This window comes from Dama dama, chromosome 33 (genome assembly GCF_033118175.1).
Source record: "Dama dama isolate Ldn47 chromosome 33, ASM3311817v1, whole genome shotgun sequence".
NCBI classification, from domain to species: Eukaryota; Metazoa; Chordata; class Mammalia; order Artiodactyla; family Cervidae; genus Dama; species Dama dama.
The window spans coordinates 4,885,728-4,956,286 of NC_083713.1; the positions used below are offsets into that span (position 1 = coordinate 4,885,728).

Genomic DNA, 70,559 nt, shown 5'->3' on the forward strand with positions numbered 1-70,559 from the left:
AAGCACGCCCCCAGAGGCCAGGTAGGTCTTGCAGACCCATAGCACTCGGTGCTGCTCTGACCAGTGGCCTGAAGACACACAGCCCTCTGCGCCCTCTTTCCTGGGTGTCTGATGGCTCTAGAACCACAGGGGCAAAATGACCCGAGTCAGAGGTCTGAGCCATTCCCCACCAGAGGCATGGAATTTGGGGTGCAGGGAGCCCCTACCATCCTGGTAAGAGGTTGAGAGAGAAAATCTTGAACCAGTTTTTTTAAAGAACTGGGCAGGAGCAGAAGACTGTTTTCCCTTACTAGACAGATAGGTAGAGCCAGGCTAAACCTTCAGATCTGCAGGGGGCAGACAGCCCATCTGGATATATCCCAACCCTCCTCTGCCACACAGACAGGTATTTCACCTGTACTGTTCAGCAGGATGGTAATGTCTTCAGGTAACCTCATCTCTCACATGCATGTAGAACTGGCACACACACGGAATCTGAACACACAGTCACCCACAAGGGAACACCCCGCCTCTGCACGTCATCCCACCATGGGTTCCTCCTACTCCAGGAGCCACAGAGCTGAGCCTGGAGCCTGGAAACCTCTGCCCACATCTGAGATGCGCTGCAGTTTCCTTGGCCCCCTCAGCTGCAGCCTTCTGACCCATTGGAGGGGCACAGCGACTGTGACAGAGCTCCTCATGTGGATGGAACAAGAGGCTTGTATGTGAGCTCTGAGCCCTACAAGGTTAAGACTGCAGGCTCTGACCGGGAGGCAATAGAAATCCCTAAGTACTGGACATAGGGTTTTTTTTTTTTTTAAGCTGCTGAATAAAATTGGCCCCTCAAAAGTCAACTCAAAATGGATTAAAGACTTAAATGTAAGACCTGAAACCATTAACCTCCTAGAAGAAAACAAAGGGAAATCTTCTTGGCATTGGTCTAGGCAGTGATTTTTGGATATGACACATTTGAAAAACACAGGACTGCGAAAGCAAAAATAGGTGGGATTGGATTGCATCAAACTAGAAAGCTTTTGCACAGTAAAAGGAAACCCTCAACAGACTGAAAAGGCAGCCTATGGAATAGGAGAACATATTTGTAAATATAAAGGGTTAATAGGTGAAATCTCTTAAGGGACTCACAACTTAATAGCAAAACAAACAAAAACAAATAACCCAATTTAAAAATGGGCAAAGGGACCTGACTAGACATTTCTTGAAAGAAAATACTCAATGTCACTTGACATTTCAATATCAAGGAAAGGCAAATCAAAACCATAATGAGGTATCACCTCACACATTAGAATGGCTGTTATTAATAAGACAAAAGACAGTGTTAGGGTGGAGAATAGGAAACCCTTACACACTGATGATGGGAATGTAAATTGGTACAGCTACTTTGGAAAACAGTATGGCGATTCCTCAAAAAGTTAAAATAGAACTATTATATGATCCAACAATCCCATTTCTGGATGTATATCCAAAGGAAATGAAATCAGGATCTCTCAAGAGATATTTGCACTCCCATGTTCATTGCAGCATTACTCACAATAGTCAAGACATGGAAACCTAATACCTAAATATTAGGTATTATACTTAATATCCAGATGAATGGATGGAGAAAATGTGGGGGGGGGGGGTGTGTGTGTATGTATATATATGTGTATATATATATATATACTCTAATACATATTATAGTATATATTATATAGTATATATAGTATATATATAATTATATATATATATATATATATATAATTCAGCCTTAAAAAAGAAGGAAATCCTGCCCTTTGCAACAATGTTAACGACCCCTATGCTACGTGACACGGAAAGACAAATACTGTATAATTTCACTTATATGTGTAATCTAAAAGTCAGACTCATACAATCAGAGTAGAATGGTTGCTAAGGGCTGAGGGGCGGGGGAAGAATTGGGAAGACGTTGGTCAAAGAGTACAAAATTTTAATTATACAAGATGAATAAGTTCTGGGGATCTAATGTACAGCATGATGAGTATAATTAACAATACTGTACTTAAAATCTGCTAAGTAGTTAGCTCTTAAGTGTTCTCACCACAGACAAAATGGCACCTCTTTGAGGTGATGGAAATGGTAGTTAATTTGGTTGTGGGGGTAATTTTATAGTGTATGTCTAATATCCAGTCGTGCGCCTTAAATATACACAATCTTTGTCAGTTGTACCTCAGTGAAACTGGGTAGGAGGGTCGGCAGCTGAAAAAGCCAGATGCTCCCTCATAGGAACAAAATGCTGCGCTGATGGGCAAGGTCAGTAAGCAGATGTCCTGAGTCAGGGCCTTCCTGGAGCACCTCAGCATGGATCGCTTTCTATCCAGAATTCAAATTCCTGGGCGAGCTTCTGACAGCAAATTGTCTGCCTTTTCAGAGCCGCACTCGCTAGTCTGTGAAGTCGGGGTCAAGGACAGTCCTTGGTGTTAGGACTCAGAACCCTTGGCCTCCCGCGCCCCGAGCGCCACCCTGGGCTTCTGTGCGCGCGGCCGGTTAGGAACCGCGACCGCTGAGACCACTAGCGAGGAGGCGCTCCGGGCGGAGCTGGGAGCACGCCGGATCGCCCGGCCCCACCCCCTGCCCCGCCCACGCCGGTGCCGGGCGGCTGGGCTGGGGCCGGGGGGAGCTCGGCGCGCGCGGCTAGCGAGAAGCCGGGGCTGGAGAGTGCGGCGGCTCCGCCCCTCTCCGGGCGCGCAGGCAGCCCCGCAGCCGTCCTATCGCGGCGGGATCTCGGGGCGCGCGGGGCCGAGAGGCCGGGCGCCATGGCCCGGGCCCCGCAGTCCCGGCGCCGCCCCGCGCCGCCCGGGAGCGTCCTGCGCGCCGTCCTGCGCTGCAACCTGCCCCCCGGCGCCCAGCGCGTGGTCGTCTTCGCCGTCCTGGCACTGCTTGTGCTCATCAACGTCGTGCTGATATTTCTGCTGGCCTTCCGCTGACCGCCGGGGTGAGTGGCGCCGGTGCGCATCTTTCCTGCCGCCCCCAGCCCGCTGTGGCCAGCAGCCCGCGGTGCGGCCGGGGTAGCCCCGCACTGCCGGCCGCCGAGGGGAGGCCTCCGCCGCAAGCCCCGGCGCTAGGGCCCGTCTGTGTGTGTATCCCCTGGGGTGCGGCAGGGTGGGTGACTCAGGGACGCGGTAACACATGTGCCACGTCTGTCGCGCGCGTGTGTGTAAAATGGCGCGTCTGAGTGTGTAACTGAGGATGCGGATGCAGCTGTGGCCGCGGCTATCTGGTTGTCAGGGAACCTTGCACATGTGACCGCTGTGTGAGCAGATCTGGACATGCTTTTCTGGATGGGTTGAGATGTCTGAGGATGAGTGGTTTTCTCTGCTCCTGTTATCTGCAGTTGCTTTCACCATTTTAGGTCTTAAGTGGTCTCAGTCAGCATGCCCCCCACCAAAGGCACAGCCGCCCCCGCCCCCACCCTGCGCCTTGCAGGTGGGCATTCTGAACATCCCCACGCCCAGGATGCTTGCGCAGGGGGGCCGTGGGAGCCAAGCCCTGTTCCCAAGACTGTCGGAGTGGAATCCTCCAACAGCCGGCATGCGTGAGACAGTGAGGAGGTGGGGCAGGGTGGGGAGGATGACGGGTGATTATCAGGGGGCACTTTGAGGCAGAGCCTGGCTTTCCCAGGCCTGTCAAAATCTCAGAAGCCCAAAAAGGTATCCTGCCCCGTTCCTGGCTTGTCCTAGTCTTGAGGTTGACTCCCCCTCACTGGTACAGTCCCCCACCTCTCCCCACATAAAAACCTCACACCTCAGATGCAGCCTGTGCTCTCCATTACCAGGCCAAGGGTAAGCCCAGACCCTCGCTGCCGGGCCTGCCCAGGTTGAGTTTCGGCTTCAGTGCAGCTGCACTTCAGAGCAACAGGAAGGGCCCCCGTCCAGAAGCACGCCAGTGTTGGCTCTGGTGGCCGCTAGGCTGTCCTGGAGGTAGACTGCATCTTTGACCCCTTGGAGCTACATTTTGTGTTGGTGACATCACACAAATGGTTAATGGTGCTCATCTAAGCACCTCCCATTTGTGGATATACAGGGGAGCTTGGTGATCCAGCTCCCTGTAACTCTGAGCTGATGGGGACCAAGGCACAAGGGAAATGACGGAAGTTGCTCATGGGAACGGCCCAGCAAGGTGCTGGGACTCGAAAGTGACCACCATGGGCCTCTAGGCGACCGATCAGGATGAGTATGGAGTTGTCCATAAAGGTGTCAGGAATCCTGATCTCTCCAGGAAGCCATGCCTCTTTGCCCATAGCTGGAGCCCTTCCAGCTGAGCAGAAAACCACCTGTGGAGGAGCCGCACCTCTCTGCAAAGACTGGCAAGAGCAGGAAGCACTGGCCACTCAAGAGGGGCTTTTGTTTAGGGCTCATGTGAGGGAATATGGAGACAAGGAGAGATGCCTGACCTGGTTCCTCTGGTGGGAATAACCTGGAGTGTCTGCAGTACTTCCTCCCTGTGTGGGGACCAGTGTGTACAGTTTCTGTGACCTGAGGATAGACAGCATCCACCTGTCACTAGCAGGTTGTTCTGAGATCGGAGTGTAGCATCCCATTAGCCAGCCCATGAAAGTGCACTGGCAGACTTGCGCTGGGGGACTTGTAGGAACAGGGAGTCTCAGAACACTCACTTGTCCGGGATCAAATCTACAAAGCTTAATAAACAAGAAGCTTTGTTCCCTGCCAGATCCAAACTTTAGGTTACCTAAGCAGCTCCAGGGGTGAATCCTCCCCAGTCTCTGTAACTCTTCGCTCAAAGCATACAAATCTTCACCAGTAGCCTCCATCCTGATGGGCACAGTCACCCGTGGTCACTGTCCCTGCACAGGGATGTCCTCCTGCAGCCATGTCCACACTGGCTCACCCAAACCACCTTTGAGCCACTCTGCTTCCTCCTGGTCTGGGGCCAGACCCACCAAGACCTGGATGGCAGCCTGCTTGTGCTAACTGCCCAGGCTGAGGCCTGCTCCCAGGCTGCAGCTGGCCAGTTCCTCTTGTTTGGCCTCGCCAAGTCCACTTTTCTCATCCTGGCCACACTGCAGCCAGGAGGTTTTTCCCTGCAGGAAAGGACAAACCCATAGTAGGTCTTCTTAGCTGTATGAGTACAGTGGTGTCTTGAGGAGGTCTGTGACCCCCAGGATTCGCCCAGTGCTCTGAGCCCAGGGTCCCTGGGTGGACCACGGAAATGTGCAACCCGTGAAGAGCTGCTGCTATGAGAGTGGGTGTGCCTATAAGCTGTAGATTATTCTGAAAAGTGGTTTCACTGGGGTTTGGAACAGGCTTAAACCCCACCCACCAAAACATAAAGCACCTCACGGTAGTCTCTGAACATGCTTTCTCAGGCCCTACCCTGGAGGCAAGGCCCAGTTTGAATGGGCACCAGTACCTAAGCATCCCTCCCACCTCCCGCCCTGTCCCTTTGGGACACTGTGGAGACAGCAAGTGGAACTGAGGTGGAGACAGCCAGTCTTGCCAGTTCCTGTTTTGGTGGGAGGATTACCATGCACACCACCCTAGGAGCACCCAGAGAAGGCCCCCCAGTGGGCAGCAGCTCAGAAGAGGAAGCAGCACAGAGGGCCTGTCTGGTGATGCTCAGAGAGCCAGCCCAGGTCCGTGACAATGAGAGCCAACACTTGGTCCTACTAGTAGAGGGGCATGGACCTCACCTCCTGGGCAGCCCCAGTCCACTCCTCCTCCCGCCCAAAGCTCACAGAGCCGCTTGTCATTCACAGACCAGATACTGAACCCGCGTGACATGAAAGCAGGAGTCAGCCTGATCTCAGGTGGCCTCGGCCTGCAGTGGCTTGAAGCAGGGTTTCGGTTCCCTGCCAGAGACTGAGTTGGGTCACAACAGTTAGACCACTAGATCAGTGGTCGGTGACAAGGTCCTGGCCCTTCAGCGTTGCAGAACAGGTTTCCCACAAAGAGAGCAATGAGAGTAATGAAATAAGTGAAATGTGTGCTAGGAGGAAGGAGAGTCTAGTACGTGTGGGTAGACACACGGGCACAGTCAGTCACACCCTCATGGCAGTTGGAACCACTTTCACGGGGCATTTGTTCCAGGTCTCCTTTGGCCAGTCATTTTGATCTGCCTGGCTCTGAGTCTGTATCTGGTGTATATTGGGACCCTCCCATGTGCGTGCACATCTCACCGCAGAGGCCTATGGGTAGACTTAGCATCACTCCCCTTTTGACCTCCAAAGAGCTTTCCAGTCAGGAAGGTCTCCTTAACTTCAAGAATGAGAAATGTGTGGTATCTTATCTTTATATGGGCAGGGCTCAGCCTTCTCTCTTTGTCCTGCTGATGGATATTTTGGAGTTCTGTCCACAGGGAATAAAGTCCTAATTGCTCACCCTGGCGGGGGGGGGCAGGGGCGGTCTCCCTCCTGCCTCAAGCCCAGTGTGAAACAGAGCTCTGAGCACAAGGACCACCTGGGAGGGGAGCATCCCTCCTGATGTGATTTCTGATCATGTGGGAAAGAGGGACCACACCAGTTATTTCCACAGAGAGAAATCAATGTAGAGAATTATTCGGCAGGTATAAAGTAGCTGACTCAGTCACCACGTGCTCAAGAACAGCCCTGAGGGTTCTGTTACAGAGATGGCAGTTTTACGATGGAGCTTCATCTTTAGAGCTGGGGAATAAAGGGAAACGGCTGCAGTCATTAAGAGGGAGAATCCTGTGGGCTGGAGATCTAGAACTCTGAGGAGAGGTACTGCTCAGCTGGTGCCAGGGGTGCCATGAGACTGGTTCTGCAAGCGTTCAAAAAACTCTGCAGACCAGATCCAGCTACTGCAGTGGCTGGGCACTGCCAGACCCAGGGAAAGAGGCATTGCTGTTGGTCAGGAGGCTTCACAGGCACTGCGTGTCCACAAGAAGCCACTAGGAAGGAGCGAGGCCCCTCTCTCTGCAGCTCTGAGGTCCCCTCCAAGGCCACAGTAGGAGCCCCTGGTGGGGGGCAGGGAGTACAGCAGAGATGCAGCTGGCAGTGCCCTGGGCCAGCATCCCAGAGCGCAGCAGAGACACAGGGGGAGCGGAGAGCCAGCAGCTGAATCCTGGCCCAGTGGGGACAGGAGGAATGTGTGCCCTGTGCAGGGCAGGAGCAGCATGCTCACACTCAGATTTGATGGCTCCCCAGGATTCCAGTGATGAGTTCACTGCCAGTCTAGACAGTGCATATCTGGGCACATGCCCTGGGCACAGCCCCGTCCCCCTGAGGAGCCTGGGGGAGCCTCCATCAGTCCCCTCCTCTGTGAACAAGGCAAGATCCCCTTTCCAGGGTTGGGGGACAGAGGGCAGAAGGTAGGGGAGCACCTTTACCCCGACACGCCCTCCCCGGCTCTCTCCACAGCTCATTAGCGATGGCAGCGTGGTCTGTGCCGAAGCACTCTGGGACCATGTCACCATGGATGACCAGGAACTGGGCTTCAACGCTGGAGACGTCATCGAAGTGATGGATGCGACCAACAGAGAGTGGTGGTGGGGCCGCGTCGCAGATGGCGAGGGCTGGTTCCCAGCGAGCTTCGTGCGGGTATGGCTCGGCCCCGGCTTCTCTAGGCCTGAGAAGAGCCCACAGCTGGCTCGGAAACGCAAGCTTGAGTGTGCTCTGGGGTCTGAGGTGCTGGAGGTGGATGTCTCACCTGGACTGCAGGCTCAGGGCTGAGTGGGCGTCCCAGGAAGCCCAGCCTGGGAAGTGAGACCCAGCCTTCCTCCTGCGCCACCACTAACTGCACCTCAGCCCTGTCCTCTCTCCCGGAGTCCTCAGTGGCCAGAGAAGGATGGGTCAGAGACGATGGGCCCCTCTGGGGGCAGAGGGTCTGCATGTTAGAATACCACTGCCACAGGCAGCTGGGCCTCCCAGGGTTTCCAGAGTGCTGTGCAGACCATCTGCGCAGATCCTCTCAGTTCTGACTTTCACAGCAGTCCTGGACTCTGGGAGCTGTCACCACACCTAGGGAACTGAGACAAGGACAAGCTCAGTCTTTAACCCAGGAGATCACAGGGGGCAAACCCAGACCTAAGGCAGCCTTTGGTCTCCGGGGAGGAAACCCTGGTGCAGCCTCCAAAAGGCAGGCAGAGGGCAGTGGGGAGGGGAGGCTCCAGGCCCTGAGGTTCATTGCTTCTCTTGCCCCAGACCGCCTGGGTTAACAGCCCTCTCTGGCCCCTGAGCCTTTCCTAGTTATAGTCTCAGAGCCAGCAGGGCCACGCCACCGGTCCACTTGCTTCACAGCCCCCAGTAGGCCCAGTGTGAGCAGGTGCTGGTTCAGAACCCCTGTAGTGAGCATCTACACCGTTCTAATGGGAGCCGGGTGCCTTCGGCCCGCCATCCCCGTCCCTCTGGGCATTACTCGGGTGATGCGGGATCTTCCTGCCCTGTGCTGCTGTGAGTCCTCCGAGTGTCAGCTCCCTGCCGTCAGCGTGTGGGATGCTGGGCGCTGACCCCGGGGGGACTCTGACTGGCTGTGTCGCCTGCAGCTGCGGGTGAACCAGGACGAGCCTGCAGACGATGAGGCGCTGGGGCCTGGGCGCCGAGGGGCTGGGGATGGCGGGGACGCCGAGGCGCAGGGCAGCAGGGACCAGATGCGGACCAACGTCATCAACGAGATCCTCAGCACGGAGCGAGACTACATCAAGCACCTGCGGGACATCTGCGAGGTGAGGCTGGAGGCGGGCGGGCTGGCGGGGTGGGGGCCCAGAGGGGGGCCTGACCACTCGCACCCCCAGGGGTACCTCAGGCAGTGCCGCAAGCGGGCAGACATGTTCAGCGAGGAGCAGCTGCGCACCATCTTCGGGAACATCGAGGACATATACCGGTGCCAGAAGGCCTTTGTGAAGGCGCTGGAGCAGAAGTTCAACCGGGAGCGGCCGCACCTGAGCGAGCTGGGCGCCTGCTTCCTGGAACACGTGAGCACACTGGCCCCGGGCCCGGGCCCCTGCTCTGCCCATCTCTGCTGGGGGCTCGCCATACCCCACCGGCCCTGGCCCCAACTGCCCTCTCCCTTCTACTCTGTTTTAGAAGTGTCACCGCTTCTGGCGGTCAGTGTGGGGTGAGCCCCAAGGAAGAGAATGCTCCTTGGAGCAGGAGGGCCTCGGCTCTGGCCCTGAAAGGAACTGCCTGGGGCAGAGGCGGGCTGGGCACCCTAAGGATATTCCTAGCAAATTCTGGGCTTCCTCACACAGTAAGCACACTGGAATTTGGGTTGAAGTAATCCTTATTTCCACTCTAAACACCGGTTGAAATTTAGCCAAGGTTCACTGGACTGGTCTGGGCGATCTGGACTCATTCTTATCCCTCTCCTGTGGCAGTCACACGAGGCTGAGCAGATGCCTGGCCCAGCCCATCAGGGACGACCCGTGCTCCTTTCTGGCTACCAGCGGTTCGGGTGGGGACGCCCTGCCCCCTCTTGCCAGTGGCGGGTGGAGAGCTGAGGAGGGAGACCTCAGGAGCCGGTGGTGTGTCTGGGCACCTGAGCAGCTGTGGGATTTGGGTCCATTTATCAACAGACAGAGTTGTGACGGGGAAATGGGAACTAGGGCAGGTCTAACAAGGCATGCTGTCAGCATTACCCAGTGTGACCATCACGGCGGCCTGTCAGACAGCCAGCTGCTGCCTAAGTTCATGAAGTCCTAGGCTGCTGAATGCCAGACCTGGTCTCCGTCTGGCTCCAGGTAGATGAAAGATACACACAGGGAGTCTCCCGTACGACACACACGCAACACGGATATGTCTGTATCGCGTGGTACTGAAAAAGGAAGACAGTGGCTGTCTTCAGATGTGAAGCCAGAGCTTTGTCAGGAGGAAGCAAAACACTGGGCTGAGAAGAAAGACAGCCTGGGAGGCACAGACATTGGCCCTGGCACCCATTTCATCTCAATCTCCCTCTCTCTCCTTTTTGGCCTTTCTTATTAGTATCATTGATTTCACCCCAGAACCTGGCATACCGTCAGAATATCTGCTGAGAGCCCAGGAGAGAAAGCCAGGTGGCAACAGGCACGTCTGTACCTGAGTTTTCTGGGGTCTTTCATGTCCTTGGGCATGATTCTGCATAGCTTGTGCCCAAAGAAGCAGGTAGACAGAGCCTGAATCCCCTGCACTCTCTCCCACCCCTTTCCCAACACTGCCCATGGCCTGGGGGAGCAGGAGACTGTCTTCTCACCCTGAGCTGTGCCTGCAGCAAGCAGACTTCCAGATCTACTCAGAGTACTGCAACAACCACCCCAATGCCTGCGTGGAGCTCTCACGCCTCGCCAAGCTCAGCAAGTATGTGTACTTCTTCGAGGCCTGCCGGCTGCTACAGAAGATGATTGACATCTCCCTGGATGGCTTCCTGCTGACGCCCGTGCAGAAGATCTGCAAGTACCCTCTGCAACTGGCAGAGCTGCTCAAGTACACGCACCCCCAGCACAGGTAGGAGGGTGCTGGGGGAGAGGGGTGGCTCTTCAAGCCTTGGGTCAGCCCATTTGTTGAGGCTCGTAGTGTGCTGGGCAATGCTGCAGGCATCAGGGCAACAGCACAAGCTTAAAATGTACAACAATCCCTGCCTTCATAAGCTATCCTTGAAGTGAAGGAAGAGGGCATGAATAGGGTATGAAGTTCTGCTCTGTGCCTCGTTTATGGAGAAGATGGGTGTGTGCCCATGACAAGTGTAGAAGTGGCCCAGGGGCACAGCCCTAGAGGGAAGCAGCTCCACAGGGGCTCCAGCATGTTCCCAGCCCCTCTGCTCTCGATCCAGTAAGCCCTCTGCTGTCTCTGTCTGGCCCCAGGGATTTCAAGGATGTGGAAGCTGCCTTACATGCCATGAAGAATGTGGCCCAGCTCATCAATGAACGGAAACGGAGACTTGAAAACATCGACAAGATTGCTCAGTGGCAAAGCTCTATAGAGGACTGGGAGGTGAGGATCCCATACCTCAGAAAATACCAAAGGGGCTTGGCCCTGGCATTAAAACCATGCTTGCCCCTGAGAAATCGTAAGAGGGAGCTGAAGCAGAGAGCCACGCTCCTGGGAACCAGCAAACAAGCTGGTGTCAGGAGTGAGAAGTGGGCCTCTGCTGGGCCAGCCGGGCCCGTCTCCAAGGACCAAGCCTCAGGAGCTGCTCCCAGAGGAGGCTTGCTGGCCTCCTTCCTGTTGAAGAGCTCAGGACACGTGTAGTATGCCACATGCTCCTCCCAGGGTGCAACCAACCAGCCTCCAGGGACAGGCTGGGCCCCCAAGTTTGAGTTAACTACTGGGGTTCTCAACAGAAGTGATCAGGTTTGCCACAGCATGACCAGAAACTGATTACCACCGGTCGGAGCCTCTCAGTTCTGTTTTCCTGGCATACACAATCCCCTCATGTGGGCCAGTCTCACCTTTTAGGGCAGCATGGAGGCCTGAACTAGTGATGACGTTCCTGGCCTGTGCTCTCCACTCTCACTCACCAGCCAAAACATCTATGGAAAAACAGATTCATGGGCCCCACCCTACAAATACGGAATTAGAATCCCTGGGAGTGGGGCTGAGTGCTATGGTTTATGTTTTGTTTTCAGTGTTTGAGTTTTGCTTTCCTGATGATGGGTTCTGAGGCCCAGCGCTGGCTAAGGGTCCCCACAAACTCACTTATCCCAAACTGCACGGCTGCCAACAACACCTGGCCTGTGATTTGCATTTTCCTGGAGGAACGAGACATGGTGCAGCTTCATCTGAAATTGTAATGTCTGATGATGGGACTGCAGGTACACTGAGCTGGAAGAAGGCCCCCTTAGCCTCTTTTAAAAGACTGGCCTTGGAAGTGACTTTCAGCCAAGTTTAACTATTCTCTAAGAGCAGCGCTGTCCAATCAGAGTGCCATGTAAATCACAATAGGGAATTTTATATGTGCAAGTGGCGTAGTTGGTAAAGAATATGCTTGCCAGTGCAGGAGACACAAGAGATATGGGTTCAATCCCTGGGTTGGGAAGATCCCCTGGAGGAGGAAGTGGCAACCCACTCCAGTATTCTTGCCTGGAAAATTCCATGGACAGAGGAGCCTGGTGGTCTATGGTCTATGGGGTCGCAAAGAGTCAGACATGACTGAGAGCTGGTGCGCACATACAGCCATCTTAAAAGTGAAAAAAAAAAAAAAAAACACACAGGTGAAACGAACTTTAACAATGTTTTGTTTAACTCAACATATCTAAAATATCAAGTCAACATATAATCAACATATAAAATGTCATTGGTGAAATAGCCACAGTCTTTATTTCATATTAAGTCTTTGAAATCAGATTATCTTTTACTGTGACATCTCAGTAGGGACCAGCCACAATGCAAATATGCCACTGGCTGCTGTAGGGCCTCACTTAGCAGAGACAAAAACTTATAGGCCACAGCACCTTTTTATAGGCCAAACCACCACCCCCCACCCCACCCCCCGCAACTTCCTTGGGCTTTAAGAGCAACCCCTCTGGTCTGCTGCAGGCCCTGGCCCAGTGGGGGCCACAGCAGACAAGACCGACAGTGACCACACCAACTCAGCAAGAGGCAGGACGCAGAGCCCAGCAGAGCCTTGCTCTAAGCCCCAGGATGGGGGCACTCAGCTCACGGCTCCCCTTGGGTTCCCCAGGGGGAAGATCTCCTGGTCAGGAGCTCGGAACTCATCCACTCGGGGGAGCTGACCCGTGTCACACAGCCACAAGCCAAGAGCCAGCAGAGAATGTTTTTTCTCTTTGACCACCAACTCATCTACTGTAAGAAGGTACCAGAGTCACTCTCCCCTGCTGGATGGGCCTGTTAGGAGCAGCTGTGGAGGGAGTGAGGCTGAGGGCTGGAAGCAGCTGCCCCAAGAAAACGAGCTGCGCACACACAATTCCTCTCTGCCCGGGGCCCTGTGTACAGGAGGCCCTTCGCTGGTCAGGCCCTTTGGGCCAAAGTCGGGGGTGGGCGGTCTCTACAGAGGGAGCCCAGTGCCCCAAGGACCAGAGGGTGACCCTCACAGTCTGACTGGTGCCCAGTGCTGGTAAGAACACCCTCCTTGCTGATAATGCCCTGTTTGGGCCTCAAGCCAACTCTTCTCTCCCTGCGAAGCTCAGCTTCCCCTCCCCAACCCTGGGATCTTCTGTTCCAGCTGCCTCCAGGCCTCCTCTTTGTTTTTTCATTTATTTTTATCAGTTGGACGCCAATCACTTCACAACACTGCAGTGGGTTTTGTCATACATTGACATTCCCCATCCCGATCCCCCCTCCCACCTCCCTCTCCACCCGATTCCTCTGGGTCTTCCCAGCGCACCAGGCCCGAGCACTTGTCTCATGCATCCAACCTGGGCTGGCGATCTGTTTCACCCTAGATAGTATACTTGTTTCAATGCTGTTCTCTCTGAACATTCCACCCTCGCCTTCTCCCAGAGTCCAAAAGTCTGTTCTGTACATCTGTGTCTCTTTTTCTGTTTTGCATATAGGGTTATCATTACCATCTTTCTAAATTCCATATATATGTGTTAGTATGCTGTAATGTTCTTTATCTTTCTGGCTTACTTCACTCTGTATAATGGGCTCCAGTTTCATCCACCTCATTAGAACTGATTCAAATGTATTCTTTTTAATGGCTGAGTAATATTCCATTGTGTATATGTACCACAGCTTCCTTATCCATTCGTCTGCTGATGGGCATCTAGGTTGCTTCCATCTCCTGGCTATTATAAACAGTCAGGCCTCCTCTTTGCTGCTGGTTTCTACTCCCTCTTGAAAATGGGCCCAAGTGGCCGGGCAGCCTCCCGAGTGCTGGCCCTGGCCCAGTCCTGGCAGACTGCTGCTTTTCTCTGTTGCGCAGGGTGGGTCCTGCCTGCTGTCCGTAACCACGGTTGCGCCCCCTGTGAGACTGAGTGTTCAGAGACCCCCAAGCCACTGAGTAACTGTCAACTGAAACAGCGGCTCCTAGCCATGGTTTCAGCACGTGGTTGTGGGCCGAGCCAAGCTTATTGTCTCTCCTGAAAGAACTTTCTGCCGGGGAGGTGGGTGATAGCCCACCGGCCCTTCCAGTCTCAAGGCAGAAAATGAGGCAGGGCCTTAGATGTGCTCAGGAGAGTGGTTTAGGCCAAGAGGCTGGGCAAGTACGCGGGCCAGGGGCTCACAGTGTCTCTGGCAGGACCTTCTCCGCCGGGATGTGCTCTACTATAAGGGCCGAGTGGACATGGACAGCCTGGAGGTGGTGGACTTGGAGGACGGGAAGGATCGAGAGCTCCACGTGAGCGTCAGGAACGCCTTCCGGCTGCGCTGTGGGCCCTCGGGGGAGAGCCACCTGCTGTGTGCCAAGAAGCCCGAGCAGAAGCAGCGCTGGCTCAAGGCCTTTGCCAGGGAGCGGGAGCAGGTGCGGCTGGACCAAGAGACAGGTGCGAGACCCCACTCAGCCTTGCTCCACTTGAGGGCCCACCCGGCGCTTTTTGCATCCTGGGTGCAGGGAAGTCGACATGACCTTGCAACTGTGAGGCAGGTCTCACACCGGAATACCTCAGGGTTTGTGAGGTTCTGGGACATGTCTTGGTTGCGACCCTCGGTGTGGGTCTGCATGCCTGCTGAGGGTCGCTCCAACATGCTCACATGCACACACTCTAGAGGGCAGGGCCTCTGCTCAGCTGGAGTGGGAGGGGGACACTGGCCTCCAGAAGCCTCCCCCTACCCCACATGAGCACGCCATCCCCCCACTGCATTCCCCTCCTGTCCTTGGTCCTCCGGCCATCACAGCAGGCAGTGACCAGGTGAGTCCTTGATATGGCCAAGAGCCTCCCCTAGAGTGCCAAGAAAGGACAGTAGCCACCAGCCACATTGGTGAGTGGATCAGGCTGAGTCATGGGGGAGGGCAAGGGAGGCCCCCAGAGGAGCTCCTCAGAGCATTTCCTCTGCCTGGGTGGACAAAGCAGGCAGATTGGTGAGTCCGTGCGGCCTGCTGGGCCCCCAGGCACTGTGGGCAGGGCAGGGCACACACCAATTGTGCTGGTGCCAGAACAAGAGGACCATGGGCAGGCGAGATGGGAAGGCGGTTGTGTTCTCACTGGGAAGCATGTGTCTCATTTGTGGCCCCCTCCCAGGCTTCTCCATTACCCAGCTGCAGAGGAAGCAGGCCATGCTGAACGCCAGCAAGCAGCAGGCTATCGGGAAGCCCAAAGGTAAGCGGGTGATGGTTCTACCTCCACCCACAGCAGCTCAGCCCAAAGCAGGGCCAGCACCTGGGTCTTCAGAGGTGCCCACTGCCCTTTACAGGTGGGTGTTCCCAAGTTGGTTGAGGGACCACCGATGAGGAAGCCTGCAGTGTAGGTACTTGGTGGACGCTCCTGCTCGCCATCCCCTCAGACCCTTGGAAGCAGCACCATCAGAGCCGGTGCTTTCCAAGGCAGGATTGCTTCCTGGCAGCCAGCCTCGCCAAGGAGCTGACAGCCCGTTCCCACAGACATCACCATGAGAGCAGCTCCACACCCCACACCTTCCAGTCCACTCTGGTTACCCCCCTGCAGGCCACGGAGGGCCGCCCAGGCCCTTGGATGTGGACAACCCCAGGGGAAGCAAAGGGGGATGTCTGAAGCAGCCTGGGGATGGCCCATTCCACCCCTGCAGGCTCTGCCCTGTATCGCCTCACTCCTAAGGCACCTCTGACCCCGACTCTTCCCCTGCCAGCCCTCGGCCGACCCTACTACCTGACACGCCAGAAGCACCCGGCCCTCCCCACCAGCCTGCCTCAGCAACAGGTCCTGGCGCTGGCAGAGCCCAAGCGAAAGCCATCCACCTTCTGGCACAGCATCAGCCGGCTGGCACCCTTCCGCAAGTGAGCCCGTGCCCCATCAGTGGCACCATCTGGACCTGCCTGGCCAGGGGGCCTGCAGCTCTTCCTGCCCGAGGCTCACCGCATCCGGCCCTCTGTCCATTCTGCAAACTGCAAGTGAGCAGGGCTGAGTGTGGGATCCGCTCAGAACCGCCCACAGGCTGGCGCGTGTGAGAATGGCCGCTGTGGACCCTCTTCTCTGCACATCTGATCATCCCTCCTGCTCCTGTTCTCTCTGGGCAGGAGCCCACCTCTGCCTTCATCACCTGCAGAGCCAGGCTATGTACCTCTCTGCCCTCCCGTTCTCTTCACAGGCCCCCAGCTGGTGGGCCAGGCAGCCTGCATCCCTGGTAGGTAGGAACCAGGAATTCTGGGCACAAAAGCATCTGGCCCAGAGCCCACCTATTACTTCCTCCCAGTCCCTCTGTAGACACTCCTGGCTGCTGGACACCCTGTCTTCACATGTGATGTGTTTGTTTATAGTGGAAAGAAAACAGAACCATAGTCAACTGAATACTTCTGTCAGGATTTGTAACCAGTCCACCTGCAGCTGTGGGGTGGTTCCAGTCTGGATTTTGTTGTTCAATTCCAACACTAGAGAACTGTTAGTGACATGGAAAGACTGCCTTACCCTGAGTGAGTGAGAAGCCATAAGGACTGAAGTCTGTGCCCAGCGCCCAGGACCGACCCACCCAGAAGCTGGTGGGCACGCAGGTTGGAGGGAAGCCCGCAGCCCGTGGAGGAGGGCCGCCCAAGAGTGTGGCTAGGGCCTGGCCTGGGGCAGAGCGCAGAGCCGCCCCTGTGGCCCCTGGGAATTCAGCAGCATGTACAGTCACTCTTGCACTATACCTTCTCCAAGCAGAAACCACATTTAATTTCATAAAGAAACCTGTGAAAAATAACCTGGCTGCCAGCCCTTGTTTTCTGTTGGTGTCTATCCATTTTCTCCTCCCTCCCCGTAACCACTGCACCTCCAGCCTCTCTTTAGACTACAGGAATCAGCCGGGCCACCAAGGCTTTGATGGAGAGCAGCTCAGTGTTCAGAGGCTCGGGGAAACTAGGAGCTGCCTCAGCACCTCTGTCCCCAGCTGCTTCTAGAGTCTGTTTAGCTGAAGTTATCAGCAGTGTGAGTTTGGGGGACAGGCAGTCCGTTACCTTTCTGGGTCTGAGCTTCCTCTTTGGGGAAGTGGGGAAGGATGTGTCTTCTTTCCAAGAGGGCTGAGGCCACAGGACCAGGAGAGGGTGGCTTCTCTCCCCTTCCCCACAGCCCGCCACCTTCACACTTGTACACACTGCCAAGGTCACTGGGGCTGAGCCTGAAACCCCTGGATTTTCTAAGGTGAGAGATGCTACACCACCTCCCATCCAGGCCAAGCCACCTGGAGGCAAACCCTATAAGGAAAAAGCATGAAAATCACAATATGCAACACAAGTCAATCTTTATTGAAAACTGCAGTATTAATACATAACAATTTACAGTAAACGTGCTTTTAAGAATTTTAAATCTGAGCTCATCTACTCATCAGATTGCATAAAAAATTAAAATAGTAAGAATTTACACATAATGGAATTGGCTCAGGATGGATGTTCCATTCCTTTGTATTGATTGACACCTTAGTTCAATGCAAAGGCGGGGGGTGCCTTTAACACTGGAAGACAATGCTGACTTAAGTTTTTAAAAAGTACTAAGAGAATGGTCTAAAAAAACAGTATTCAAAACTCATTAAAAAACAACAACAACAACCGTTTCCTAGTCAGTAACAGTGGCTCCCTTGGGTCTCTCTTGAGTGGCATCACAGCAACCCCCCAGGAACACAGGAGAGCTGGCCTTCTACTAACCACTGGTCTGCACGAGGACCTAGAGGAGACCAACAGGGCTCAAGAGGCCAAGGTCAGACCCTCATCATCTCTCACCACCTGCGTCCTGGAAGCACAGCCTTCCCGTGCTTACTGCAGGTTCCCTGCACAGGGGTGCCAGACTTTCCCGTCTCTGTCCCAAGTGACTGGAGGTTGGTCCTGGGGATTCAGGTAAGATTACAGCAGAGGTTTTCTGTTCTTCAAGTCAATAGGGTAGGGAAAGAGACAAATCCTCTGAAACATCAACTCTGCAACTTTCTACCTGAAAAAGATCAGACCTCCTCTGCAGCATGTCATCTGCAGGCTCCTTTCAGAAAGCTCAGGCTGAGTATTAAACAGCTCAGGAGAAAAAAACATGCCAACATTTGAAATGTGGTAGACAGGGAGTCATGCCGGCCGCCGTTCCCCTATGCCAACCATTCCCCTCTAAAGACACACCCCCTCCTTAGAAAGCACCAAGAGAAGAACCAGAAGCTGTCCCCGCCTCAAGCCCCACATCCTTAAGCCTGCCCTTGCATGGCCAGAGGATGTCAGACAGGTGTCCTGTCCTGTCTGGGAGATGCCCAGGCTGGCAAGAACTGGGGCGTCGAGCCGTTAGCTGCCAGATAGGGAGAAGGTGGCCCAACTGGTCACAGTAATACTGTTTCCATATGTCTGCCAAGTCCAGGTGAAGAAGTCTGGGTCTCCTTCTTAAACAGCAGGCCCCAACATGGATGCATCCAGGGTCAGCTGTGCTCTCACCACCCTCTGGCAGGACAGCACTGCGGGACGGGCACACCCCGAGCCCCCAGATCCTCTTCCTGTGTGTGAAGTGCCAACGCCAGCGGAGGGAGAAGCACTGCGAGCCCAGTCTGGGAGGGGGGCACACACCGACCAGGTTCCCAGCCCGAGGCTCAGGACCACCCTTGGCTCCTATAAACACTACATTTGCATAGCGCTCAAGAAACAAAGTCACGTGATGTAACTGGGAAGCCTAGTAACCAAACCAACAAAAATGTTCAGAGAACATGGAAGATCCTGAAGCGCCTCTGTGCTTGTTACCATGAGTGGCCCTGGCCCTGATGCTGGCCACACTCCTCAGAGAGAGCAAGCTGATGGGACCATCACTCATCAGAAAACATTCAGTCACCCGGCCCAGATCCAAACAAAAGAAACATATCTCCTTAACCTTAGAGAAGGGCTGTAAGACAAAATTTTAAAAAAATACCCATGGTGGTATCTGTTTACAGAATTAATTCCTTTACTCGCCTGTCTCAATTTCTAAAATAACTGTAATTTAGCTGAAAGACTCTCAAGAATGTCACATACGAAAAATGCAAAATTTCTCTGAATATACTATTGTGCTTAGGATATCAAATTATGCATTTTATAACAGAAGCTCTATTCCTTAATTTTACTGGAACTAAATGCTGCTAAAATTACAACATATGATAGTTTTGTTACTATTCATTATGTCCAGATTCTCACCTGCTAGACACACTCTACCTTTCATATTTGATAACTGATGCCCTGACAGTTTCAAAATTGAAAAGATTTCCACACATAGGTATTCCATAATGCAGAAACATTTGATGAAGTTTCCCAGCTCAACGTCACAAAAGGGAACTAAGATTTTTTAGAAATTAAAGGGGGCAAAGTATTTTTAAGTTGATGTAAATGCAGAGAAAACACAACCCACTCTTTTTTTTTTCTCTTAAAAACACCGCTTAATTCAGTGCTCATGAAAACACTCAGCCTGTGTGTCTCAGACAATCCTGAAGAAACAGCCTATGTAACTCCTTATAACTTCCTCCTGAATTCAAATGACTCTAACCCTTACAGGCAGAGTGTGTGTGTGTGTGTGTGTGTGTGTGTGTGTGTGTGTGTGTGTGTGTGTGTGTGTGTGTGTGTGTGTGTGTGTGTGTGTGTGTGTGTGTGTGAGAGAGAGAGAGAGAGAGAGAGAGAGAGAGAGAGAGAGAGAGAGAGAGAGAGAGAGAGAGACTGGGACTTTCAAAAAGTTATACAAAACTCACTTACTACACTAAACTGGGGAGACCCACTTCTCTGCTACTGGATCAGTTCTGCCCTGGAGCCATTAGAACATTACCAACCACCCACTAAACAAAGAGAATAACCAACAAAGAGTTGAAGTGGACATGGTGTGCCTGGGGTAAATAACTGCTGCACACACACACACACACACACACACACACACAAAGGTGGGTTAAGTGCTCTCCAATTTAAAGTACTTATCAGTAAACATACTATGTTACAGACAGTAGAAATAAATCTTCTGTTTACAATGATCCATGCAAAAATATTCCTAAACTTTTTATAAAATAAAACGTGAAAAAGAAAATTATGATGAATACTTACTATAGAAAATACGGTTACCAAAGGCTGGGCGGTCAGCTGTCCCACTCACCAACCAGGGCTGAATGCCAGCCCAGTGCCAGAGCCCTGACCAGCTGCCAGGGCCGTAAGAAGAGTTAAGGTCCCCTCCCAGCCACGCCCCACAGCACTCGAGACGACGACGGGGTGGGGCAGGGGCACCCCCACCCCCGGCAGGCTGCTGAAAGGCAACAGAGCCTTGCCACCCCCATCCCCTCTGAGGACAGACACACACAACCATCGATACGGGTTGGGCACATTTAAGCAAAAAAAAAAAAAAAAAAAAATCCTCTTGGCTTCTTATGTACAATATTCAGACTTTAAACACAAAATCCTTTCCATAATAACAGGCAAACCTATTCTGACTGGCAAACATATTTCAATGTAGCCTGGCCCTTTGCTGTCCACACTTGCTTTGTGCCAAGTATCCTCAGTCACAAGAAGAGATGGTCGAAGGGGCTCTCAGATGACAGGCCACAGTCACTCCCCTCACACCTCCCGTACCCATCTCCACAATCCCCTCCAAATGGTCTCAGGACAAGTCCCCATCAATTGGGGGGCCCGAAGACAGCTATAGCCCTGCCTCTCTACAAGAAACCATCAGTATCAAACTTTTGTTCCCTTTTAATAGTTCTTAAAATGTACAGCTTTCTTCGTAACACACAGTTGATATCTTTGCCCTTCTTTGTGGGAGGGAGAACAGCAATTCCTACATATGTTTTCAGGTTACTAAAACATTTCTCAGGGGAAAAAAAAAAATAGGAATAACTTTTCCTAAGCTAAATAAAGGAGAGGCCAATACCTCCTCCAACTGTGGCTGTTTCTCTTTCACATATCTTCCATCCCAGGAAAATAATTTAAGCTCTACATAGGACTTTTCCAATAAAGATATAGAAAACATCATATCCATCTGTAAGTGATTTGTAACAAAAATTTAGATAGCATTTAGAGAAAACTGTTTTGCTGTTATATCACCTACTGTACTGGCACCCTACTCTAATCTTTCATGGTAATCCCTAAGAACACCCACATCACACAGACCCCACAAGCCTAAATGGAAAGAAAGCCATTCACCTGACTGCACCCCAAGCAGTGTTGGGCCTCCCCACACTATCCCCGCGCCTGCAACTCTCTCTCACTGTGGTCAGTGTGAAAGGAACAGATGGCTGGAAAGTCGAAGTCCACGTATCCAACTGGCAACCCACATCAACCCCAAAAGGCTGAAGAATCATCGAAGAGATCTCAGATGCTCTATGAAGAAATTCACTTTAACACTTATAACTTTAAGACTTTGCATACATTACAACAGTGCATTAGTGATACAAGTTGTAAAATACTTTTCCATTCCTTTGGATTTTGCATATGATGGTTCTGCATCAGTCACTGCAGGTAGATTGAGCAAGCTTTGTTTTTGTGTTTTGTTTTTTTTTAACATGCATTCAACTACATATGATTCAGAATAGATTAATACTCCCTTTTATCGTTACAGTTAGCTAAAAAGTTGCCTGTCAGCCCACCAAACAGGATTTGCTGTAAGACGAACCCAAAGAGTCAGCTGGAGACTGAGGGCGCTGGGGCCTGCTGGGCTGGCTGCAGCAGTGTTTAGCTAAGTGTCGAGAGCATTACGAAGAAAGTCCTGGTTGGAGGCACAAGGCCTGCAGCACCAGCTGTGGGACCTCCATGATGTGACTGCACAGCTCCATCCACAAACCTGAGGGCGGGGAGAAAGACGGACACACAGTCACACACAGCTCCTCCAGCGCCACTGCTCTGAAAAGGAGCTGCTTCCACCAGAGGAGGAGGCAATCCACTAAGACAAGAACGGGCAGCAGCAAAGGAGGTGGCTGCCTGGCTTCTGAGAACTCCCAATTACAGCTGGGATCCTACTTCCGACAGGAGGTGGGCGGGAGACCAGAGCACAGCCCAGGTAAGGAACACAGTGCAGGGGTGCACAGCAAGAACTCAAATGGTTTCCTCTTCCTTCCTTTCTTTGTAGAGTCCCAATAAAGACGAAAAGTTAAACGTGGCATTGCCTATGAATCATTAGGTATCATTTTCCTTATCACTGCTTAAATTGTCATAGATCTCCCATTCTCCACTTTAAAAGAATGCACTTTAGTCACAAAGCTAGGCCTGGGCTTCATTGGTCACTTACGTTTGCAGGGTGATCACCACTGAGGGGGCACATAGCTGTAGGTGGGCGTTCCTGGGGCCCGATACGTGGGCACAGTGACAGGGTGGGGAGCAACAGGAGTTGGAGAGTGGGCAGTCAGCAGGGTACCTAGAGGGAAGAGCAAGCATCTCAGTGGAGGGCAGCACTCCCCTTGCCCCAGTACCCCCAACAAAGAGCACTCCTGCCCGACCCTCGTGGCAAGGAGAGAGGCAGATAGGAAGGGGGATGGCCGTGACCCATAGCGCTCTCAGAAATCCTGATCATACACAAGTCAAGGCTGTATAAACAGCAAGCTCACACTGACGGCACGTTTGCAGAAGCCTCTGTGCCTCCCCTTCACATAAACATACTGAATTATTTCTGCAGATGATAAAAACAAAACTATTATTTAGTCTTAAAAAGGAAGGAGATTTGTCACATCCTACAATATGGATGAACCTTGAGGACATTATGCTCACTGAAATAAACCAGTCACAAAAGACAAACACTGCCTGAGTCCACTTATATGAGGTCCCTAGTGGAGTCAGATGGATGGTACAGAAAGGAGAACGGTGGTTGCCAGGGTCTGGAACAGAGAGGAAAGGGAGAGGTGTTTGATTTATAGAGCTTCAGTTCTGCAAGATGAAAAGCTCCAGAGATGTGACACAACAGTGTGATAACACCACTGACCTCTACACTTGGAAATGGTTAAGATGGTAATAAACAACTGGGAAGAAGGGAGGGAAGCAGGGAGATTTCCCAACTGTGCAAGCTTCTGAGTACCTTAAGCTAAGCTTATTTTCCCTATAAATAGAGAAAACTCAGCAGCTATCTGTGTCCACTTATAGCCAAGCACCACCTGAAACCTCACAGCCTCACCTGGCAGCTGCTCAGCCCCCTGCTCCCTGCGTGCACCCACACCAGGGCCTGCCGACCCCTCCCTCCATGTGCCTAAACACTTAGTTTCTATCTGTGCCAGACTCTCCTTGGCCTCTGGGGTAAGTGTGGGAAAACCAAATAAAATAAGAGACTCTGAGCAGAAACACACATGGTATCCCGAACCACCTTCCTCTCTGACATTTTCCTTATGCTCAAGTAAAGTCTACAAAACAAAGAGGAAACCATGTATTTCTTTAAAAATCGCAGCCATGGGCAATCCAGTGTGCTGTGTGTACCTGGCCCCCCTGCACAGGTAACTTACATTCCCACAGGAGGTGACTTCACTCCTAGACATTTAACCAAGCCCTCAAATGCTCCAAGGTTCCATGGAGATAGGTCGGTCCAAGCCATGGATCTCTTCTCTCTTTGGTTTATTTTCCTGACCTAGAAGAAGCCTTGGAAATAGTCTACGTGTATGCCAAAGGATTTCTATAAGCAGCTCTCAGCTCTGTGAACACAAGACTGGCTTTCTGCAATTCATGAGAACATCCCCATTAAGACAACCTGGCCTGCACTGGTAACCCACACCAAAGGGAAGGACCAAGAGGGTCAGCCCCTCAGGTCACAGAATACCCCCCTTCTGCTCAAGCTTTAACGTGCTCACCACAGGGATCTGGCCACTCCTTGTCCCTACAGCCAGGTACCTCAGTTCATCAAATCTGGAGAGGGCTACCCAGTCATGTCTATGGAAAAGGTACTTGGCTCATGGTTCTAAACCCCACACTCAAACTCAACTGAAGGAGAAGGGAAAAGAAAGGAGAGGAAGTAAAGAAAAAGATAACATGCCATTTCCTCCCAAAGGATCAGATGTCCTTTCACACAACTCTAGCAATGAAAAGTCAAAGCCAAGGGTCAGAGTTCTGATGAACTCTCCCTTCCCCCAGCCCTCAGGCCATTGCAGAGGAAGCACCCCGGGACCAAGGACTCACCCGCTGACATGGCCATAGTGGTCCCCGCCACCATGCCCATGGTGACCCCGTTGCCTCTTGGCGGAGGGATGGGAGCAGGGTACACCGTTGCTGGCATGCCGTTGGGCTGCACCACTGTGGTGTGGTGGATGACGTGAGGGGGTGCTGCATACAGGGGCTGGGTGTAGTACGTGCCTTGCTGGGGAAAGAAGAGAGACAAATGTCACAGGGTCCCACACTCTGGGTCGGAGCCCCGAGGAGCCAATCCATCCCCACACACAGTGACCAGGAGACCCCTCATGACACCCGCAGCGCACCCCAGGCCTACCTGTGCATACGGGCTCTGCTGGGGGTAGGCACTTCGCACGGGGTACACGGCAGTCTGGTAAGGGTTGGGGGAGGAGGAGTACGGCGGCACTGCCCCGCTGGTGGGGGAACAGGACACTTTGTAAGGTGTGCCAGGAGTGTAACCTGAAAGAAAAGTCCAAAACCGTAATTCAGACCCACACATGACCTGACCCAGGGAGGGAGCAAGTGTGCGGCAAGGAGCAGGCATACTGGACACCTCCACTACAATCTGGCTGCATTTCTTAAACTTGATGTGCAAGGATGTGTGTGGGGTGGGATGGAGGCAAGGGAGAACATTTACTGAGTATATATTCACACAGAACAGGAAAGAAACACCCATCTTGTCGGAATATGTATTAGCATGCCATTCCTGGAGCACAATGTGGCATTAAAAGTATGTCTGTCTTTTAGGCCCACCATCTGTTTCTAGAAATTTGCTTAAAGAAAGAAGCACATGAAAAGATGCTCAACACAGCGAGTCTCTGCTGTCACTGTTGATATTCAGTCGCTCAGTCGTGTCCGACTCTTTGCGAACCCATGGACTGTAGCCCTCCAGGCTTCTCTGCCCATGGAATTTCCCAGGCCTAGTATACTGGAGTGGGTTGCCATTCCCTTCTCCAAGGGATCTTCCCAACTCAGGGATCAAACCCAGGTCCCTGCTTGGCAGGAGGAATGTTTACCACTGAGCCCCCTGAGAAGCTCTATAACCACAAGTGTCATTGTTGTTCGATCGCTAAGTTGTGTCAGACTCTGAGCCCCCATGGACTACAGCCCGAGAGGCTCCTCTGTCCAGGGAAAATGCCAATCAAAACTGCAATGAGGTACTGCCTCACACCTGTGAAAATGGCTATTAATAAATTAAGAACATAAATAACAAATGTTGGTGAAGATGTGGAGGAAAGGGAATCCTTGTACACAGCTGGTAAGAATGAAAACTGGTGTAGCCCCTAGGAAAACAGTATGGAAGTGTCTTAAAAAACTAAAAACAGAACCACCAAATAAAGCAACAAATTCACTGTTGGGTATTGTGCCAAAGAAAATGAAAACACTAATTTGAAAAGAGACATGGATCCCAATTTTCATAGCAGAATTATTTACAACTGTCAAGATATGAAAGCAACCTAAGTGTCCATCAACAGATGAAGATGTATTAAATGCACACACACACACACACACACACACATATGCAGGCACCCAATGAAGTATTACTCAACCATTAAAAAAAGGATAAAATTTTGTCGTTTGCAACAACACGGATGGACTTGGAGGGTATGATGTTTAGACAAACTGCATGATATCACTTATATGTGGAATCTTAAAAAATACAAACTAGCGAATATAACTGATAAACCAGACTCACAGACACAGCACCAGTGGCTCACTGGGGAGGAGAGAGAGGTGGGGACAGCATAGCAGAAGGGGACTGCAGAGGTATGAACTGTTGTGTATAAAGTAATCTACAAGGACACACAGGGAACACAGCCAATATTTCACAGTAACTAGAAATGGAATATAACCTTTAAAAACGGTGAATTATTTCAAATTAAAAAAGAAATAAGCATAGATTTAAACAGTCTCAATGGTAAGCATGCTCATCCCCAGTGTTGTTAATTGCAGCAAAAATAAAAGGAAAAACTTGTCAAACAGTAGGGTTTTATGGTAAAGACTCCTGGGTCTAAGGTAGCAGTTGAACACATACACTTGCCTTTGTCCCCACCCAAAATTACAATAAAGCAGATTAATAAATAAAAAGACATAAAGCCATGAAGATAAGAAGGGAAGAAAAGACATTTTGGAATCTAAAAATCTTAGAACCTTTAAGAAGCAGAAATGGAAAATGACTTAGCAAACTCAGAAAAGCTACACTTTTAGCCAGCAGTGAAGAGGGTCAAGCAGCAGCCTGACAACAGAAAAGCCCCTCCCCAAGATCTAGACCCCCTGGAGGAGGGCAGGGCAGCCCACACAGTGTTCTTGCCTGGAGAATCCCATGGACAGAGGGGCCAGGTAGGCTACAGTCCATGGGGTGGCAAAGAGTCAGACACACCTGAGCGACCAAGCACACACACACAAGACCTAGAAACTGTCAGCACCTGTTTCCAGGAAGTGATGAAGGACCACAATCTGGAAGACTGGTTGAGAATCTGTCTGGTAAGCTGTAAGCCGCCTGGCTCCCCTTCCTAACTCCCCATCCCAACAGAGAACAGTTTTTCTCCAGGGAAGGTAAGAAAGGGTCTCTGAGCTTTTACATTCACAGCAAATTTATTCATACAGACTAAGCCCAACAAAGCTAGTGGAGGTGATGGAATTCCAGTTGAGTTATTTCAAATCCTAAAAGATGATGCTGTGAAAGTGCTGCACTCAATATGCCAGCAAATTTGGGAAACTCAGCAGTGGCCACAGGACTGGAAAAGGTCAGTTTTCATTCCAATCCCAAAGAAAGGCAATGCCAAAGACTGCCCAAACTACCACACAAATGCACTCATCTCAGATACTAGCAAAGTAATAAGCAAAATTCTCCAAGTCAGGCTTCAACAGTACGTGAACCGTGAACTTCCAGGTGTTGGAGCTGGATTTAGAAAAGGCAAAGGAACCAGAGATTAAATTGCCAACATCCTCTGGATCATCAAAAAAGCAAGAGAGTTCCAGGAAAACATCTACTTCTGTTTTATTGACTATGCCAAAGCCTTTGACTGTGTGGATCACAACAAGCTGTGGAAAATTCTTAGAGATGGAAATACCAGACCACCTGACCTGCCTCCTGAGAAATCTGTATGCAGGACAAGAAGCAATAGTTAGAACTGGACATGGAACAACAGAATGGTTCTAAATCAGGAAAGGAGTATGTCAAAGCTATATATATTGTCACCCTGCTTATTTAACTTATATACAGAGTACATCATGAGAAATGCTGGACTGGATGAAACACAAGCTGGAATCTAGATTGCCAGGAAAAATATCAATAACTTCAGGTATACAGATGACACCAGATAGCAAAAAAGAACTAAAGAGCATCTTGATGAAAGTGAAAGAGGAGAGTGAAAAAGTTGGCTTAAAACTCAACATTCAGAAAACTAAGATCAAGGCATCTGGTCCCATCACTTAATGGCAAACAGATGGGGAAACAGTGACAGGCTTTATTTTTTGGGACTCCAAAATCATTGCAGATGGTGACTGCAGCCATGAAAATAAAAGACATTTGCTCCTTGGAAGAAAAGTTATGACCAACCTAGACAGCATATTAAAAAGCAGAGACATTATTTTGCCATCAAAGGTCCATCTAGTCAAAGCTGTGGTTTTTTCCAGTAGTAATGTATGGATGTGAGAACTGGACCACAAAGAAGGATGAGCATTGAAGAATTGATGCCTTTGAAGTGTGGTGCTGGAGAAGCCTCTTGAGAGTCCCTTGGACTGCAAGGAGATCTAACCAGTCCATCCTAAAGGAAATCAGTCCTGAATATTCACTGGAAGGACTGATGCTGAAGCTAAAGCTCCAATACTTTGGCCACTTGATGCGAAGAACTGACTCACTGGAAAAGACTGCAGGCAGGAGGAGAAGGGGACGACAGAGGACGAGATGGTTGGATGGCATCACTGACTCAATGGACATGAATCTGAGCAAGCTCCGGGGGCTGGTGATGGACAGGGAAGCCTGGTGTGCTGCAGTCCCCATGAGTCACAAAGAGCTGGACACGACTGAGCGACTGAACTGAACTGAAGCCCATCAGCAAACTGTGGTACAACCAAACAATGAAATACTACTCAACAACCAAAAGGGTAGAAGTGCTGATACACATATTAATTACATGGGATCGATCTCAAAAAAAGAAAATAAGCAAAAGATGTTAGACAAAGTGACACATGACATGAAACTCCGAGAGACCAACATAATCCACACAGAAAACCAGTGAGTGGTACCCAGGGGTCAGAGGGCATGAGGGCAGCTTCCATGGGAACAGTCACTCAAGTGCGGTGGTGTCACACTTCCGTGTACAATCTGTACACGTGTCTAAACACATCAAACTCTGCACTTTTAAGGATGGCTCATCTGCAAATTATATCTCAATAAAACTGCTTTCAAAAAAGTCTGGGAAACCATTTCTCATTCACTAGAATAGAGCCACTGTTTTGTTCCACTACCTTCTGCTATTTTTCAGGCAACTTCATAATTCCATTTTCCCAAAGCTTTTTACCTTTCTCAGCAAAGAACTGTTCCAGGTACCTTTTACAGTCTTCCAGGGAACTGAAATTTTTTCAAGTGAGAGAATTTTGTAAAGACCAAAATAAATGGAAATCCAAAGGTGTAATGCCTGGTGAATCTGGTGGATGAGTCAAGCTGTAACAATTTTTACCTGGTCATCAGATCAGGTGATGGAAGATCATGCATTTTCTGTTGCCTCGTTCTGGACACTTTTTGTCAAGTGCTGCTTTCAGCTGGTCTAGCTGGGAGCAGTACGTGTTGGAATTGTTTGGTTTTCCAAAAGGAGTCCTAACAGAGGACTCCCTTCCAGTCCCACCATACAACATCACCTTCTTTGGATGAAGACCGGCCTTTGGTATACGGTTGGTGATGGTTCATTTCACTTGCCCCACAATCTCTTCCATTCCACATTATTGTACAGTATCCACTTTTTATCGCCCATCACAATTGTTTTTAAAACAAAAGACGGAACGTTTTCATTATGTTTAAGTAGAGAATCACATGTGGAAATATAGTCAAGAGGTTTTTTATCTTATGTGGGACCCAAACATCAAAGAGATGAACATAACCAAGCTGGTGCAAATGATTGTCAATGCTTGATTCAGATATGTTGGCTGTCTCCTGAGTAGCATGATGTTCATTGCTCTCAATGTCTCAGTTTGACTGCTATCAACTTCCACTGTTAGACCTGGCCATGGAGCACTGTCCACCGAGAAACTACCCTGAAATTTCACAAACCACTTCGGACACATTCGATCAGTCACAGCACCTTTTCCATATACTGCACAAGTCTTTTTTTGCACTTCAGTTGCGTTTTTACCTTTCTTTAAATAATGAAACATGATATGCCAAAAATGTTGCTTTTTTCCCTACCATCTTCAATAATAAAATGGCTACAGAAAAATTCACCAATTTTGATAAGCTTTTTTTAAAATGTATGCTGATATGATAGGTGTCACAATACAATCTAACAAAATTGTTTTGAATGAAGTTAAAAACAACTAAGTGCTCCTAGAACTTACCTTATGGGGAAAGAGAAAAAAAAAACTTTTTGGCTAACCCAGTATTTTGAAATTCATTAAATATGATGTAAGTAAAAACAATGCCAAAATTTGAAGACACCAAGCTTTAATACCAATTCTGGGTTAAAAGAGAGGAGAATAAACAGACTTTCAGGATTTGGAAAAGCAATTTTAAAAACAAGAGCAGTTAAGTCCCTCTCTCTAGCTGCTCACCTAGCAGCATTTAAGAGAAATAAAAAAGGAAAGTGATGGTTTCACAAGTATATACACATAAAAATCCATCACACTGAAGCTTTAAATATGTGTACTTAACTGTACATCAATTATACCACAATAAGGTGGCAAAACATCTTCTTTAATTATGAAGAAAACAGTAATTACAAAAGGCACCAACTTCTAACCATGCAACCATGCACTGACACTCCCAGAAGACGGCTCAGTAACAGCTCCTAATCAGAGAAGGAAATGAGACAGCGGCGCATGGTGGACGCGTTTGCGACCAGTCACAGACGGAGGCACTGTATCACGGCAGAGTGGCTATTCACCACCAACACCAGACGCCATGCTCAGGGCCAAGAGGACCCATCAGAGGAGGTCAGAGCAGGCCCAGCCCTCTCGACAAGGCGCTGCCTTCAGGGAAAGAGCACGCTGACAGAGCAGCACTGACACGGCAGACAAAAGCAGGAGCAGGCGGTCTCAAGAGTGGAAGGCTGTGAATGAAGGCAAAGTATGTCTGGACAGCTTCCTCTTCCCATTTCTCAAAACCATGCAGCAGCAACATCCTTGAGTTAATAACTCACAGAACACTGCTAAATGTGGTCCCAATGGCCTGAATTAAGAGACCCTCACAGGAGTCTACAAAGCGGCAGACCTGGGTTCGATCCCTGGGTCAGGAAGATTCCCTGGAGAAGGAAATGGCAACCCACTCCAGTACTCTTGCCTAGAAAATCCCATGGATGGAGGAGCCTGGTGCAGGCTACTGTCCATGGGGTCACAAAGAGTCGGACACGACTGAGCGACTTCACTTTCACAGGAGTCACTAAACTTCTATCTGACCAAAAGGATACCAGTTTTTTATAAAAATGTCAGACAATCAAAATAGTCACAGAATTGCATATTTAGAGAACAAGTGCTAAGGCTTCAAACTTGAAAATCACATTCAGAACCTCTGGGGCTAGGCAGTTTTCATAGGTTGAAAAGAACCAGCAAGGTGCCCCTTCTTCACTGTACAATTAAAAAATATCCATGACATAGATGTAACAACTGGAAATATAAATACTGACTGTAGTATTTGATATTATTCAAGAATTACTGTTATGTATCAATTCATCATTTAAAGATAATATTGTAAAACTGACGACCATGATGTCTTGAGACTGGCTTCAAATAACATAGGGGAAACTGATGGGAATACAGATGGAAAAAGAAACACCTAGAAGCTATTAACTGCAAGGCCAGGGAATGGGCAGGTGGACCCCATACTGTTGTATACTTGGGTATATTGTAACTGCTGAGGTTATGGTGTGGGTAAGCGGATCATACTGCTGTGTACTTATGTATTTTTGTATTAGAAAATTTTCACAATAAAAGGTTTTTCAAAGTGTTTTACAAAGGTGATGTAAACTTATGGATTAAAACAGATGAGACATAATGAACTCAACTTTTTAAACAAATTCAACATGTAAATTTTGAATAGATCTTGTTTCCAATTTTTTTTTTAAATTTTTGGGACAGCTGGGCAAATTTAAATATGAGCTATCAAATAACTGAGAGAATTACAGCATCTAAGTATGATAACTATTGTGGTCATGCAGTGGAATGTCTTCATTATGTTAAGGGCCATACAGAAGGACAAAAGCCCGAAAGACCAACTCTGATCTTGTTCAGAACACACACGCTCTCTCTCTTTCACACGGTAGATAAAGCACACATGGCAAAATGGTTAACTGATGAATCTCAGTGCTGGATATTACGGATTCACTATACTGTTCACCCAATTATTCTGCATATTTGAAAATGTTTTGTAGGAACATAAAGTGAAAAAAATAATGCCTTCGGATTGTGGCACACAGCTCAGAGAGGATCTAAGAAAACGTCCCAGGAAACAACAGTCATTCAGGAGCTAAAGGGACAAGGAAGGAAGCGAGCAGAGGTCCACCACTACTAAGAAATGAACACGAAAGCTTACTGAGCCTTTAAGAAGGCCATTAATTTAGGACAGCATGGTCTTTAGCAATCTGATCTGATTAGCTACAAAAGCAAATAAAGGTAAAATATGCCAATGGTCAATACATACAGCCAACGTTCTATAGAAAGGCACAGCTCTATAGGATGAACTATTTCATAAAAAGAACAGAAAACGGAGAAACTGTATGAGTAAGTGAAAACGCACAAGCAACACGTCCAGGACCTGAAAGAACAATCAGGAGAAAAGAGCCTCTAAGAACCATTCAATATTCAACACTGAACAGTCACAGTTCAACATTCCTAATAAGAAAGTCCATGACCATTCTGTCACTATGCTAACTTCAGCAAGAGCCTGAAGCTTGGACTGAAGAGAAAAAGGAAGCTGTTCACCTAAACAAGCCTCAGGGACACAGTATAAAGCAAAGTTCGGAAGATCTAAGTGCACACCCCTCCAGAGTCTGAGCCTCTGACTCAGAAGCACTTCTTCACCCCACCACACCCACTGAAAAAAGGTGAAGTCCTTTATTTACCACAGTCAACGATAGGCCGACATAAGATGTCAACCTTTTTTTTTAAAGAGAGGTTAGAGGCCTACTGTGTGGCAGAGGTCCATCCAGCTGGACTGAGGTCTCTTAATCACCTGAAGTGTCCTTTTTAACATCTGCCTCATATGTACATTTTACTGAAGATAAAAGATGACTAACAGTGTACTTAAAATGTGCACATCTCATATGTGTAAATTTCACCTAAAATCAAAACCTAAAAGAACTGTAAACAAATATAAACAATATGCACGCTGAAATAAGTGGGGGAGAGTGTATCAATGTCCACAGCTTACTTCAAAACACATGAAAAAACAAGGCACATTTCAGGATGGATGGAGTAAAATGTTTAATTTTAAAAGTTGATTTTAAAGTTTAACTGTAGAACCCTGACAGTCCATTTATCGATGTTCAGAGTTTTTCCAGCTTCTATGTATATTGGAAAAACAGTCACCCACTATTTCTACTAATTATAACAACAATTTCTCATATATATATTATCCTATTGCTTATTCTTATAACTGTGAACTATGTCCTAAACTTAGAAATTGATTTTGGTTTTTCATATGGGCACAAATATTACATCACTTTTTATCCAACACTGGAGACAAATCAATTTCAAGGGATGCAAACATGTCTCTCAGTCAATTAAAAACCAATTGTGTGTAGACACATTCCTTTTTCTTTTATATAGCACTAGATTCATTGTGTCACAACAAACAACCTCAACAGGAGTCTTACAAACTTAAAATTAAAAAATACAAATAAACACATATACATCTCATAATATCAAAAACAGAAAAGCCTTTGTGAAGTAATTTTTAGATGTGCCAATGACTCAAAATACAAAACCAAATACATTTTTTGCTTGGTCTTTCAAAAATAGTAACAGCTTTTCACACGCTCCTTTCCTAGAGATCATTCATAAGGATACCACACCGACAACACGCTAATCACAGCCTTGCTCCTCCTCACTCTCAGGAAACACTTCCACAGGCCGACTTTCTCTCTGGGCAGAACTCATGCAGACAGGGCCACGGCTCGCAGACTGCGAACTCTAAGGGACAGAGCTTTTTACTCGGAAACAGATCATTCCCCCACCAAAGTACTGCATACCACACATTTCATACACTAACTTTCCAAGAATAAGACATTTACTTAGGAAATATGGAAATTCAGAAACATATAGAACATGTGAGGAGGAAAAACCTGCATCAAACATAGCATCATGAAATCTCAGAACCCGGAGACAGAGCACCAGAGACAAGCCCAGCTCAGTCAGCCAAGCATCAGAAAGATATTGGGTCTTCCCGGTGGTCCAGTGGTTAACAATCCACCTGCCGATGCAGGGGACAGGGGTTCAATCTCTGGTCCAGGAAGATCCCACATGCAGAGCAACTAAGCCTATGCGCCACTACCGAACCTGTGCCCTAGAGCCCGTATGCTGCAACTGCTGAAGCCACACCCTGCAGCCTGTGCTTCATAAGAGCAGCCATGGAAATGAGGACCCTGTGCACCACAATGAAGAGTAGCCCCCGATGCCCGTGCGCAGCAACAAAGGCCTAGTGCAGCCAATACATAAATTTAAAAAAATATATATAATGACATTCTCACACACACACACTATATATATATATATATATATATATATATATATAATGACATTCTCAATGGCAGCAACAAAACTGGCAAATAATTCAGCAATGTTCCCAAAATTTTAAGGGGAAATAACTGTTAGCCTAGAATTCTATATCCAGACATACTAACCATGAACTGTGAGTGCAGAATAAATTGTCTTCAGACATGAAAAATCTCAAAACTATGATTTTCCAATATTCTCTTGAGAGATTACTGAACAAAGATCCTCCACTAACACCGAGGAATAAACTAAAAAAGTAGACAAAGAATCAAGTGGAAGGGAAGAGGTGTGAACTCCCTGGGATGATGGAGGAGGAGGAGGACCCAGGGTAAGCCCCAGAGCACAAAGGCCAGAAGATGAGAGAAGGTTTCAAAAAGACATCACCAAGAGGGGAAAACACAAACACCTTACATGGCCTAAAAAGCTGCAAAGAGATCCCACCCCTGGGCGGAAGTTGAGGGTTTAATTAACTATGTAGTTATAGAATCTAATAAAGGACACTAGGCCCAGGGAAGAAAAAAGCAATTGCAGAAGAAAACAGCCACACACCCACAGTCAGTGTGTGACACCACAGTCAGTGTGCGACACTGACACGGTCACAGGAACAGAGAGAGGATGGGGGCTACTCTCCAGTTGCAGGGCACAGGCTTCTCACCGCAGTGGCTTCTCCTGCTGCAGAGCACAGGCTCTAGGGCGCTTGGGCTTCAGTAGTTACAACATGTGGGCTCAGGATTTACTGCTCCCAGGCTCCAGAGCACAGGCTCAATAGTTGCCGCGCACAGGCTTGGTTGCTTCACAGCATGTGCGATCTTCCCAGATCAGGGATCAAACCCACGTTCTCCTGCACTGGCAGATGGATTCTCTACCACTGAGTCACCAGGGAAGCCCTATCCATTTTAAATACAGCAATGTGCACATGTCCATCCAAACTCCCTAACTATCCCTTCCCCACATCAACCACAAGTTCAAAGGGAAGCTTAATTTTTAAACAAATCTGGGATCTTACTTCATGGACATAAATCTGAGTTTAAACAGAAAAAAAGGAGCATATCATAAAGCCTTTCCACTTATATAATATCCCTGTCAAACAAATAGTAAGACCAGTTAAACACTGAAATAAACCAACAGTTTAATCAACCCATTACTTTAGTAGATAGATCTGTACTTACATTAACTATCTGCATACTCATCTCAATTTTAAGCTTCTTTCTATTTTACTACCAAACTGTCCTCCAAACATGTTTCCCTAATGTATCCACCACCAAGCCATGCATGGAAGCAATCACAGAAGCCTTTGCATCACTTTTAGCAATGTTTTCATCTTATATGAAGTTAGTTACAGATACCACTGGCTGTATATGGGAGTAGAAAAGAATCCTGAATGTGTGCCTGAATGTGCCTTGGGAGTACGATCGCGTGTTTGCTGCTAGAATCCTCAAATAACACAGCTGAGGAGATATGATGATGCATTAAATAAATGCCAAAAATGACACGTCTTTCCCAGGAGTGACCAGTCAGGATTTGCGCCGCATCTCGCTAACACAACAGCCTGAACTCCTTCCAATGTATCGTTCTGATTCCAAAAACGGACACTCCTCTCTGGATGCACATGTAGTCAGTCTACTATGCTTGTTCATGAGAATGCAATTAATATCACCCTCATCTCCAGATTCTGAGCAATGGAATCTTTTAGCAAAAGACATGACCTCTCATCGTTAAGGTTCTCTAAACCCTCCCTATGTTGCCCTTGTAAGAACTAAGACATAAACAGTGTTAGGGCTGCAAAAGTGCTTTAAAGGCCACATTACACGTACACACTCCATATGCTGCACATCAGCTTTGTCTGCAAATCTGGTGGTGAGAGAACCAGAAGATTGAGAAAGCAGCAAAAATGGAGAAAAATTTTTATTTTTTTACAGTGACAAATTTTGACTTAATCAAGAGATAAGAAAAAAGGAAATTTAAAAATTCAAGCTATAAAAATACTGAGAGGATCTCAGAAAAAGCAGGGACATAGCTGTAGCCCAGACCCCAGTCAGGTGGCTAAAAGCACTCAATGGGACGCTGCTGGGACTTTCAAAGTACCATTTTTTTTTTTTTTTGCCAATTTTACATACATCTTTATTCCCAGCATCTCCTAACCATCTGAAGATCTGGCAATGCTGGGCCAGCAGTGTGGCAGTCGACAACCACCCAGCACTCAGCAGGGGACACCTGCTCAAACAAGGCAGGTCCTCTCGGCAGCCACCTTGCCCATCAGGCCCACTACTCCCACCTGCAGGCCCCAGCTTCTGGGTTAGAGGGACAGCTTGAGAGCAGTCTTGGAAGAGAGGCAAGAAAGAACCCACCTCCCCACAAGAAAGAAGAGGAACGGCAGCTGCTCTGCAGGCTGGCATGAGGAGAAAGCAGTCAGACAGCAGCACCAGCCCCTACACACCAGACTCCCTCTGCAGGCCAAGCAAAGCAGCCTGACCAGCCTCAAATAAACCTGAGGCTCTTCGTGGAAAAGAGTAAGAAAAAACTGGAGGCTTTTAGTACATTTTTACATTAACTTGTACCATAGAGAAAATGAGTACAAGTGAGCTACACTGGAGAATTCTAGAACAATGACACTTTCTGGAGGCCTGCATGCATGATCACATATAGCAGAAAAACTAGTACTTATACAAAACATAACTTCAATTCATTCCTACCACCATACAGAAAAGTTAGCCTAAAATGGGTCATATATCTAAAAGTAAAATCTAAAACTGTAAAACTTCTAGAAGAAAACTGTTGTGATGCTGCGTTAGGCAAAGATGTCTTAGAAATGATACCAAAATCATGATCAATAAAAGAACAAAACGATAAACTGAACTTAGTTAAATTTTAAACCTCCTTCTCTTTTAAAGATGACGCTGAGGCTGCAAAGAGCCACAGACTATGAAAAAATATTTGCAAATCATATATCTGATAAAGAACTCTCAAACCCAATAAAAAAACGAACTTAAAAACAGACAGGCAAAAAAAGATGTACACATTTAACCAAAGTCAAACAGGCATATGAAACAAGGTTTAACATTATTAGTCATTAGATAAGTTCAAGCTGAAACTACATTAACATGTCACTACACACTCACTAGCATGTCTAGAATTAACAGGATGACTACCAAGTACTGGCAAAGACGTAGGGGAATCTGCACTCTCCCCCACTGCTGGTGGCAACATATGACGTCACAACCCCTTTGGAAGGCAGCCTGGCAGTGTTACACAGTTAAACATGTACCTGCCTGCCTGAGGCACTTATTCAGAGAAATAAGAGTTCATGTTCATAAAAAGAATGTACACAAATATTCATAGCAGTTTCATTTGTGACAGCCCCAAACTGCAAACAATCCAAACGTTCATCAACTGGTGAACAAATAAACAATTAGTGGTATTTCTGTACAACGGAACAATAATAAGAAAGGAACTACTGATATAAACTACAACGTGGATGTCAAAAATTGTCAATGAAAGCCAGCACCCTCCAAAATACATTTTATATGATTCCCTTATACAAAATTTTAGATTAACTACAAGTGATCTGCAGTGAGGGAAAACAGATGAGCTATTTCCTGGAGCCTAGGCAAGGTCACGCAGGGGCAGGAGAAAACTTCTGGGGATGAGGAATGAGTGGACACATGAAACTGAAAGGATGCCATACATCATATCGAGCACCCTCTAAATGCATGTAGCTTACTGAGAGTTAGTCATACCTTCAGACGTGGTTTTTAGAAAGCTAAACAAGATGAGATGTCTTACAAAAGGAGACAGTAGCACCATTTAGCTGTTAAAGAACACAGTGAACAGTAACAGGGAAAAATACTGCTTTATCCCAAGGAAGGGATATTCCCTTACAGATCCTAAAAGATGGCACAAAGTAGCAGGTATTCTAGTCCAGGTGTAAGAGAAAGAGTACGAATAAAAGCCATGCAAAAACAAACGAAAAATATTTTTTTGGAAAGAACAGGTCAATGTGGCAAAGACCTAGGAATTTTAAGTTGGAGACTCTAGGCTTCACTGGGTCTTAAGAATCGCGGGAAATCATACTGCAAACATTACTCTGGTATAAGGCCAAGGGACACGAAGTCAAGGAGAGAAAGCTTGGAAGCAAAAAGACCAAGCCGAGAAGGTCTTTCTTTGGGTGTGAGCTACAAGGCGAACTAAGGCAGTAAGAATGGGATTGGAGTGGGAGACATGGGCAGAAGGAAGGAAGAATCTTATGACTATCAAACCAAGAACTCAGAACAAGGACACTGTTGCTGTCTCCTCTTCCGTCAAGTTAACTCTGTGAGGCTACGGGTTCCAAGGGACAAAGATGCGCCCTACCAGACTCATGAGGCTGAGCCTTTGGGTCAGAGAGTAGGCCACCACAGTTGCAGCAGAATCATAAAGTCTATTCTGGGTGAATAAAGTCTGGAATGCGCCAACAGCAAAATGAAGGCTCACAGAGCAAAGTCCCATTTAAGAAAAACTATCTTTACAAGGTCCAGACTCAAACAAATTCCACTTTCAACTGTACTGATTTCTAAAATCTGAAAATATTCCTATGGACCTTACACAGAAAATAAGACTTTCTTTTAAAACCATAATCAAAGTGCTAAAGTACTAGAGAGAGATCAGTTATCTCTAAAAATGTTAGTAACATGGAAATTCTACCCATTAACATGGCAAGATGATCTTTAGTTTCTAGTAATCAACACTATTTCATAAATACATACAAAGTCTGGCATAAATAGTTACTTGTACAAAGCTATGACTGAAATGAAGTTCTGTGTTGTGGAAGGACATCCGAAATGCAATATACAAGGCTTTAAGTGCAATAAGAATTAAGTTTTTATTGTACTTATCAAGAAGGCTAATCTTACAAACCAAGAAATCAATACAAACCCCAAATTCCAATTCTATAACCACTCTTCTTGAAATTCATCCCCTTTACACTTTCCCACAGTCACATTAACAAAACACTTTTACCACCCAGCACATGTGGGCTTGCATACCTGCTTGGAAGGTAGGATTCGCTCCAGGGTACATGTTGGGGGAGTAGGCAGGAGCTGCTGCTGCATAGCCCACTGGGAAACCAGCTGGAGAAAAATAAAGAACAGTGCGATTTTAGAACCATAGCTCCCAGAGGCCTGCCTGCCCTCACCTTCTTCGCCACGCCTACCGGACTCAGGTCAGGAGCCCAGCAGCGGTGTGGGCGCACAGCAAGCCGTCTCCAGGGCCCCTTCCTCAGGGCTGTGAGGGGCCACGGCCACAAACACGCCGTTCCAGCCCATGAGCGAATGCCTACAGCTTTCTGTGACTGAAAACACTCGACAGAAACGGAATTAAATGAAGAAGGAAAAACAGAAACCCAAAGTGAAGTAAAAAAAAAACTCATGCTATTTCTGGCAGTTTTACTCTTGAGTTTATTCACATAGCTCATTACTTAGCAAGATTAGTAAGAGTGCTAAGAGCTTCATGCACTAAAGAGGCTTGAACCATATACAAGTGTGTATACACATGGAACTGGGAAAAATCCAACCTCACAATCCATTTGCAAGCAACCTGAATTTTATTAATACAAATGAGGGATCCTTAATATGACTGAATTATAACCACTTATCAATCATGTGAACACAAAAGAAATTTCAGTCAAAACCAGAGGGGCCTCAGTTATCTGCTCTAGGGCCCTCACAGTTCAACTGGACCCAGTTACGAGTCACTGGGGCATTACAGGGCACACAGCCAAGATCTGCTAGTCTTCACTAATGACACAACTAGTTGTGAGGAGCTATAATCCCTTCAGGAAATTCTAATTTGCAGGGCTCCAATCAACAAGGTTGAGAACCACTGTCCCTTCCTGTTCCTGCCCACTGTTCTGGCCACAGAACTGTCCTCCTGGAAATGCCCCTTGGCAAGCACCATGAACTGTCTCCAACATCTACTCTACTTCCTGCTGGCACACAGGGGCTGGAAAGCTAAATATTACATTCTTCTCTTGCAAGAAATTGGAAGTGATCTCAAATCCTAATCACCTCATGAAAACAAAACCTTCAGAATAGCAAAAAATACCATTAGCTGTGTAAAAAAGACAGCTTTTCACAAGAAACATACTTGCAAATTATTTAGACAAGGGGCAAATACACTTAATATGTAAATAATTTTTAAAGTTAAAAAAAAGAGAAAAAGCAATCAACAGAAGACATGAACAGAGAAAACTGCCAACCACACTTCTGACTTCAGACTGGTGCAAATCCAAAAGCAGACAACACACTGCTGGCAAGGCTGTGGGGGAGACTACAGACTCTCACACTTCTGGTAGGAATACAAAGCAGTGGGATTTTTTTCCTACAGAAGAAGGGAAATCAGCAGCACCTTTAAAATTACACTTGCATTAGAAGATGTAGTATATATACTGTGAAATATTATTCGGCCATTAAAAGAATGAAATAATGCCATTTGCAGCAACATGGACAGACCCAGAAGTCGTCATACTAAATGAAGCAAGACAATGACAAGTATCATGTGGTATCTCTTACATGCGAAATTAAAAAAAAATAATATAAATGAACTTATTTACAGAACAGAAAGAGACTCACAGACTTAGAGAAGAACTTATGGTAAACAAGAGTAAAGTTGTTGCTATATGTAAAACAGATAACCAACAAGAACCTACTATATAGCACAGAGAACTCAGCTCCATATTCTGTAATAACCTAAATGGGAAAAGATTTTGAAAAAGGATACATGTACATGTATAACTGAATCATTTTGCTGTAGACCTGAAACTAACACAACAATGCTAGTCAACTATATTCCAATGTAAAATTTAAAAAAAAATTTTTTTAAAGAATAACAGGAAAAAAATTACATCTGCATGCACTCGCTCCATTTCCACAAACACAATCCACTGCAGTATTACTGGAATAGCAAAATCCTTCAAACAACATATCCATCCAAAGAACTGGCTGAATTAAACTATGAAAACCCCACAACTTGGGAGACGTATGCAGCAGTATTACGTAAAACACAAAGAACAAGGCAAAACTTTGTGAACTGACAGGGAACAATGATTAAGCTGACAAAGCAAAGCATACACCACCACCTGCACCTCCATTCCAGAAGCCTATTCAGCCTCAAGGAGGAAGGAGGCTGACAGCGCCCCGCAGCAGCACACTCTCGGGCCACTTCTGCCTGCCGGGACCTCCCCTGCCGACGCCACCGCAGGGCTCACCGAGCCAGCTGACGCTGCACACGTGACCACAGTCCTGAGTCCCCCTCCCCAGTGCTGCTTCCACCACCAGATCCTTCAGAAGTGTCACCCACAACAGTGACGTCTGCACGCCTAATTCCATCTCAGTGTACAACACCCTTTGTGTAACAGAGGAGAAATTAGAATATATGGACACAGTTGGCCTGGGGGCATGGTATGGCTGAATGTCAATGTGCCCTCCAAAACTTATTTTTTGAAACTCTAATCCCCAGTGTGGTGGTATTTGGAGAAACTCAGTTGTGGTAGTCATTTTACAATATATACATACATTAAATCATCACATACACTTTAAAAAAACCCATGCGGTACAAACTAAATATATACAATTTTTTCTTATCAATCATACCTCAAATTGGGGGGCGGGGGGAGACAGCAACTGGACCACTTCTACTTTTTAATACACCATGAAAAATACATTCCATGAAAAAAATACTAGGAATGGTAAGGCACAGGACCATATATGGGTGAAAAAGATAACAGACCACAGATCCAGAGACTGCAACGTGGTCTTTAAAATCACTCTGTATTTCTCACTTTGAAAACCAGAGCTCAGGCTTGCCCTGAGCTGCTGCAGCCGTTCAGGAGACCTGCGCACAGTGTTTAAGTCTTTGGTCCCTCATCTTGCCCCTGCCCTCCACCACCCGGGCTTGCTCCACCGTAACCGCAAAGTCCAGAGGGGGATCTGGGAGCAGGAGCTGCAGAGGACCTGGCGGAGCTGCAGCAACCCTCCTCCTGAAGTTGAGGGGGGGGGTGCCCTGGGCAAGGTCCCAGGGCTGTACCCACGGGGGTGAGACTCAGTCTCCTAGTCTCCTGACCTTACAGTGGTAGTAACAGTGGACTCACTCAGTCATGTCCAACTCTGTGCCACGGACTGTAGCCCACCAGGCTTCTCTGCCCATGGGGTTCTCTGGAGTGGATTGCCATTCCCTTCTCTAGAGGATCTTTCCAACCCAGGAATCCAACCCACTTGGTCTCCTGCATTGCAAGCAGATTCTTTCCCATCTGGGCTCCAGGGAAGACCACCTACCTTACAGTAGGTTCCAGTAATACTTAATTGAATCTCAGGCTCTAGGGATTGAAACTGGTCCACAGGCTCGTGGAACCCTTGATTCAGCCAAGTCCCTCTGTCCTCCTTCCTCTTTTAGATAAAGTACCAGGGAGGAGGGGACTGAGATGGGACCAGAGGGACCCCTGAAGCGCTGGCCTCAGTTGACTGAAAAAGTCGGGACCCGCACTGTCACAGGTACTAGAGGCCTCTTAGGGCAGAATCCAGGGGGACAGTCAGGAGGTGGTCCCTGCCTCATCAAGGGAATATTGATCACCAAAGGGGTAGGGAGCAGGCTGATCCTGCTCACTAAAAAGATGTGCTCCTTCTTCCCCTTGATGGGTGAGCTTTAAGGCTGCAGTCGCCCCCATCCAGCTCTTTCCAGGTCCGATGCACCTCTGGCAGCCTCGCAAGTCTGGCTTCCAGTTGCAGAACTCCCCAGGCCCCAGGGACAATCTAGGCTGCAGAGATGGTCCCTGCAGGCTCAAGTCTAAGAAGTGTTGCCCCTTCGGTGTAGAAGTGGAGGGAGAAAGGGTGAATGTAGTGGTAAAGAGGGGTGAGTGCCCTAGGAGCCTCTGAGAGAGAAACCCCAAACCCCTGTAACTACCCATTGATGCCACATGTTTTCAGAGCCTTTCGAGAAGAGGTGCCTCTTCCCTTACTTCTGTGTTGAGAACTATGCAAAACCAACTTTTCATCCTCTTGCTGCTTTGCCAGAATTTTTTTTTAATGTTGTTCTTGGCTTACTTGGTTTTCAGTTCCCTAAACAGCAGTTTTGAGCTGTCCAAGCTATTTAAAAGTGTTCTCCTTAAATTGAGACTAAACCCTACTCTTTCGGAAAAACTACCTTCACTTCAGAGGAGATATTCTTTTCTTCCCATTCCTTCCTTCCCTGATGGTCCAGTGGCTAAGACTCCGTGCTCCCCATTCAGGGGGCCCGGGTTCTATCCCTGGTGAGAGAACTAGATCCCACACGCTGCACCTAGCAGTCAGCATGCTGTGACTAAAGATCCCACATGCTGCAACTAAGACCTGACACAGCCTAAATAAAAAAAATTTTTTAAATGAAGCCGAAGTCAAACAGCTCGTGAGCACTAAGCAAAATAAACACAAAATAAAATCACATCTAGTCATTTCACAGTAAAAACACAAACATGTTAAAAGCAGCAAGGAAATACTAATTTCAAAGAAACAAAAATGACAGAAACCAGAGGACAACGTAACTAACTACCTTTAAACTGCTGAGAGAAAATAACTGCCAACCTAAAATTGTACACTCAGTGTGGCAGGCATAAAAAAAAAAAGGGACTCCTCAGACTCCTCAGAAGAAATATCATCAAATCCCTGGAACCTACAAATGCTATTTTATTTGGGAAAAGGTTCTTTGTAAACATAAGTTAAGGATCTCAAGATACTCATCACAGATTACAGGTGGTGGTGGCCTAAACCCAAGTGTCCACACTATGAAACACAGATGAGAAGGAAATGATGTAACCATGAAAACAGAAGCCGGAATGACATGTCCACAAAGCAATCTATGTCAAGGAATGCTGAAAGCCACCAGAGACTTCAAGAAGCGAGAAAGGATTCTCCCCTCCAGCTTCCACAGCCTGTGAGGCCCTGTCACACCTGGATTTTGGCTTCTGGCTCCCACAACTGTGAGAGAATCAATTTCTGTGGTTTTAACAGCAGTCACAGAAAGCCAGTACACTCATCAAAAACAGGCTCAAAAATGAAAGCAAAATAAAAACATTTTCACAAAGAAAATTCACTGCTAGCAGACATGCAGTAAGAGTGGGGGGAGAGAGGGAAACTACAGGGATTTATCCCAGTAAAAGGAAAATGATCCCAAACAAAAAACACAGAGACACAGAAAGCAATGAAAATAATAATGTGCGTTAATGTTGACTGCACAAAATAAAAACAGTAATGATACACAAAAGAAGAGAGGGGGCAAAATGTGTTGTAATTGTTAGAGTCATCACTAAATACTAATTTTTTCAAAAAATTAACACAAGGAAAAATGTAATGTAAAATATTTGGTTAATCCAAAAGAAGAAAAAGAAAGTGGACAAAACAAATTACAGGAGCTATAAATTAGAAAACAATAGTAAGATGGTGTATATGAACCCAATTATTGTCATCCCTCAGTATCCTAGGTTCCAGGACATGATACCCAAAATCTACAGGTATGAAGGACAGTATGTCAGCTATCAGTAACTACAATTAGAAGATGTTCCTTTTTCCCCATTAAATGTAAATTTTAGAAAATTATGGACAAACCTCTCCATCTGCTCGTATTAAAGTATAAGGTAAGGTAAGGTGAAGTCACTCAGTCGTGTCTGACTCTTGAGACCCCACGGACTGTAGCCTACCAGGCTCTTCCATCCAGGGGATTTTCCAGGCAAGAATACTGGAGTGGGTTGCCATTTCCTTCTCCAGAGGATCTGCCCGACCCAGGGATGGAAACCAGGTCTCCCGCATTGTAGGCAGACGCTTTACCGTCTGAGACACCAGGGAAGTCTCATTAAAGTATAAAAGTATAGAATGGTATAAAAGCATAAAATGGTATAAAGGTACTTTCTTTCCTTGTGATGTCTTGCTTTTGGCACTAAAGTTATCCTAGCCTTAAACTTCTGCAGGTACATTATTTCGCTGTGTTTAACTCCAATTTCCATGCAAAATACCTGGAGTGGCTTACTAGTATCTATACGGAACTTTTGCTGATCCAGAGAGTTTTATCAAAGTCAAGGAGACCAAGATACTAAAAGCAAGGCAAGAGACAGGTATAAAGAAATGAATAAAATAAGAATTATAAAATTTTAAACATTTAAAATTTTAGAAGTTTCATTTTATACTTAACTTAAAGACCAAAAACAAAAAAACCCTAAAAAAGTACACAGTACTGGTATATGACAGACAACCAATATTTCATTACATAGTCTATCATGTAATGCTAACACCATCAGGTTTTACCTGTTCCCTGATTTCAGATCTACACAGGATTCTCCTCAGCAGATTATCTGGATCTCTGTTTAAACTAGTGCAAATACATTAAAGACAGGAAGTCTTACCACTAAATTATCTTTTACCAATTCTAGAAAATCCTGTCACTATTTTTCTTCTAATCTCTCTACTTAGTCCTTCTGGAGCTTTTAATCCTCCTCTAAACTTCTCACCCTAACACCTCTATTTCTTAAGCAGTCTACTTCCCCCTTTCCTTATGCTGCATGCTGGTCCCTCCTTTAGCAGTGTTTTGCCTGTGGTTTAACTGGAATTTTGTTCAAATTCTTTTTTTTTTTTTTGCTATGATTCTTTCTTTCGCATCTTCAGTTCCTATCAGCACGCTTGTCCGATGTGGTTTCTACCTGATGTTTTACTCCTACTATCTATCACGACTGGTGACTCAGGCATGATGCACATCACGGTGTTTATAATGATTGCGACGTACCAGGCAGAACCGTGTGGGAAGCCCGCCTAACCTGGCCTGAGAACACCTGCCCTCACACAGTTCTGCGTCTGCTGCTGTCAGCGGCTTCAGGGGACAATGCAGCCTAGAGACTATTTTTTTTTGTTAGTTTCTCAATTTATGGACCCCTTGGAAGGACAAGTAATTCAAAGCAGAACCCAAAACATCCTTGAATGGTTACAAATTCTTAGAAAACACTTCTTCCTTCCCAGAGCACAAGCTGAAATGAACTTCTCCATGGAACCAGTATGGACTGATCTACTTACCTCTCTTATGGGAGTATCACCCTCCAGAGGAATCAGACTGATGAGGGGTCCCACTCCAAATCCCAGCCTTACAAGAGCAGAGACTTCACTTCGTCCCCAAAAGGGTTGCTAAAACCCACAAAGAACAAATGCCCCTAGGGTAGGCACATCAACTCAATGGCCAGAAACTCTGGTTTTTACATCACCCTAATACTTAGCTGTAGAAATGTCTTACTTTCTTGCAAAAGTTCAGTTAAACATTTTTGAAATGTTTCTTCAATTTGTCAGGGGTTTTGAGCAACAGGGTTTTAAGAGTATCTGTCCCACCATATTATCTAAATCCAAAATTGTAATATTACATTATTCTTTTCAATTAGGGCAACCATTTGCTATTTTTGACCACCAACTCCTCTTCTCCCAAATTTTGCTTCACCCTATTTCAGCCCATGTTTGACTAGTAGGCTTCACTGAGGTGGAGAATGTGGCTCAGGCCTAAATTCATCAGTAGACTCCCCTGCTGATCCAGGGTGCTGGCATGAAGAGAAGAAATCCCACGGGGCTTTCCCACAGAGCCAGATGAAGAGACTCACAGCCAAGGGAGGGGCTGAGCGCCACACAACCACAATAGGGAGAAGTGTGACCTGTGCCCACACCATGACAACACTGAGGAAGTGAAGCTGAGCACAGGAAGTGAAGAAACCAGACCTGGTCCCTACCCTGGCAGCCTCCAGATCAGGCTCTGACCAAAGCCAGCCCAAGCTCCTGATTTTTCAATTCCAAGGACTGACACATTTTCGTCCTTATCTAAGCCACTTGAGCTGGGTCTGTCCATCAAAAGCATTCTTAATGACATAGAAATGGACCATGTATTCAAAGTTTAATAATGGAAACAAAATTTTACATGCTTACCTGGATAACCAATTCCTTTGGCATTTGCATAGGGTACCCCAGAAGAACCCGGGCTATAAACAGGATTCATGATTTCAAGAACTAAAAAGGGAAAAAAAGTGATTTAGCCAAGCACTTTTGTTCTCAGGTTTTTCTCCATCACCAGTCTCAAAAAAGCAGGTAGCAAGAGGCCTGTCTCTAATCTGTTATGAAATGCAGAAACAAGGCACTCCATGCTGCTGCTAACCAACAGAGAACAGAAAAGGAATGCCAAAGCCCTAACGGGTGCCCACCAGGACACTGTATGCTTTGCTTTATAACTCTCGAGTCCATCAGAAGCTAAGGGAAAAAAGTGTTCTCCATGTCCCTGTTTTTCAAAACAGTTAAAAAAAAAAAAAACCTATAAATAATCTGAACGTCTTTATTACAGAGAACAGTCTTAACCAGATCTATCCAGCGCATGAAATACCATGCAGCTGCTTTTTTTAAGTGTTTAAAAACAAAGGATGATATAACGATAACTGGGTAAAAGGAGAGGGGTACAATACTTTAATGCAACATGATCCCAAATGTGCACCTACACATACAGGCAAGTGCACCTCCAGCATAGACAGAAAAAAATCTGGGAGGAGAATAAAGCATGAACCGTGACTGCCTCTAGATGGAGTGGTTTAATGTTCTTCTTGCACCTCTCTCTACTTCTGAAACAACTTATGTACTTCCTAAAAATAAATAAAATATATGTGTATTTCCTAAAAGAGACAAATTAGCTACAGCACTGCAACTCTACCAACCCAGTCAATGTTCTATAATTCACAATCTTCTTTACCTGACAAGTTCCAAGAATTTACACAGCTACAACCATGGTTTTATCCCTTCCTCTGAATTTTATCACCCAATGTATCCTTAAAGTGTGAGTTTAATTAAGACTATTCAGTATTCTTTATCCAGTAAGTCAGTCACTGACTTACTTGGTAGTAAGGATTAAAGGGATCTTAAATTTAAAAATAAAAACAGCAATGGTGGGCGGGGGGCGGGGGGGGGGGCGTCGGTTATGGGAACTCTGCACTTTCTGCTCAGTTTTGCTCTGAAACCAAAACTGCTCTAAAAAAATAAAGTTTATTTAAAAAGAAAAGCAGGCAGTTCTCTGGTGACCTCACCATTAGAATTCTGTGCTTTCACTGCCACGACCCAGGTTCAATCCCTGGCTGAGGAACTGATATTCCACTAGCTACGTAGTGTGGCCAAAAAAAAAAAAAGCATAAAGTGTACATGTATTTGCCAGTGTCTGCCTGCCCCACCACATCCTCAGCTAGAATGTAGACAGGAAACTGGAACTTAGTCCTGTTTGCAGTAGGTCTAGCACCAAAGACAATGACACATAAAAAAAGGTGCCGCCACCTGCTGACTTTCTAAAGGTCACATGCACTTCACAGCACTCGGCATCAAACTCCACTGCAAAGGCAAGATACAAAAACACACCGCTCCAAATTTCTACCTCACCTTACTGACTTAGAATAGTTACAACCAAGCAGTTCAGTACACACAAAAGTACACCTGGTCAAGTCCTTAGCCTGTGCGGTAGTTCTAAAATAGAAACTAATTGGGGATAGCAGTGATTGGGACATTCATTACCTAAATAACTGTCTTATTTTTTAACTTCCTAACCAAAAGGCAGAACAAAATTTGACATGACATCCACAACCACAGCTAAGACAGAAATCTAGATCAGTGCTGTCCAGAAGAACAAGGATGAAGATGTTCCCTATCTGTGCTGTCTAGTATAGCATCCATTAGCTCTAAATACAAGTAAACAATCAGCGCCTGAAAAATGTGGCTAGGATCAGATTCAATTTTTTATTTAACTTCAGTCTAAATTTAAATAGTCATGTTTGGCTGTAGGCTACAATACTGGACAATGCAAATCTACAGAACAGATTAGAAAGAAACAAGGAGAGCAAAGCATAAGAAGTAGACATGAAAACCAACTGTATTTTACATCACAGTTTAAGAAGAAACAAATTGATAACTTGTCAATCCCCATTAGCTTGCACTTTTAACCCATTCTTGGTGGATCTGCAACGTAAGATGTGGAGATTTTTCACATATTTCATCTACTTCTCTGGTACAACTATCATTTCTAGAGAAGTGAATACTTTTCAATACTCTGTTTCTTCTGTGCCAGGATCTAATTTCCTTTTCTTAACTGAGTAAGTAAAGCACTACACAGAGGCCACAGAGGGAGAAAAGACAACTCACAGTCCCTATTCTGAGTTCACCACCTAGAAAAGTGCGGTCCCACAGAACTTTCTGTGAAGATGGAAATGTACGTCTGCTCCGTCCACATGCAGCAGTCACTAACAGCTATCTGAACACTTGAAATGTGGCTAGACCAAGGGCCTGCACATTAGCTGGACTCTGAACTGTAACATGTAGGTGGTGGGTACTGTACTGGACAGGCAGGGCTGCAAGTCAGACGACATAAACAATGACGACTCGGGGCCAAAGAGTGTTAAGGGCCATAAAGAAATACAGTGTTGTAAGGGTTGAGTGGGAAGAGCAAAAATTTAATGCAGGAGGAGAGGAATGGTCAGGAGTAAATTACAAAGGTGGTATAGGCTCTCAACAGGCAGGATCTTGAAAAGCCACAGAAATTAGAAAATGCAAGACGCACCTTAGGGACACTTTGCAGCTGGGCTTGTCTGGAGCTTGGGCTACGTGTGAATCAACAAAGATGACCACAGAGACACAGGTTAGGTTGGAACTATCACATGGAGACCCTTAAATGTGGGGCTGTGCAGGAGATGTCAACTGGTAGGCAAGGAAGCTGATGAGCAGCATAGCAGTTCAAGACAGGAGTTACCAAGAGAAGTGAAAACACATATCCACACAAAAACTTGTACCTGAATGTTTGTAACAGAATTATTCATTACAGCCAAGAACTGCAGACAGCTCAAAGCACTGAATACCACAAAGGCTTCCCTTTCACAACCTTCCAGTCTAAACCACTAAGAAAATCTCACCCTACATTTGCCACTAAAAAATGTACAGAATCACACTCAAATTCTAAATACCATATGTCCAAACTACCCAGAAGTTATATTTCCTAAAAGCTTTTATATTTCCCAAGAGACTAATAACTATTTCCTAAAGTGATTAAGAACTTATAATTAAAACTTAAAGGTAAAAAAATAACAGGATTAATGAAAGAAAACGTTGCAGTTTCCACTTCAACGAAAAGGTTTGCACAAGGTCTATGAACAATACCTTAACAGCTTCTTAAGTTACTTGTTCAAATGATGAGATTCCCCCAAGATGATGAGCCTCAGGGGCAGGGAAAATAGCTATTCAGCCCTGGCCCCCTGCATCTCACTTGTCCAAAGATAGTTCATATTCTCTCAATGTTCTTTAATAAAAAGAACTATCCAATAGAAAATACAGGAATCTTCATAGCAATAAACATGAAATTGATATGATTATATAAAATCTAATTTAGAACTGCTAGAATATATGCTTAATGATTGTTGTTCAGTCATTAAATCATGTCCGAATCTCTGCAACCCCGTGAAATGCAGCTCACCAGGCTTCCCTGTCCTTCGTTATCTCCCAGAGTTTGCTCAAATTCATGTCCACCGAGTCAGTGATGCTATCTAACCATCTCATCCTTTGTCACCCCCTTCTCATTTTGCCTTCAATCTGTCCCAGCATCAGGGTCTTTTTCAATGAGTCAGCTCTTTGCATCAGATGGCCAAAGTACTGGAGCTTCAGCTAAAATTCTTCCAATGAATAATCAGGGTAGATTTTCTTTAGGATTGACTGGTCTGATAGCCTTGCAGTCCAAGGGACTCTCAAGAGTCTTCTCCAGCACCACAATTTGAAAGCATCAATTCTCTGGCACTCAGTCTTCTTTATGGTCCAACTCTCACATCTATACATGACTACTGGAAAAACCATAGCTTTGACTATACAGACCTTTGTGGCAAACTGGTATCTCTGCTTTTTAATACACTGTCTAGGTTTGTCTTAGCTTCCTTCCAAAGAGGAAGTGTCTTTTAATTTCATGATTGCAGTCACTGTCTGCAGGGATTCTGGAGCCCAAGAGAGTAAAATCTGTCACTGCTTTCCCAGATGCCACAATCTTAGTTTTTTTTTAATGCTGAGTTTTAAGCCAGCTTATTCACCCTCTTCTTTTACCCTCATCAAGAAGCTCTTTAGTTTCTCTTCACTTCCTGCCATTAGGGCTGTATCATCTGCATTTTTTTTTTTCCATTGTTGACATTTCTCCCAGCAATCTTGATTCTAGCTTGTGCTTCATCCAAGCCAGCATTTCAAATAATGTATTCTGCACAGAAATCAAATAAGCAGGATGACAATATTACAGCCTTGACATACTCCTTTCCCAATTTTGAACTAGTCTGTTGTTCCATGTCTGGTTCTAAATGTTGTTTCTTGATCCACATAGATTTCTTAGGAGACTGGTAAGGTGGTCTGATATTCCCATCTCTTTAAGAATTTTCCACAATTTGTTGTGACCCACACCGTCAAAGTGGGTCTTTAGCACTGTCAATTAAGCAAAAGCAAATGTCTTCCTGGAATTCCCTTGCTTTCTCTATGATCCAATGAATGTTGGCAATTTGATCTCTGGTTCCTCTGCCTTTTCTAAACTCAGGCCTTCTTAAGTGAACAGTGCAAAGAAATAGAGGAAAAAGATAGAATGGGAAAGACTATAGATCATGTCAAGAAAATTGGAGATATTAAGGGAACATTTCATGCAAGGATGGACACTATAAAGGACAGAAGTGTTAAGGACCTAACAAGGGACAAAAAGATTAAAAAGAGGTGGCAAGAGTACACAGAAGAACTGTACCCAAAAAAGGTCTTAATGACACACATAACCACGATGGTATGCTCACTCACCAAAAGCCAAACATCGTTGAGTGTGAAGTCAAGTGGACCTTAGGAAGCATTACTACAAATAATCAGTGGAGGTGATGGAATTCCAGCTAAGTTATTTCAAATCCTAAAAGAGGATGCTGTTAAAATGCTGCACGCAACATGCCAGCAAATTTGGAAAACTCAGCAGTGGCCACAGGACTGGAAATGGACAGTTTTCACTCCAACGTCAAAGAATGTTCAAACTACCATAACTGTGCTCAGTTTATTGATTAGCGGACATGAATGCTAAACCCACTGACCAATCTTAACATCACTAAGAGCAAACTACTTATTTTTTTAAATTTTTATTTACTTTGGCTGTGCTGGGTCTTCACTGCTGCTCAAGCTTTCCTTTAGTTGTGCTGGGAGGAGGCTACTCTCCAGTTGCTGCTCCAGCTTCTCATCTGGCAGCCTCTCTTGTTACAGAGCACAGGATCTAGAGCGTGTGGGCTTCATAGCTGCCACTCCTGGGCTCCAGAGCACAGGCTCAGTAGTTGTGGCACACAGCCAAGTGGGATCCTCTTAGATCACGGATTGAATCTACGTCTCATTGCATTGGCTGGTGAATTCTTTACCACTAAGCCACCAGGGAAGCCCCCCAAGCTCCTTATTACATGCATCCTCATATGATGGAATCACCCTACATCATCTGAGGTGTACTGCTACAAAAATACTAAAATCTGAATCCAATGCACCCTATACATCTAACTCCCAGGTAACTCCTGGGAGGAGTTACAGAAATATACTGAACACCATAAAGCAATCAGACAAAGCCAAAAGAAGGGAATCTAGAGGGCAAGGGGTCCAGTTTCTTCAGTAAGTCAATGGTCTCGGAAAAGGCGGGGAGTAGAGAGAAGGATGGTTCTAGATTAACATAGATTTAATAAAGGCTGCAGGAGGTTTTTGTTTGAATCATGATTTTAAGATGGAAAAAATTACAAAAAGGTATTTTAAGGACTGAGGGATACAAACAAACATGGGCTAGGCATCAAATGGCATTAAACAATCATTAATTTTGTTATATGTGAGAATAGCATTTTGTTATGTAAAGATGCATTGATTTTTAGAAGTACATATTAAACTGTACAAGGGTAAAAATGACACGATGTCTGTAATCTAAAATATTTTTTTTTAATTTTAATTGGAGGCTAATTACTTTATAATATTGTGGTGGTTCTGCCATACATTCACATGAATCAGCCATGGGTGTACATGTGTCCCCATCCTGAAATCTCCTTCCAACTCCCTCCCCATCCCATCTCTCAGGGTCATCCCAGTGCACCAGCCCTGAGCACCCTATATAAATGGGACTGAGATGTTGAGTATATGGTTGTATGTTGTATTTGCATATTTTTTAAGTAATGAAAAGTTAAAGGTTAAAAAACACCATCACCACTCTGCCTGGGATTCTATTGCCTTTGGTCACCCAGAAACCACCGACTTCCCAGTCTGATTTGGTATGGGCCAAGGATCCCAATTTCAAGGCTAGAGCCAGAAAGAAAGAAAGAAAGTGAAGTCGCTCACTCGTGTCCAACTCTTTGGGACCCCACAAACTGTAGCCTACCAGGCTCCTCCGTCCATGGGATTCTTCAAGCAAGAGTACTGGAGTGGGTTGCCATTTCCTTCTCCAGGGGATCTTCCTTCCAGACCCAGGGATCGAATGCGGGTTTCCCTCACTGCAGGCAGACGCTTTACCCTCTGAGCCACCAAGGAAGCTAGTGTCACTTTCTTTTTTTTTTTTTTAAAGTTTCTCATTTGTAATGACGAAAATGTCAGATTTCCTATGGGTGGTTTGACACCTGCAGCAAAATAGGTAAGTCTCAGATTAGGGTTTAAAAAAGATAACAGCAAAAATTTCTCAACTTGAAATCTGATAATCCTCAGAGGGAAAGTATATTTAACATCCATCACTGTACTAGTTTCTCTAGTCTCAAAATATACCATGACCTAAACAAAGTTCCCACACAAAACAGAAATTCTAAAACTTTAAAAAAGAAAAAGAAAGTGAAGTCACTCAGTCGTGTCTGACTCTTTGCTACCCTGTGTGGGCTCTAGAGGCCTTGTGTATTATTTTTCTTCCTACCAAGAAAAACTAAGGTCAAGGGGCTTTAATTCTCTCTCTCAGACAGCAATACACAAGATAAAATCCGTTCAACACAATCAACACTGGAAATTCTGGGTAACACATGACAACATCAAGAAGAGCACATAAGATAGACTCTGAACGCCTCCAAACTCGATCTTCACTATCAAGGTTTCCAATCTATTGGGAGACATTTGCATATTTCTGCACAGAACTTCAAAGATACAGACATAAAGTGGAACACAGGCATAAGAAAAGTAATCATACCTCTATTAGGCTGGTGTGCTGTTGTTTTAAAATTGCTCTCAACTGATCAGTGAAAAGAAGCTGTTTATATAAGACAAGTTTGGGAGGCAAAAATTTGCCTTTAAGCTACAGAACCTATTAAAAAAAAACTTAAAAATAATATTCTTTATATGCACTTAAGCTTCTTTTTCCCAATTCTAATTTTCTATCTCTATGGCATTACACTCCTCATTTTCTCGTTTGAAAAATCAAATAATTTTGACATCACAATTCTGTCTAACCTTAAAACGGAAAGGAGTTGAAAGGCAGCTGTAGAGTAGAATACTAAGTAAAACTCTTAACAAATCTATCCGAGCGGGATAAGACGGCAGGGGCAGTAATACCAACAGCAGCTTCCTCCGCCCTCCTGGCTTGTAGGATCCTTCCACTATGCCGAAGAGCAGGAGAGAGTTAGAGGGGGTGCTACCCGCTCCGCCTGTCTAGAGTGACTGCTACACAGAATATAGAGGAAGGCTGCAGTTTCCAACTCTTAAAGCCTGCAGGGACCTCTATCACACCTTCAGTTCAGTTCAGTTGCTCAGTCGTGTCCGATTCTTTGCGACCCCATGCACTGCAGTACGCCAGGCTTCCCTGTCCATGGCCAACTCCCAGAGCTTGCTCAAACTCATATCCATCCTGTCGGTGATGCCATCCAACCATCTCCTCTGTTGTCCCCTTCTCCTCCCGCCTTCAATCTTGCCTAGAATCAGGGTCTTTTCCAATGTTCTTCACATCAGGTGGCCGAAGTATTGGAGTTTCAGCTTCTGCATCAGTCCTTTCAATGAAATTTCAGGAGTGATTTCCTTTCGGATGGACTGGTTGGATATCCCTGCACTCCAAGGGACTCTCAAGTCTTCTCAAAAATCACAGTTCAAAAGCATCAATTCTTCGGCGCTCAGCTTTCTTTATAGTCCAACTCTCACATCCATACATGATTACTGGAAAAACAGCTTTGACTAGACGCACCTTTGTTGGCACACTTAGCTTGTCCATTTAGTCACAAATATGACTAAATGGAACTAATTATGCAAACACATACTAAAGCAAGCCCACCCTATAAACCTCAAAAGAAACAAAAAAACTTCACAATGTGCACCATAGTACCTTCAACAACAGAACAATTAGCCTAATTCTTTCCTGTCAAAGCAAAAATAACCCAGTCCTTGTTTACCTAACCTAAGTTCTAAAACGTGTCCCTACTATTATTGCCAAGTTTTTCATATATTACTTGAGAAAATAATCTTAAAAATTACACAAGGGTGACTTGAGAATTTAAGGAGGGGGAAGGAGACAAACCTTTTCACTTAAAAAAAGTCTTGCTTGGCAAAATACTCCAAAATACTTTTATGTATGACTGTAATGAAGTATTAACTCATCCAATCCATTAAATGCACGTTTACGTACACTATAAAAGAGGAAGACCCTATTCGTGGACGCTGTAAAGGCGCACCTCTCTTTTTGAAGTTAACCAAGGCTGGGCTACGATACGTCCTTTCTGGATAAAACATTGAAAGCCTTTCAAGCTAAAGCTTCTGCCAGGCAAATGGAATAATGTTTACTTTGTAAGAAAAGTGGATAGTTTACACACTGGAAATGATGAAGAGCCTACGAACAGAAACGCCACCCCACTGCTTCCCCATTTTTTGCATTTTCCTGATCTGATCACCTGGACATTAAAAAAAGGCCCAGAGAACACTGTTGTGCAACAAACGCCGCTCTCGCCGGCCGGGGGGCAGGTTCCCCGCGGCCCACGCCGCACCTGCCCGCGAGCCCGGTAGCCCAGCCCCGCCTCCCTCCGGCAGCACCCGCCCGCCCGGCCCCGCGGGACAAAGCGCCGCCGCGGGCCCGACCTTGGCGCCGCCCAAATCGGCCGCACAAAGCGCCGCACTTCCGGCCGCGCACGCCGCCGCCCGCCCCGCCCGCACTCACCGCGCCGCGGGGGCAGACTGGGCCTCAGTGATCAGAGCTCGCCCGCCCAGGGCGCGCTCAGCGGTCGGGCTCGGTGAGAGGCGCGCGCTGCGTAGGCCTGCTCCGATGCGGGGCTGACCCGCGAGGCCCGGGTCGCCGCCACCGCCGCTTACCCGGCCCGCGCTCCCGCTCGCCCCGCTCTGCCCGGCCCGCCTCTCCGCAGCCCGCGCTCCTCGCCGACGCTGCGCTGCCGCCTAGCCCAGACCTCACTTCCGCCTGGAGCCCGCCTTGGCGGGGGCGCGCCGACACGTGACCCGACGGCGCCTTCCGGGCTCCGGGTCGGCGTGCGCGCTCCCGCCGACGTCCGAGAGGCGACGGGCCTGGGAGGCTTCCGGGAACTGTCGCGTACAGGGACCGTCGGGCCGAATTTCCGTGGTCTCGGCGTTTGGAGCGTACAGGGCGGGGGGTTTCAAACAGAAGTCAAACGGCGCCCGGAGGATATCTGTTGACTCGAATAAACGCTCATGTGGAATGTTTTTCCTTACGCCATCTTGGGCTCCTACGCTCGTGGCTTGGAAAGGGCACAATGGAACATAATTATAGTGGAACATAATCATTAACTTATTAAGGGAGAAACATGTATTCGATTTCGTGTTTTTAAATAGCTCCGCACTACAGAAACCCTTGTGTAATGCAGGCGCGGCGGTGGGGGCTCGCTCCTCCCCAGTGCCAGGCTCCGGGCCCCCGGCCTGTGTGGTCGGCTGTCGGCTTAACGGCCAGGGCCGGGGCGCCGGGACCTCCCGAGCTCGCGCGCTCGGCGCTCTTAGCGTTCGCCGTTCTGAGTGCTCTGCATTCATTAAGTCACTTAATACAATAAAGTCGTTATAACGAGGCAGTTAAGGCACGAAGAGGTTGGCAAGTTCCTTCGAGAGCCGACCAAATTGAAACCCGAACGTCTGACTTCAGGGCACTTGCTCTTAAAGGGGGACTTCGGGGTTTGCGCTTTTCCAGAGCTGCTCTCAACTATGTCTGTAACGTTACTCGGGCCCACAGGTTCCCTGCGTGATCTGAGACCCAATGGTTGTGCCTTGGAGAAAGGTGGAGGAATCCTGTGGTCTCTGCTCAGCTGGGAGGGTCCAGGCAGTCTATCTTTCCCTGACCAAGCCGAGAACACCTACTACACAGTTCCTAAAGACTGTTTGGTTGGCATCCCTGAGATATAAGTGCACGTTAAAATGCTACCCACTGCAGTATTCTGGTGCTTTCCTTGTGGCTCACTTGGTAAAGAATCAGCCTGCAATGTGGGAGACCTGGCTTCAATCCCTGGGTTGGGAAACTGCCCTGGAGAAGGGAAAGGCTACCACTCCAGTATTCTGGCCCAGAGAATTCCATGAACTGTATAGTCCATAAGGTGGCAAACAGTTGGACATGACTGAGTGACATTCACTAAATAGTTGCAAAGGACTTGGTTTTTGTCACACTATGGAAGATGGTGGCTTTAAATACAACTAGATGTTACTCTTAACCGTTGTAATATAGACACTATGGTGATTTGAGTCCCACTGAAAGGTGAAAGTGAAGTCGCTCAGTCATGCCCTGCTCTTTGCCACCGCATGGACGCTAGCCCACCAGGCTCCTCCATCCATGGAATTTTCTAGGCAAGAGTACTGGAGTGGGTTGCCATTTCCTTAGTTTCCATTTTAAAAGTACATGAATAAAGGGCTTTTCTGGTGGTTAAATGGCTAAGAATTCACCTGCTGATGCAAGGGATGCAGTTCAATCCCTCCTCTGGGAAAATCCCACATGCAGAACAGCTAAGCCAGAGCAGCACAACTACTGGGCCTGCCGGCCCTAGATCCTGTGCTCCACCTTAAGAGAAGCCATTGCAATGAGAAGCCCATGTACCCTAAGGAAGAGTAGCCGTTGCTCAGGGAAACTAGAAAAAGCCCAGGCAGTTTAAGGAAGACCCAACAAGCCAGTGATAAAAATTTAGAAATACATGAATCAGTTCTGTAACAGTACAGAATTCCATTGTGCTTTTTCTTCTTAAACTCCTGCTTACATACCACTGTCGGCACAGAATTTAACCCTAATATTAATATATTTGTGTATTGAGCCTCTTTATTTTTTTAAATCACTTGTATCTGTCAGGATAGGTAGGAAATGCTGCAGTAACAAGCCCCAGATCTCAGTGTTTTCACACAATACAGAAGTTTATTTCTCACTTAAACATCAGATCTGAAGCAAGTGGAATCATCTAAAAAACTATGCTAACAATAAGAGCAACCAGTGATTATCAAAATGAGAAAAAATAATCTAATCTATCTAAATTAACAACGAATTAGAAGATATAATGGAAAAGAAGATCCATTTTATACAAGGTTGATTACTTATAGACAAAATAAAACAATATACAAAAATAACAATAATACCCAGAAATAAAACTTGCATAATAGTTGTGAAAGGTCTATATGAATAAAATTCAAAATACCCACCAAATCACACCAAAAAAAAAAAAAAAAACTCTTAAATACATGGAGAAAAACATATTATTCTTGGATGCTTTTTCTAAATTTATGAATTTAATACAATTCCTATCAAAAACCAATAATTACTTTTAATTAGGTAAAGCGATTCTGATTTACACATGAAAAAATCAGGAAAAATCAAAAGCAAGGGTATCTGAAGAATTCCCTGGCAGTTAGTACTCAGCTTTCACTGCCCAGGACTCAGGCTCAGTCCCCGATTGGGGAACTACGATCCTTCAAGCCAAAAAGTAAAAGAATATTTGCCAGGAAAACATTGAAGGCAAAGAGTAATAGTAAGGGGGCTACTACACCTATCGAAATAAGAAAACATATTTAAAAACCTCAGTCAACAAAGCAGTGTGTCACAGATGTATGAATAGACACATCAATGAAATAGAACATTCAGAAATACACTCAAATTATTTTCAGAAGTGATATCTGATAAAGGTAGTATCTCAAGTCACTTCGAAGAAAGATGGACTATTTAATAAATGGTATTGAGATGGTAACAGCCATCTGAAAAAATATAAAATTGAATCTATAGCTTACCATACCTGAATAAAATCCAAATCAAAAAAGATACAAATGTACAACAATGGAATTATAAAAGAACAAGAATTTAAAAAAAAAATTTTTTTTATCTTGGAGTAAAAAAGCCTTTTTTTAAAAAATCAAACTTTAAACTTTTTATTTTCTATTTGGGTACAGCCGATTAACAATGTTGTGGTAGTTTCATGTGAACAGCTAAGGGCCTTAGCCTCAAATATACACGTATTTGTTCCGTAGGAAGTTAAGACAAAAGCAGCAAGGGGAGGCCTGGCTGAAAGGGATGCAAGCTGATCTCTGAACTCCATCTTAGACACACCCAGGAGAGCTCATTGGATAGGCTGCAAAACAAACACAGAGACTTTTCAACTTTTTCGTATATGTCCTAGGCACTACAAAATAACCACAGGGGCTTCTAAAAGTAACCTTAGGCAGTTAGGAACCCAGTAAGGGATCATGAATATTCTACATCTAATTAAAACAGACTGAATCTTGGGAAGACGTAAACAGCACAGTCTACTGTTATATAGCGTATGCCTATTTGCATTCCCTTTCATTGATTTGAGGTGAGTACAAGCGCTACTTTGCACAGGCTATAACCGAAAGGAGGAGACTGGAAGTATGAAAGGAGGAAGGCAAGAGGGATCAACAGGAAGAATGAGGAGGATTCCTTTGGGGTGGGCCTGCTCTCATGTCATTGATTGTGTAATAAAAGATCTGTCTGCTTGAGCTGAACTAAGCTATAACTTGTCAGTTGTTTTACACCGTTTAACCCATTGCTCCAAATTTTTGTTGCAATGAGACAAGAACCCAGGAAGAGAAGTAAACTGATTTGACATACCATTCTCCCCCAAACCTCTCTCCCATTCAGGATGACACATGACGTTGAGCAGAGTTCCAAGGAAACCTTTTTAAGCTGCCTATCAAAATCTAGACATCATGGGTATGAAAAGCTTTGGTTTGCCAAAAAAGAACCATGAAAATAGCCAAAAGACAAATGATTAACATTTGTTAATCATTTAACCATTTGTCTTTGATTAAAATTAACATTAAAAGACAAATGGGCTTCCTTTGTGGTTCAGCTGGTAAAGAATCCGCCTACAATGTGGGAGATCTGTGTTCGATCCCTGGGTTGGGAAGGTCCCCTGGAGAAGGGAAAGGCTACCCACTCCAGTATCCTGGCCTGGAGAATTCCATAGACTGTATAGTCTTTGGGGTTGCAAAGAGTTGGACACGACTGAGTGACTTTCACTTTCACTTTAAAAGACATATGATTAGTATTAACATTAAAAGACAAATGATTAACATTAACAAATAGCTCCAACACATACCATAGGCAAAGGACTAATCTCCTTAGTATTTAAAGAGTTTCCAGAAGTCAATAAGAGAAAGCCCTAAAATCCAATAAAAAAATGAGGAGAATTCACAGAAAAAGAAATAAATGTCTCTTAATTACATGAAAAAATAAAAAGATTCAACCTCACTCATAAAAAGAAAGTTAAAATTCTTTGAGAGAGGATTTCCCTGGGGGTCCAGCAGTAAAACTGCGTTCCCAACACTGGGGGCTTGGATTCAGTCCCTGGTCGGGGACCTAGATCCCACATGTCACAACAAAGAGTTCACATGCCACAACTAAAGATCCTGCAAGTCACAACGAGGATGGAAGATTTTGAGTGCTACAACTGAGACCCGGTACAGTCAAGTAAATAAAAGAATAAATATTAAAAAAGAAAAAAAAAAAACAAAAAACTCTTTGAGATAGCGTCTTTTCCCCTCTTAGATTGGCAAGCACCAAAAAGAAATTTTGACATACTCTTTTGACATACCAAAAGATACTCTCTATTGGTGAGGCTGTGGGGAAGCAGACACATAGCTGGATTGCAGAGGGGACCATTCAATGATGTATATCAAGACAAATATTGACTTCCCAGGTGGCTCAGTGGTAAAGAAACTACCTGCCAATGCAGGAGACTCAGGTTCAGTCCCTGGGTGGGAGCATCCCCTGGAGAAGGAAATGGCAACCTGCTCCAGTATTCTTGCCTGGGAAATCCCATGGACAGAGGGGCTGGGTAGGCTACAGTCCATGGGGTTGAAAAAGAGTCAGACACAGTTATACAGCAACAACAAATCAAGAAAAGTATACAGAAGAAAAATTTTCATTCTACAATTCCACTTCCGGGAGTTGGTCTACAGAGATACTCTCTGAAGTGTAAAATGAAATAGGTTCAAGCCTATTCATTGCAGCTTTGCTAGGAGTTGCAAAATGTCTGAAAACAATCCCAGTGTTTGTCACAATGGGACTGACTGAATAATTGACTCCATAACTCAAGATAGAAATGAGCAGCTTATGTATATACTAAAATGGAAATATCTTCAAGGTAAACTGTTAAATGGACAAAGCAAAGAGTAGAACTGTTGCTATGGGCTTAAATGTGTCACCTACTTTCAATTCGTGTGTGGAAGCCCTAAACCCACCAGTGCCTCAAAATGTCTGTATAGGGCTTTAAAGAGGTAATTAAAATGAGGTCAGTAGGGTGGGCCTTTATTCAATCTGATTGGTGTCTTTATAAGAAGAGGAGATCAGGATACAGACAATATAGATCTATGAACAACCTTGTGAGGACACAGTGAGTAGGTGACCATCTGCAAGCCAAGGAGAGAGGAGAAGGGCCTCAGGAGAGGCTAAACTCATTGGCACTTTAATCATGGACTTCCAGTCTGCAGAACTGTGAGAACATCAATTTCTGTTGTCTAAACTGTCTTCTCTGTGGTATTTGTTATGGAAGACTTAGCCAACTGATTTAACTGTGTTAAAGAAGATTGTGAAAAAGAGGAATTGAAAATATACATATTTGTATTTACTTGTGTGTCAACACAAGTAATTTTAAAAATCCAAGAAAGTAGCAGTGGTGCTTACCTGTGATGAGGTTATGGACTGAGTGGACCCTGGGAAAACCTGAGATGCAGGTAAAAAGGAGCACTTTCTTTCTTTTTTGTTTTTTTAATCCCCCTTATGTTTTATTTCCTTATTTAGCCCCACCACACAGCTTGGGGGATCTTAGTTCCCTGACCAGGGATTGAACCTGTGCCCCCTTGCAATGGAAGCATGAAGTTCCAACGACTGGACCATCATGGAATTCCCAAGAAGTATCATTTTCAAGGTTTGTTTCCATTTTGAACTACATGAACGTATTCCCCTTCAAGAATCACAGCTTTGTCTTGGCAAAGGGGCTTGCATAACTCAGTGAAACTATGAGCCATGCCATGCAAGGCCACCCAAGACGGATGGGTCATAGTGAAGAGTTCTGACAAAATGAGGTCCACTAGAGGAGGAAATAGCAACCCACTCCAGTATTCTTGCTGTGAAAATCCCAGGAACAGTGTAAAGAGGCAAATGGATATGATACCAGAAGATGAGGACACCAAGTTGGAAGGTGTCCAGTATGCTACTTGGGGAGAGCAGAGGGCAATTACTAATAGCTTCAGAAAGAATGAAGTGACTGAGTCAAAGTGGAAATGACATTGAATTGTGGCTGTGTCTGGTGGTGAAAGTAAAGTCTGATGCTATAAAGAACAATATTTCATAAGAACCTGGAATGTTAGGTCCATGAATCAAGGTAAATTGGATGAGGTCTGCAATGATTGAACATTGACATTTTAGGAACAAGTGAACTAAAAGGGACAGGAATGGGTGAATTTAATTCAGATGACCATTATATCTACTACTGTGTACAAGAACCCCTTAGAAGAGATGGAGAAGTTCTCACAGTCAATAAGAGAGTCTGAAATGCAGTACTTGGGTACAACCCCAAAAATGACAGAATGATCTGGTTTTTTTCCAAGGCAAACCACTCAACATCACAGTAATCCAAGTCTATGCCACGACCACTGATGCCAAAGAGGCTAAAGCTGACCAGTTCTATGAAGACATACAACAACTTCTAGAGTTAATTTTTGTCATAGGGAATTGGAATGCAAAAGTAGGAAGTCAAGAGACACCTGGAATAACAGGCAAGTTTGGCCTTGGAGTACAAAATGAAGCAGGGCAAAGGCTAATAAAGTTTTGTCAAGATAACACACTGGTCATAGCAAACACTCATTTCCCACAACCCAAGAGATGACTCTGCACATGTACATCACCATGTGGTCAATACTGAAATCAGGTTGATTATGTTCTTTGCACTGGAAGCTGGAGAAGCTCTCTACAGTCAGTAAAAACAAGACCGGGAGATGACTGTGGCTCATATCATGAACTCCTTATTGCAAAATTCAGGCTGAAATTGAAGAAAGCGGGGAGAATCACTGGGATTCCCAGGTGGCTCAGTGGTAAAGAATCTGCCTGCCAATGTAGGAGACACAGAAGACGTGGGTTTGATCCCTGGGTCGAGAAGATCCCTTGGATCAGGAAATGGCAACTCACTCCAATATTCTTGCCTGGATAATCCCATGGACAGAGGAACCTATAGCCTACAGTCCACAAGGTCACAAGTAATCATACATGACTGAGTAACTGAGCACATGGAAAACCACTAGGCCATTCAAGTATGACCCATTAATAGGTCAGTTCCCTATGATTATACACTGGAGGTGATTAATGGATTCAAGGGGTTAGATCTGGTAGACAGATTGCCTGAAGAAATATGGATGGAAGTTTGTAACATTGTACAAGAAAACTGAAAGTGAAAGCCACTCAGTCGTGTCTGACTTTTGTGACCCCATGGACTACACAGTCCATGGAATTCTCTAGGCCAGAATACTGGATTGGGTAGCCATTCCCTTCTGCAGGGGATCTTCCCAACCCAGGGATCGAATCCAGGTCTCCTACATTGGTAGTGACCGAAACCATCCCACAGAAAAAGAAATGCAAAAAGGCAAAGTGGTTTGTCTGAGGAGGCTTTACAAGTAGCTAAGGAAAGAAGAAGAAGAAGAAGAAGAAAAGGCAGGGAGAAAGGGAAAGATATACTCAAATGAATGCAGACTTCCAGAGAAGAGCAATGGAGATAAAAAGGGCTTCTCAAATGAACAATGCAAAGAGATAGAGGAAAATAATAGAATGGGAAAGACTAGAGATCCTTTCAAGAAAATTGGAGATATCAGGGAACATTTCATGCAAGGATGGGAATGATAAAGGACAGAAAAGATAAGACCTACTAGAAGCAGTAGAGATTAAGAAAAAGGTGGCAAGAATATACAGAACTATACCAAAAAAGGTCTTAATGACCCACATAACCACGATGGTGTGGTCACTCACCTAGAGCCATACATTGTGGAGTTTGAAGTCAAGTAGGCCTTAAAAAACATTTCTGTGAACAAATTTAGTGGAGGTGATGGAATTCCAGCTATTTCAAATCCTAAGAGAGGATGCTGTTAAAGTGCTGCACTCAATATACTAGCAAATTTGGAAAACTCAGCAGTGGCCACAGGACTGGAAAAAGTCAGTTTTCATTCCAATCCCGAAGGGTAATGCCAAAGAATGTTCAAACTACCATATAATTGCACTCACTTCACATGCTAGCAAGGTTATGCTTAAAATCCTCCAGGCTAAGATTCAGCAGTATATGAACCAAGAAATTTCAAATGTGCAAGCTGGGTTTCGAAGAGGCAGAGGAACCGCAGATCAAATTGCCAACATTCATTGAATCATGCAGAAAGCAAAGGAGTTCCAGAAAAACATCTGCTGCTGCTTCATTATCTATGCTAAAGCCTTTGACTATGTGAATCATAACAAACTGTGGAAAATTCTTACACAGATGGGAGTATAAGACCACCTTACCTGTCGTCTGAGAAATTTGTATGTGCATTAAGAAGCAAGAGTTAGAACCAGACATAGAATAGTTGACTGGTTCAAAATTGAGGAAGGAGTGTGACAAAACTACATATTGTCACCCTGGTTATTTAACTTATATGCAGAGTACATCATGTGAAATACCAGCAACCCAGCTTGATTCATCACTGATTCACAAGCTGGAATCAAGATTACCAGGAGATATATCAAGAACTTCAGATATGCAGATGATACCACTCTAATGGCAAAAATTAAGAGGAACTAAAAAGCCTCATGATCAGGGTGAGAGTCCAAAAACTGGCTTGAAACTCGACATCAAAAATAACTCATATTATGGCATCCAGCCCCATCACTTCACAGCAAATAGAAGGGGAAAGAATGGAAGCAATGACAGATTTTATTTTCCTGGGCTCCATAATTACTGTAGATGGTGACTGCAGCCATGAAATTAAAAGACGCTTGCTCCTTGGAAGGAAAGCCATGACAAACCTAGACAGCATATTAAAAAGCAGAGACATCACTTTGCCGACAAAGTTCTGTCTAGTCAAAACTATGGTTTTTCTTGTAGTCATGTACAAATGTGAGTGTTGGACCATAAAGAAGGCTGAGCACTGAAGAATAAATGCTTTTGAATTGTGGTGCTGGAGAAGACTCTTGAGAATCACCTGGACTGCAAGGAGGTCAAACTAGTCAATCCTAAAGAAAATCAACCCTGAATATTCTTTGGAAGGACCGATGCCGAAGCTGAAGCTCCAGTATTTTGGCCATCTGATGTGAAGAGCCAACTCATTGGAAAAGACCCTGATGCTGGGAAAGATTGAAGGCAAAAGGAGAACGGGGTGGCAGAGAATGAGATAGTTAAGTAGCATCACCGACTCAATGGACATGAATTTGAGTAAACTCTGGGAGATAGTGGAGGACAGTGGAACCTGGCATGCTACAGTCTGTGGGGTCACAGTCATATGCAACTTAGCGACTGAACAACAACAACAGGGATGCATCACATGTTATAAAATTAAATTAAAAAGAAATAAAATTTTCATATTTTGAAGAATATAAAATGGTATAATCATTTTGGAAAAATGTCTGGTCATTTCTTTAGAAAAACACACACCTATACACCTATCCTGTCAGCCAGCAAATTGAAGGTATCAGCCAAAGAGAAATGAAAGCATTCTTGCATGCAAAGAGTTGTACAGAAATGTTCATAGCAGTTTTATCGAGAACAATGAAAACTCAGGATAAGACAACATGGCAGTCCTTAGGAGAACGGTAGTGATTCAGGCTCAGGGGTGTGCAGGCTGCTTCCAGTGCTTGCACCGTCTCGGGAATCCAAGAGTTTGCAGGAATTTGGCAAGCCAGACTTTGTTTAACATTGAATTATAGGAGCTTGATGTAAAAACAAAAGGAATAAATACAATTAAAACTTTCCTAATTACTTTCTTGTTGCCTGTTCCCTAAGGTTTTGGGGAGCCCTGGGCTTTGCCAGGTGGAAACTCTGAGCCATTATATTAATATTTGGCTGTGGGCTCCCTTCCTGTGTCCCTTTCACAGTACTGCCTCTAGAGCCTGAAATGCACCATGGCAGGAATGCAACTCATGGGATAGTAGTGATCGGGGCTTGATTTCTTGCTTTGTTAATTTTATGGATTTATGAATATGATTGAAATAGTATTAACAACACAGATTAAGAATTTAAAGGGGTAGTATATGTAGGTGTCATACCTTGAATAGCACAAAACTATTCTTCTAATATTCAAAACCTGTTACTATCTCATTCAACAAAGAAGTTACTTGAAGCTCCAACGAGGAAAGAAGTGATTACAGTGGGATGCTTATGAGACTTACAAGCAGTGGTGTGAGAGGGAGAATTTAGTGGGCTACAATTTTATAATCAAAGGAAAAGTGGGGAGGGAGAAAAACACCTTCTTCCTCATCCGTGAGTAGACGGAAGTCAGTTTCCGTCATCAGTTCCTCTTCCAGGTTGGGCAGGAGAGTTTTATTTTCCCTATATTGTCAAGCCAGGACTGTCATGGCACTATGAAAAAATAATTTCAGATCGCAGTACAATGAGGGTCTTTTACTTTGAGATGTCACCTTCCCATGAATTATTTCTTATGGTGCAGAGAGCGTGTGCTAGGGGTCATCAACACTGAGCTCAGTGAGAAGGATATGGATCTTGCCACCATTGTTTTATTGTTTTGGGTCATGTCTCATGCTTCTGATGCATGGTTTTATTGCTAAGCCAGGCTGCTTGGTTTTGTGCTTAAGTATACCTGCTTTCTTGAGTAATCATTAACTTACAGGGGTGTCTCATACTTTTTTCTGCTTTAATCTCCAAGTGGCATTAACTACTTAATCACCTGCTTTGTCCCTTTACTCTGTCCCTATCTCTTCTATTGAGTATTTCACTAAAAATCTTTTTAAAATTGATCACTGAATATCAATATTTCATTTGTTTTAATTTGCATTTGTTAGATTCCAGCCAAGAGTCATTTAAAAATATTTGTTATATTTTTTTATAGGAAAGATTTATTCATATATCCTTTGCCTGTTTTTTTTTATTGGAGTCAATGTTTTTTTCTTGTCAACTATATATAAATTGAGGGTTTAGTAGGAAAATACTGTTTTCTATTCACTATCTAGCTGGAGGCAACGTTTTGGAGAGTGTATAACTCTGTTCTGGTTTTGCACATTGGGATGAACACAGAGATCTATGTCTCTTCCCTTCCAAGACCCTGTTAAGGTAAAAGAAAAGGTATTTTAAGAATTGTTTTTCAATATTTATTTATTTGACTGCACTGGGTCTTAGTTGTGGCATGTGGGGTCTAGTTCTCTGACCAGGAATCAAACTCAGGGCCCCTGCTTTGGAAGTTCGGAGTCTTAGCCACTGGACCACCAGGGAAGTCCCCAAAAGTTTTTCTGGCTGCACTGGGTCTTTGGTCCTGCGTGTGGATTTTTCCTAGTTGGGGCAAGTGGGGGCTACTCTCTAGTTGCAGTGTGTATTGCACGAGCTTCTCCTTGTTCTGCGTTCCACTGTTGAGGCTCGAGGGCTTTAGTGTGCTGACACAGGCAAGCTCGTGGGCTTAGTTGCCTCGAGGCACGTGGAATCTTCCCTGAGCAGGGATCAAACCGGTGTCCCTGCATTGGCAGGTGGATTCTTAACCACTGGACCACCAGGGAAGTCCCCCAAGAAGGTCTTTTTAAAAGTCCCGAATAGTTCTAGAAAATAAGTTAAAGGACACTCAGTTAACTGAAAATTTGAGATAACTGATCATGAAAGAAAGCAATTGGGGTCGGAGGCTTCTGATTCAAGATGGCAGATCAAGAACATAATTTCCCATTTCTCCTTAGACTTTTATGAAATAGATGATAAATGTTTAAAAAATAATAGACATCAGAGAAAACTGAAGCAGCAGTAGAGGCCCTGGTGCATGCATTTGGGGAGGGAAGGGACTCATTTTCAAGTGGATAATTCAAATAGGCAGAAAAAGCTGCAACCCAGAGCAGGTGTGATGGGGGCAGAGGGGATACGTGGTGAGAAATGAACCTGGAAACAGGAATAGTAACTGCAAGGCTGCCTGTGCCACAGCTGGACCTCATCTGTCTTCCCCGTTCTTGTATGATGGTAGTTTCATATATATAGTGAACAAAAACCCAACTGATCTCCTCAGAAGAAATGAACTCAACTGAAGAAAGCCAAGACTTCTCAGTAGATGTTGAGAGCAAAATAAAGTCAAATTTAAGTGTACAAAAACTTGTTTCCTACCAATAGAGGCAGTTTCAGCACTTCCTCATAGTAGGAGCAAAAGTGTATCAGGTTTGGTGGAAGAGCTTCCTGATCTGGGTTGGACTTTGCTTTGACTTGCCCCAGAGTCTGTTCTCACTAGAATTGTATGTCTGTTGGGAGGGATTTGGGGTACTGATGAAAACTGTGAAGCTGGTGAAGTTCTACTGCTCTACCCCAAGTGGTACCTCTGCTTTGGAGAGATAGACAGATACTATGGATTGCCGGGGGCGGGGGAGGGGGCAGTAATGCATAAATAGAACAGGAGCAGTTGTGATTCACTTAGAACAGGTAAAGGAAGTGGGAAATAAAAGAATGTCTATATGTCTATTACCACCTGTTGCTTGGAAGATTCTCATTCCAGATTATGTGGGGTGTGGCAGGGAGATGATATTTTACTTCATGTCCTATTTTTAAATTTTTAAAAATTTACTTTTGGCTGTGCTGGGTTTTCGTTGCTGGCCTCTAGTTTCAGCGATTAGGGGCCACTCTTCTTTGTGGTGTGCGGGTTTCTCGTTCTGGTGGCTTCGCATGTTGAGGAGGACCGGCTCTAGGCGCTCGGGTCTCAGGAGCTGCTGCCCTCTGGCTCTAGAGCGCAGGCTCTGCGGTTGTGGTGCATGGGCTTCATTGCCCTGCAGCATATATAATCTTCTCAGACGAGTGATCAAACCCGTGTCCCTTGCATTGGCAGGTGGATTCTTAATCACTGGACCACCAGGCAAGTCCCATGTCTTATCTAGATATTCTTTTTTAACCACAAGAACTTATCACTTTCAGTTTTTCAATATAAAGCAGTACTGGTAATTGGGAAGTAGGGCTTATCAGGTCACGGTGTGGTTTGCTTGAGTTGAGCACCACACAATGAATGGAGCCAAGGAGCCAGGCAACTGATGGAAACAGTTCCAGTGTGGTTGCCTGAAGCACACCTTTCAGTATCGGCCACATATTCAGTATTGGGAAATGTGTGACTTACCCAAGGTTAGCTTTCTCCCTACTGAACTTTTCTTGTCAGCAAGCTTGGACAGAAAGCCAATTTTACTAAAGCAGAAAACTTACTAACAGGTGTACCTGCTCCAGTTCCCAGACATCTATCTACCTACAACTGGACTCAAGTACTACTTTTTCTTGTTAATTTGTTAAAATGGTTTTTAAGTTGTTTCACTGATTCATTAAAGAAAATTTCAAAAGTACAGAAAAGTATGAAGAAGAAATAAGTCCTCCGGAGTCCTGTCACACAAAGATGATATGCCAGTGTATTTTTCAGTTCAGTTCAGTTGCTCAGTCGTGTCCGACTCTCCGTGACCCCATGAACCGCAGCACGCCAGGCCTCCCTGTCCATCACCAACTCCCGGAGCCCACCCAAACACATGTCCATTAAGTCGATGATGCCATCCAACCATCTCATCCTCTGTCATCCCCTTCTCCTCCTGCCCTCAATCTTTCCCAGCATCAGGGTCTTTTCCAACGAGTCAGCTCTTCCCATCAGGTGGCCAAAGTATTGGAGTTTCAGCTTCAACATCACTCCTTCCAATGAACACCCAGGACTGATCTCCTTTAGGATGGACTGGTTGGATCTCCTTGCAGTCCAAGGGACTCTCAAGAGTCTTCTCCAATACCACAGTTCAAAAGCATCAGTTCTTCGGTGCTCAGCTTTATAGTCCAACTCTCACATCCATACATGACCACCGGAAAAACCATAACCTTGACTAGACGGACCTTTGTTGGCAAAGTTATGTCTCTGCTTTTTAAAATGCTGTCTAGGTTGGTAATGACTTTTCTTCCAAGGAGTAAGTGTCTTTTAATTTCATTGTTGCAATCACCACCTGCAGTGATTTTGGAGCCCAGAA

At 45.7% G+C, this 70,559-nt stretch overlaps 2 protein-coding genes across 3 annotated transcripts; one reads left to right on the forward strand and one right to left on the reverse strand.

The window, feature by feature from the left end:
- The first annotated feature begins 2,822 nt into the window (after positions 1 to 2,822).
- On the forward strand, positions 2,823 to 16,631 carry ARHGEF4 (Rho guanine nucleotide exchange factor 4). The gene is made up of 10 exons (XM_061135715.1): positions 2,823 to 2,947; positions 7,349 to 7,528; positions 8,473 to 8,652; positions 8,722 to 8,901; positions 10,173 to 10,405; positions 10,762 to 10,891; positions 12,582 to 12,713; positions 14,100 to 14,343; positions 15,040 to 15,117; positions 15,623 to 16,631. Exons 2-10 carry the CDS (start codon positions 7,403 to 7,405, stop codon positions 15,772 to 15,774), a joined length of 1,455 nt encoding a protein of 484 aa, XP_060991698.1. The 5' UTR covers positions 2,823 to 2,947; positions 7,349 to 7,402; the 3' UTR covers positions 15,775 to 16,631.
- Positions 16,632 to 17,189: 558 nt separating this feature from the next.
- On the reverse strand, positions 17,190 to 56,284 carry FAM168B (family with sequence similarity 168 member B). Of its 2 annotated transcripts, none has more exons than XM_061135607.1 (7): positions 56,240 to 56,284; positions 46,877 to 46,957; positions 38,951 to 39,034; positions 24,322 to 24,464; positions 24,015 to 24,192; positions 22,150 to 22,275; positions 17,190 to 21,705 (listed from the first exon to the last, which is right to left on the reverse strand). In XM_061135607.1, exons 2-6 carry the CDS (start codon positions 46,944 to 46,946, stop codon positions 22,163 to 22,165), a joined length of 588 nt encoding a protein of 195 aa, XP_060991590.1. In that variant the 5' UTR covers positions 46,947 to 46,957; positions 56,240 to 56,284; the 3' UTR covers positions 17,190 to 21,705; positions 22,150 to 22,162. The 2 variants fall into 2 exon arrangements, with proteins under 2 accessions (XP_060991590.1, XP_060991589.1); XM_061135606.1 differs by lacking the exon at positions 56,240 to 56,284 and adding an exon at positions 56,088 to 56,226.
- Positions 56,285 to 70,559: the final 14,275 nt, after the last annotated feature.

What these genes read in the sequence shown, in the direction of transcription:
- FAM168B (XM_061135607.1), bottom strand. Translation starts at nt 46,946, where the DNA reads ATGAATCCTGTTTATAGCCCGGGTTCTTCTGGGGTACCCTATGCAAAT. An exon ending in GAATCCTACCTTCCAAGCAG is followed by an intron (nt 24,465 to 38,950) that starts GTATGCAAGCCC and finishes CTTTTCTTTCAG; the next exon opens with GTTACACTCCTGGCACACCT. An exon ending in CACTATGGCCATGTCAGCGG is followed by an intron (nt 22,276 to 24,014) that starts GTGAGTCCTTGG and finishes TCTTCCCTCTAG; the next exon opens with GTACCCTGCTGACTGCCCAC.
- ARHGEF4 (XM_061135715.1), top strand. Translation starts at nt 7,403, where the DNA reads ATGGATGACCAGGAACTGGGCTTCAACGCTGGAGACGTCATCGAAGTG. An exon ending in GCGCCTGCTTCCTGGAACAC is followed by an intron (nt 8,902 to 10,172) that starts GTGAGCACACTG and finishes CTGTGCCTGCAG; the next exon opens with CAAGCAGACTTCCAGATCTA. An exon ending in AACTCATCTACTGTAAGAAG is followed by an intron (nt 12,714 to 14,099) that starts GTACCAGAGTCA and finishes TGTCTCTGGCAG; the next exon opens with GACCTTCTCCGCCGGGATGT.